The following is a 71,129-nucleotide window of genomic DNA, read 5'->3' as shown; positions in this document are numbered from 1 at the left end:
GAGTGTGACGGTCAGAGGGGAACTGTGGAGTCCGTCTCTTCTTCCACCTTGCATCCCTTCAGTCAAACTCAGGTTGGCAGGTTTGCCAGCAAGTGCCTTTACCCACAGAGCCATCCTTCGGTTCACAATCTTTTTTTAACACTATTTTTTTTAATTTGTTTGTTTGTTCATTTGTTTGTTTATTGTGTGTGAGCACATGTGGGGGTCAGAGGACATCCAGTGGGAGCCTGCTCCCTCCTTCCACCATGTGGGTTTCCAGGATGGAATGCCAGTCATCAACGGGCATGATGGCATGCACCTTTACCAACTGAGACCTCACGGGTCCTTTATTAACTCTCTCTCTCTCTCTCTCTCTCTCTCTCTCTCTCTCTCCCCCTTTTTTGGTTTTTTGAGACAGGGCTTTGCTATGTATCTCTGGCTGCCCTGGAGCTCACTCTGTAGACCAGCTGGCCTCCAACTCAGATCCACCTGCCTCTGCCTCCTGAGTGCTGGGGTTAAAGGCATGTGCCACCCCCACTGCCTAGCTCTTTATTAACTCTTAAAGGAGGACAATAGTATGGGATATTTTAGTCTTTGGGACAGATCAGAGAACCATGATGAATTAGAATCTATTATTTTGATAAGGAAGAAGCGGGTTTTCTATTAATAGGCCTCAATAAAACCCTATGAAAGTTCTACCTTTTCATATGTTAATTAACATTTTTGTTATACAAAGTCTTACTATGTATCTCTGGCTAGCCTGGATCTCACTATGTAATATAGACCAGGCTGGCCTCAAACTCAGAGAGATCCACCTGCCTCTGCTTCCCAAGTGTAGGGGTTGAAGGCGTGCGCCACCATCAGTAATGACATTTTAAGGGGGTAATTGTGATGCTCCCCTTTTTAGAGTTACCAGTGAAATGGGAGGTGTGGTCCAAAGCTGACCACAAGGAAAGGGTCTGTCCTCAGAAACCTCCAAGGTTGACAATCCTTAACAACTTTATTCATTATGCCTAAATGCTGAGGTAAGGGCCACTGTATTATTTACTGCATACACTTTTCCTGTGTAAACATAAAATACAAAGCACAGAAACCAAATGCCAATATGTGATTTCTTGGGTATAAAAATATAGATAATGTCATCTTTATACTCCGTGCTTCCTGTGGTAAGGTTTTAATTTAAATCCCCCTTTATGGGTTGCCATTCCGAGAGGTTATGAAGATCAAGGCAAGCATATACCACCTATCTTAAGAACTCTCGGAGACCCAGGAAATTCTTACTAATCTTCGGGAAGGAAAGGATGTGGGGACCTGGCGACAACCGTTGGGAAACCTCGCTATGAAGTGTTGCAGGTGCCAGTCTCTTGCTGTGCTGGGCAGAGGGCCTGTGGCGGTGGCTGTGAGCCTGTTGTCACTGGGCAGGGCAGAGGAGGAGTCAACCATTGCCAAGAAGCCAAGCTTTGGAGTAAGGCTTTCTTGAGCTCTAAATCTCAGACATACCACTCAGAGCGCTCTGCTTTCTCATCTGTGTGATGGGAAGTAATGTCACCAAGCAGAAGTGACAGTAACCGACCCAGAACTGCTTTGAGTTAGCCCTCCAGGCACCCGCCTCCACCACCACCACCTCCAAAATTCAAGATTATCCCCCTTTCCTGGGATTTGGGGGGCAGAGGAATGTTAGAGGTGGGAAGAGGCATTGTGGAAAGGGGTAAGACTGGCTGCACAAAGGATTTTTCTGGCTCAATGCAAGGGCAGAGGGAGCAGCCAGTGCCTGGGTTCTGGTGATGGCACTATGTGCACATAGGTAGAGTGCCCTCCGCCCCCAGGGAACACCTCAGCATCCACGGGGTGCTGGGGTTTCAAATAATCCTCCTTATGGTGGCTTTACCAGGGCTACCTCTGAGCACTTTCCAGAGCCCCATCTCTACTCGGGAAACTGCCCCCACAGGAGCCCCTTTCTCCCTCCTCATTTATCTCATAATAACACTTGATGGCTCATTAACTCCAGTACATAAATCAACCTAAGACTAGTTCCCCCTCTGGGGAAGCTTAGGCCTCCGACCCATCCAGAAGAGCAAAGGGAAGATGAGCTGAAGAGACAAGAGAGGAGATGCCTGGTGCAGCAGGTGTGTCTGTTGCTTATAGCAAAGGCACTTTCCTCCAAACACGGGAGGGTTGGAGCACTGATAACAAATGCAGCAAACTGCCGAGTTAAACAAAGTTAAACATGTTTATTGCAGGAATTATCTGAACCATTCAAATCTACACACTGTGCAAATCTTCAAGGAGAGAATTTTAAGAGAATTTTACAGTGAGAACAGTAGACAGATTACTAAACTTGCTGTACCATAGGGGTCTTGTTCTAGGAACACACCAGCAATTCTCTGAAATGGGAGCCCAAGGAATGCCATTTCTGCAACCAGATTCTGGATGAACAGGCCGTGTAACTGGATTATGGCTCTCTGTCTCTCTGTCTCTCTCTCTCTGTCTCTCTCTCTCTCTCTCTCTCTCTCTCTCTCTCTCTCTCTCTCTCTCTGTGTGTGTGTGTGTGTGTGTGTGTTGTGCATGTATGTGCATGTGTATGTGAGGCTAGAAGTTGATAGTTGATATCTGGTGTCTTTGTCTATTGCTTTGCACCGTATTTATGTCAGAGACAGGGTCTCTCACTGAACCTGGAGCTTATCATTTCAGCTAGGCTGCTGGTCATTGAGTGTCCGCCCCCAATACCCCCGCACCTGCCATCCTCCTGCCTCCACAAGCTACCTATCCCCCAGCGCTGATGTTACAGGCATGTGTCATTACACTAGTTCTCGGGTGGGTTCTGGAGATCTGAACCAGGTTCAGCACGCACAGCCAGCACGCTACCCCGGGCCATCTGCCCCGGAGCCTCTTTTGTAATTACTCTACTTATGTTTGTTTTGTGGGGCTGTGAATTGAACCTAAGACCTTGCACATGCTAGGCAAACACTCTGCCACAGCACTTCTTTCCAGCCCTGGTAGAGAACGTCATTTAAAGACCCCAAAGAGGGCTTCCTAGTTTAGGCTAACTTGTAATTTGTTCAGTGGGGGTTATAGGACAAGGTGTGTGTGTGTGTGTGTGTGTGTGTGTGTGTGTGTGTACATGTGGAGGCCAGAGGACATTTTGTAGGAGTTCTCTTCTTCCAGTATATGGATCCTGGGGATCAAATTCAGATCATAAGGCTTGGTGTGAATATCTTTACCTGCTAACCCACCTCACTGGCTCCAAGGTATAAGATTATTGTACATTCACACTCATTTGTAAGAAATGTTACATAGAAAATTCCTGTACCTTTATCTACTTCCCCTGTGGTAAAACTGTAGTTGCAATATTACAGCCAGGCAACGGTGCTGGGTGTGGATGCAATGTGGCCAACCAGCTCCTGCCGCCATGCCTTACCCGCAACAATGAACTGAATCCCACAGTCATGGTAAACCAGAATAAACACTTTCCCCCCGCAAGTTGCTTCTGTCAGGGTATTTTATCACAGCGACAGAGAGATACACATGGGTTCATGGATACACAACACTCCACCATGAGGATCTCCCCTCTCCTCTAGACCAAACACAGGATGAGGAAAAAGAGAAAAAATTTAAACAGAGGCATGCCCCAGGAAGGCCGGTTGCCACAGTGAGGACTTCATAGTACAGTGGGGGCTAGAGGGGAGTTTTAGAAAACCCACTCTGTAGTGAGTGGGTTATGTCACCATTTCCCCACACATTCTGAAGATGGGTCATTGTGTCATTTGGAGCTGGAGCTGGAGTGGGTGAGGGATGGAGGACTGAGGCACTGAAACTAGAGGGAACTCCTTGTCAGTCTCCAGTGAAATTCACTGGTTCCACCACTGACTAAAGAAATAGTCTGTCTGCTGAGGTAAGCAAACAGACTAACCGCAGGTGATCTGCCTGGGGCTACAAACCTTGGAAATAACAGGCTTTGGGCAGAGGTGGTGGGGGTGGGGGGTGGGATCCAGGAGCAAAGACTTCCTGCTGGATGGTCTCTAGGTCAAATCTGAATCTTTCTAGATGCCAATAGATGCCAACACAGAATGACCAGATTTCTTATTGGAGACCAGTTCCTGTAGTTGGAAGTTTTCCTGTGTCCTGGCTGGTCCCACAGCTGCTAAGACCCAAATAAACACAAAGAGGCTTATAGTATTTTTAACTATGGCCATGGCAGACCTCTTGCTAGCTAACTCTTATATCTTAAATTAACCCATTTCTATAAATCTATACCTTGCCACGTGGCTCGTGACTTACCAGTACTTTATATCTTGCTTCTCCTGGTGGTGGCTAGCAGCCTCTGCTTCATTCTCTTTCTCTTCCCACTATCTCTCCTGGGTTTCCACCTGGCTCCATCCTGCCCTACCATAGGCCAATGCAGCTTTACTTATCAACAAATCAGAGCAACACATATTCACAGCATACAGAAAGACACCCATAGCAGGTTCCTTTCTGGCCATCCCTCTCAGGGGAGGCACCATTATAGTCATCCCCACCTCACCTCAGTCCCAGCTCCACACCTTGCACATCAGCGCCACCTATAATCCCATGGCTTCCACTGAGCCACCCACAAACCTTCATCATCTTTTGATATATTTCTTGCAAAAATCTCTTAATCAGCTTTCAGCTTCGCTTGCCTAATGCCCGAGGGCTGTGAATCAGGACTCCTAATCAGGGTCTTGCCCAGCATGCCCTGGGAGCCAAACCTGGCTACTGTCTGGTTTTGTATCAGTCACACAAGTAAAAAAACAAAAAACAACAAAAACAAACAAAAAAAAACCTTTCTATTTTTAAATGATGGAGGAAAGCCAGAAGAATAATATTTTGTAACAGAAAATATTATGAAATTCAGCTGGGTGGTGGTGGCACATGCTTTTAATCCCAGCACCCAGGAGGCAGAGGCAGACAGATCTCTGAGTTCAAGGCCAGCCTGGTCTCCAGAGCAAGTTCCAGGACAGACTCCAAAGCTACACAGAGAAACCCTGTCTCAAAAAACAAGAACAAACAAACAACAAAATTATGAAATTTGGATTTGGATTTGTATTGTCTAGAAGTGGAATTTCATCAGATGCAGCCAGTCATCACTTATGTATGGACTGTGTCTGCTTCCACAGAGCTGAGTGGATGCAGTAGAGAGGGCTTACACAGCCTGTAATCCTTCCTTCTGGCCTTTGCAGCTTTACTGAGTCATGGCCTTCCTTCTCCTCCAATGGCCTTCTCTTCCCCAGAGTCCCTGACTTTCTCACTCCCGACTAAAGCTCCAGCCGGACTCTGACTAGCCCTCCTCACATGTCACTTCCAGACCCCTGTCCTTCAGGCACTGGGTCCCCTTTACTCTCCCACCCCACTTATGATCCCAACTCCTTCCTTCCTGCATGGCTGTTTTTCTGCCTAGCATGTTCTTCTGCTCTTTGTACAGCTGGCACCTCTTGATCCAGGAACAATAGTGAATCTCCATTGTCAACCTGACTGAATTTAGAATCCTCTGGTGAGGTACGTCTCTGAGTATGTTTCCTGAGAGGATGAACTGAAGAAGGAACACAGCTCAGATGTGGGCAGGAGAGCTGGATGCAGTGAAAGTTGGAGAAAGCAAGCAGGGCACCTGCCTGGCCTGCCTTCTCCACCCTGCTCCCCTGCCCAGTGGGCGTGTTCCGCCAAGCCCTGCCTGTGTGATGGACTGAGCCCTGTGGAGCCGTGAGCCAACATAAACACTTCTCGCTTTAGATTGTTCTGGGTATTTTGGTCAAGCAAGACCAGGTTCAGCTCAAACTCTACTTCTTTACCGTTCACCTCCATCTCTTCCTATTTATTCCATCTGATCCCCACTTATTTCCTTCACTACACTGAACTTTTTTTTTTTCATTTTGTCTATGCTTAGCTTCCCAAGTGTTTAAAGCAGTGTCTGAGGTGTCCACCTGATCATAAGCTCCACCAGGAAAGAGCATATATTAAATGCTCAATGAATGTTTGTGAATGAATGAATGAATGGGCCCTGTTTTGGACCAAGAGTTGTGTGTCCTTTTCACTAGCAGGGTGACTTCTGCCTCTAGATCAGCACAGACGCTGTCATTTCCTTCTCAGTGCTTTTCCTCCTCTTGGACCCATTGATGTTATTAATCACGGTGAGTTTCTCTCCAAAGATTCTGTCTGCCTTGAGATTGTTTTGCAGGGACCCATGAAGACAGCTGCTACTCAGCCAGTTTGGGAAAGGCAGACTTCCCTTTCTCAGCAGGTGAAGGGGCTCCTTCTTCAAGATTCCAGAACACCAATCTATTAAGAAGATTAGCCATGTCAGCATCCCAGTCTAGTGACTGGCACAAATATAAAAACTTTCAATTTGCTTTGCTTTCCAAGACACAGGAAACACCTTCAGCTAATAAACACAGCAGACTGCAGTATTGTAGTCAGAAAGACTGACAGAGAAACACACAGGAAGCACATCACGTGCCCGGGCTGCTTGAGTAGATGATGTTGGGAACATAAAGTCCCCAAGTACCAATGCTTGAAACAGCACAGGTTTGTTCCTGTCAGGGTTGACAATGTGGTGGCCTCTCAGGGATCCAGGGTGGTGGAACCGAGGTCATCTTGAATGTTGCTGGTGGCTATGCCAAAAGGAGGTCCCACATCAGCTATTAGACGGTGTGGTGAAGAGCAGCAAACGCTTCTGCTGACTGCCCAGACTCATCACAGGAGCTCAGTCCCACATCACAGGAATGGGGGTGCACTCTTGTCCTGAGCTGAGAAGAGGCTGTGAGCACTGGATAGGAAGTAAAGAAACTGCATGGGTGGGCAGTGAGGGAAGACTGTGTTCTCTTCAGAGACTTGGATAGGAAAGGAAAGCACTGCGAGAGGAAGCCCTGGTAGACCTGTAAAGGCATGCCAGCAAGACTAACAGCTCTGGCCTTGTTTACCCGCGCAGCAGAGTCCCCATGCTATCTATTGTCACGGTCTTTGAAACGCTTACTATGCTTTATTCATAGCTCTTCAACTGCTCTTTACCTTTAAAACATCAATGGCACCCTTGTGAACCGTAAGTTACAGCAATCCTCCTCGGGTAAAACTATTCTCCAGGCTCCTGCCTCCCTCAGTGAGCAGAAGCATACACCCCTGGGGGACATACCTAGCCAAGGTATGAACTTGGGAACAAACGCAGTTCCTCACAGCATGCCGTGCATTCCAAGCATTAAGGACTGTGGATATATAAAAGAATTCAGGTTTCTTCTCTGGGCTGCCCTAAAATGTGTTTCCAGACACAGCCCAGCTTCCTGATGGCCAGTACCATTTTCCTTTGGAACTGTGGGTCACCACATTTGTAATGACAGAAATGGTCTCTGTGTACACCATCCAGCACAGGAACCAGGGGCCACATGTGAGTTCCAGGCTCTGAAAATGTGACTAATGCTATAAGGGTAGGAAATTGTGTATGTGTGCAAGTGTGTGTGTGTGTGTGTGTGTGTGTGTGTGTGTGTGTGTGTGTGTTGCTAAGGAGCAAATCTAGGTCCTCATAAATTCTAGGCAAGTACTCTACCACTGAATTGCCTCCTTGCCTTTTTAGTTAACTTTAAACGATTTGAGCTTAAGTAGCCACATGTAGTATGTGCCTATCACAATGCAAAGTGCAATTTTGGAGTAAAAAAAGGAAAACCATACTTTTATTTGTACTTAGCCATCTTTGTTACACAAAAAAAGATCTTTCCTTTACCCACGCAGAAAGAGCAATATAAATGCTGGTTACCTAATACGCCCTTGGAACTCATACCACCTTACTCAGAGTCTCCTAGCCAGGGAAGGTGTTGGCATTGTTCCTTGTTTAAACATGGCCTCTAGTTGGATGAAGAGCTAAGTGACCATCCAAAGGCTATGGTTTAACCCACAGAATGCCACAATATGGAGAAATAGTCTTCACGGGAGCAGTGGCGATGGAACTATGAGGCTGCTTCTGTAGATGTTTGCTTGTTTGCTGGTGTGAAGGATAGAACCCAGGTCTCTGGGAATGTAAGACGTGCTCTACCACTGAACTCCATTCCCAGCCCCACTTCCTTCAGACTTTTTAGCCAGGTAGCTCCGAGAAGAGGTAAATAGTAACAAAGACATTTGATGGAGAGAGCTGGGTTCCTGATGGCCATCCGGTCCAAATCAGCCCTCACCACCAAATCCTTCAACAAGCAATCCAATAAATGACCTTTGCTCCCTTAAGGGGGACTGGGAGTCTTTTTATTGTTTCAGAAGAAATTGGAAGCTAAGGATTCAGCACAGTGGTACAGTTCTTGTCATGTATAAGGCCTCAAGCCCTACACACACAAAGAAGCTAAAACAGGCTTGAGGAGATGTCCGAATTGGTAAAGTACTTGGTATGAACACATGAGGACCTGAGTTTGATCACCAGAGCCACGCTAAGACAAAAAAACAAAAACAAAAACAAAAACCTGGGCATAGTGACACATGCTTTGAATCCCAGCACTGGGCAGGTACACACAGGAAGACTCTTAGGGCTTGCTGGCCAGCCATTCTCATTTATTTGACAGGTTTCAGGCCAGGTGAGAAACCCTGTTTCAAACAACAACAATAACAACAAAAAGTGAATGGACGCTGAGAAACAACAGTTAACCACATACACACACACACACACACACACACACACACACACACACACACACTCATACACGCTGACTCACACCTGCACAAGAAATTTAAATAAAACCTTCTAACTCAGGGCACCTCACCATTGGTGCTATGACTTTCTGGGCCAAATATTCTTCCATGTGGAGGTTGCATATCCAGGCCTGTAGTGGCATCTACCCACTAGGACCTGAAACAAACCCCACCCACCCACCACTAGTCAGGATAACCCTAAATGCCCCCAGATATTGCTAAACACCCAGAAGTGGGAGGAGGAAGGAAGAATCTCCATCTCCCCCACCCCCGACACACACATACACCCCCGCCTGAGAATCAGTTCTGTAGCTGAATCCCAAGTCCACCTCCTCTGGCCTCCTCAGGAAGAGAAGACAAGAACAGTAGTTTATTCCTAGCAACATCACGGCTCTCCCCACTTCTCTTTCCCATCCTAAATAAAGATGGCTTTTTTAGTCACTGTCCTAGACTCTGATTCACAGATATTGATGGAGGCATCTAAAGATGAGACGGGACCATTTGGTTGGAAGCAACTGTGTTCCCTTAACTTACCTATTTATAGAGGTGTTGTGGGGGAGGGCAGACGCAGCTGAGCAACCTGCAGCCTTGGAAGCTTCCAGGCCAAGGAAGTGTCCATAGTGGGAGCCCTGGGGGACTCGGCACCAAGCTGAGCCAGCTTATTTCCCCAGAAACTGACTCAGACCTTTGTAAGTGAGCAAACTGCTAACTTACAAAATGAGGAGAGCGAGTTTATCCTTTGACACAGGGGAACTGGTCTCTTCCCATCCCCCTGATCCCACACTTTCCAGGATATTTGCATTTGGTCTCTGTTGGGGACACAGTGAACTTAATAAAAATGTAGTGTCTCCTCAGATACACGCCTTTGTCAGTATTTTCCATACATCCATCCAGTTTCTTTTAAATTGGCTTTATTTACGCCTGTGTGCCTGTGTGTGGGCATGTGCATGTGAGTGCGGACCGCCAGAAGCACGGGATCCTGGGGAGCTGGAGCTGCAGGTGGTTGGGAACTGACTGCCATGCGTGCTAAAAGCCAAACTCAGGTCCTCTGCAAGAACGGTGTGTGCTCTTAACCACTGGCCCATCTCTCCAGCCTTCTGCCTAGTTTCTTGAATCAGAATGTCATCCTTGACCCAACACCCACTCCCTGCACCAGCTCACCTCACTAAACACTCAAGTTTCAGGTTCCGTCTATTTGAATCAACCCACCCCTCTTTCTCCCCTTCTCTGGGTGTTTATCAGCTTCTCGGCTACTTGGACAATCTCCACGGCTTCTCTGCTCCCTCCACCTTCTATGAGGAAGTCAACCTAATAGCATGAACGTTCAATATGTTTCATCCCTACTGAAAACCACCAGGAGCCACTCACTGCCTCAGGACGGAGTCTGTCTTAGCAAAACCGTAAGTCACACTGCTCAGCACCTCATCACTTCACTGTCACTTCCGCCCCAGTGGTCTTTCAGCTCTTCCAAAACACGCCCAGTATGGATTCTGAGCCTTTGCTCACATCAGGCCTGGCATACCCCCATCCTCCACGTCCTTCGGTACCAGTCAGTTTCCGAAGAGCTTCCTAAGAAAGCCTCAGGTAGTCCTGCCAGGTTGAATTCTCACACTTTGAGAGCCCACTCTGTGTGTGGTTAGGTTCCCTAGGGCGAGCCACGAATTCTGTGCAGGCCACAAGGTGTGATCACACAAATCTGGAGTGTGTAAGTTTCAAGGGAGATACTGCCAACAGAGATGGATCTGCGTTCATGCAGATTTGTCCCCCATGGCTGTGGCTGGAATCAGAGGCGATGAGGAAGAGTGAACGAACAGGCCACAGGTGGCTCCTGTCACCGTCCCCCCACACTTGAAATAGTTGAACTCACTTAAATTGTTCTCCTGTACATGAGTATCGTTTTCTTGCCCCCAGCTGCATTCTCAATGACTGGCCACTGTAGGAAAAGAAAAGTACTCTGGCACATAGTAGGTCCTTAATTAACTTTTGCTGGATTAAATGGAATTGGATAGGGTAGTTGTTGGGAGAGCAAGCCTAGGGAAAACGGACCCCAAGATCCTACTTAGAATGTGATCATCCCTTATTCTAGTTGAACTTGAGATTAATTGATGGATTGAATGCCAAATTTATTGTTGCCTTTGTTTCCTCCCACTCTTATCAATCTAGAGTCCTTTTGCATTGAAAACAGACATGTCTGACTCCCTGTACCTGCTGTCTGAGTTACCAAGATCACAGCGCTCACTGTTTACCAGATCTTACTTATTAGAAGTGCCAAACTTCATCCTTCCTGGATGGAGACAGAGGAACCCGATTATCATGAGTCCTCACTTAAAGCTTCCCACTCCACATTTGTCCTCTCATTCTGTCTACCAGTCCCAGAATAAATGTCCTCTGTCCTGTGTTCTCTTGATACCAGCTCTTGAGGGATCTTTTTTTAATCTGTTGCCCACATACAGAAGAGTTCACTGTACACCAGGAGTTGTGCTACATTTTGTGGCTACAAAGACAATCTGCTGCGTGCCTGCCTCCCAGAATCTTGCAAGGGAGATAAACTCATAATTAACTGTAGAAGTCTAAAAATATGATGGAGTGAGGTTTGGGGTACCATATACGTACTACAAAGAGGCATCTATTAGTCTTTGTGGGTTAGTGGTAAAGCAATGTACGGTTTGAGATTGGAACTTGAGTGAAGGAAATTACAAAGGGAACAGGCAGAGGACATGCCAGGGGTTGCGGAAATGAAATCACCAAGTATGGGTAGAGCTGGATCAAGATATTAAGGGACCTGACCCACAGAGAGAGGGAGGCAGAAACCAGTTCATGGAAGATTCTGAGTACTGTGCTAAGATTTTTTTTTTTCATGTGGCTGGCTGCCTCCTCCTCATTACCCCTCTACATTTGCCTTGCTTCTCCTCTATTCTACTCGAAATTTTCCCTTGAAAACTGCCATCACATTCTGTATCCTACCCACAGGTAAGGGATTGGACAGGTGTGCACAACAGAAGCCAGAAATCTCAGGGCCATCCTGAAATTTTGTCTGTCTTATAATGCATTACTCTGCACTCAGGTTTCCAACTCAATGTATTTTAAAAATTGTTTTTCCCCAGTGGATTCCATGATTCAACTTCACCATTTAAAGAAACGAGGCAATTGTAGAGACTATTGGTGCTTGCCTAAATTCTGACCCCTGGGTTCTGCTTCTATCACCAGGGGTAACATAGATACCTGATACAAACCTAACTAGACAATAGAGGTCAGACTTTCTGTCTTTTCTTGCAAATAGGTGTAGCTATGAGAGTATTTCTTTAGCAAAGGAATGCAAGTAAATGATGAGTGGCTATAAGGAACCTTCTCAAGAAACCCTGATTCTTGCTTTTTTGTTTCTTCAGAGTCTTATGTAGGTCAGACAATGCAGGCAAAGATGACCTTGAACTTCTGATCCTCTGTCAAATTCTGAGAATACAGGTGTATGGTATTACATCCCACTTATGGAAGGGAGGGGATCAAACCCAGGGTTCAGGAATGCTACACAAGTACTCTGTCAGTGGAACAACACTCCAGTCCTCTTCGGCTATTCGTTTCTCTCTGTTCCTTTCTCCGTATATGGATGCTGGACCCCAAGTACCAGAATCTAGTTCCATGAGAATAGAGATGTCAGGAGACTGGACCCCACAGACTTCCTGGAACAGAAATACTGTAGTTTTAAACGGTTTGCGTCTGGACTTTTACCAGGGAGAGAAACAAACTTGAACTTGATCTGCGATGTAGTCCACTAAGGTGCCGAATCCCGTCCAGTTTTCCTTCATGTTTCCTCTGAAACACTCCCCTTTCTGCAACCGCCCCAGCCCTCTTGAGCCTACTGTTTTCCAAATGCCGTCTCCTTCCCTTCAGTCAGAACTGCACAGCCCCAGATTCCTGAATATCACCATGTTCATCATGTCATTCCTCATCCTCAACCCCCCAAACGTGCACTTCACTTATGCTTAATAGGACAATATCATAAGTTAGTCTTCACCTGGATGTTTGGTTTCTCCTTCCTCTGATAATTGTTCCCAGCACTAAGTCCCCAAGACAGGCCATTTTCTCTGACCTTCCTCTCCTGTGTTTTTCTGCTGAGGTCTTTCGGGCCTAGCTATACATTAGAGCCCTAGCTATACATTAGCTATACCTGGGAAGTCATTTAACAGGACTGATGCATGGTGGGCTGGCACTCAGTGCAAAGGCATTGTTGCATGGACCTACAAAGAGCCCTGGGAGAGGCTGGTAATGCTGCTATCACCACCCCACAGCAGAGGGAGGAAGCGACAGGAAGCTCAGGGCATCTTTCCTGGCCAGTGAGTCGAGAGCCAGATTCCAGCAGTGAGGACTTCTCTCCACTCCAGGACTCAACTCCTTGAACTGCATTACAAATTAAAAATAATTTCCAATAGCGTGGTACACAATTGCCAACAGATCACAAAGTACAAGTGAAATATTAAATACTGTCAATTCCTGGCCCTCACCCCAAACTAATGAATGTGTAATTTTCTGGGAATCAGGGTCTGAGTACATTCTCATTCACTTTAAGTTGAGCCAAATTATCTCCCAGGGCCCCCGATGAGAAGCCAGGTTGAGAATTGCTGTATCAAGTGTATCAAGGTGATCCACCTGTCTTCCTCCCATTTCCTTAGCCCCTTTATGTCCTCCTTGCCTCAGGGTTCAGCCTATATCATCTCTCTGTAGACCTGACCTACTTTTTCCACCTGCATAAGCCTTCCCCTGCCCAAATGCAGGTGGCACAACGTGCCCGTCCCAGCTAAGCTGGCACATAGTCCACTCTTCAGTTTGGACCTATCTCCTCTTGGCTTGATGCCTCTGGATCCTTGGCAGACTTTGTACATTTCATCATTTGCTGCTCAGCTACCTCCACCTCTGCTCCAAACAGCAATGTGCATAGTTGCTCCTCTATCAGAAAGCAAGGCTTAAGCTTGGGGTGCAAGATCCAAGTAGTGTTCTTGAATCTGCAGGCCATCCTAAGCAACCCCAAAGCCAGGAGAATGTGATTAGTGGACAGTGGTTCTAGAGGAATGAGGAAGGGAGTGTGTACAGAGTTTCCAGGATATCAGGTTCCAACATGAGAGTCAATAAAATAATGATGGCGGTGATGGCATCTCTGTGGGCAAATAGATACTGAGAGCAAAACCTGAACAGAGTCTGGGATAATGAGATGTGGTGATGATCAAGGACAAGGAAATGAGAAGGAGACAATTTAGTAGAGGTGGAGTGGGTCAGCTGAGGTTGCTAAAGATTGATAGAATGAATGGACAGTCTCCCGGATGGTTGGGAAGAACTTAGGAACCATGACACTACTCCTGTGTATAAGAGACTGCCAGACAATGGAGGATGAGGTTTAACGTCTTAGTTACTTTCCTATTGATGGGAAAAAACCCCGTGACCAAGGCAGCTTATAAAAGAACATGTTTACCTCAGGGCTTCCAGAGGGTTAGAGGTCATAACCATCAAGGTGAGGAGTTCAGCAGCAGGCAGACAGGCATGGTGCTCAAATGCAGCTGAGGACGCACATCCACCAGCACAAGACAGACAGAGATAACTGGGAATGGTGTAAGCTTTTAAAACCTCAAAGCCAAACCAGGTGGTGGTGGTGATGCAGGTCTCTAATCCCAACACTTGGGAGGTAGAAGCAGGTAGATCTCTGAGTTGGAGGCCAGCCCAGCCTGCTTCACCAAGTGAATACCAGGGCAGCTGAGGCTACACAGAGAAACCACGTCTCAAAACAACAAACAAACAAACAAATAAATAAATAAAACCTCAAAGCCCACCCCATAGTGACACACCTCCTCCAAGAAGGCCACACCTCCTAATCCTTTCTGAACACTTCTATCAACTTTGGGCCAACTATTCAGGTGTAGGAGCCTATGCGGTCCTTTCTCATTTAAAACCACCACACTTCACAGGGAGGGCTGGGTGGAACAAGAGGACCTATGGTTTCCCAGAGCCTGCTAACCACAGCAAATCCCAAGAGGGTAGACGACTCTGCCACCTGCTCCTCAACTCTGAGCCAGGCTCCACCAAAGCTGAGGTCATCAGCAGGTCTCACACCTCTGCTGAAATCCACCAGCTTATAAAACAAGTGGCTAAATGAGTCTGGAGTTGGGGGCCGGGGAAGGGTGACCCTTCATCTTGATTCAAGCCCTAGTGGTATTAGAAGCCAGTTCTAATTCCAAATCTGGGCCTTTTCCTTCTTGACTCATATTATTCACTTTGCCTTTGCAGGTCTAAAATTAAGGCCTTGGGAAGGCAAACCTTTGCGAGTTTGAGGGTAGCTTGGTCTACACAGTGAGTTCCAAGCCATCCAGAGATCAACAGTGGGACCCTATCTCAAAAACAGAAACAAAACAAAAGCACCCTAAGAACAAGCCTTGGCTGGTGGAGTGTCTTTTTTCTGGCTTCCCTACTTCCACGTTCTTACCTGGGTCATGCTGATTCCTTTTTCCCCCTGAATTTGAACTGAAGATCCTGAGAGAAAGGCAGGAGGCAGCAGAGACAAACGAGCCAGAAGCAAACATTCTCAACAGTACTCCGACCCGAACCTTTCACCCTCTTCACCTACAGAGCCAGCCCAGTCAGTGAAGAGAGGTCCCTGGATGTAGTCCAAACCACCTTCCACACATCTCCGGTGTGTTGCAGTGCCCACCATGTGCACACGTGCCCAGAAGCTCCACCTCCTAATTCCCATGCCTCCTCACAGCCAGCCCAATTTCCCGGGGAGGTCTGACTGAGGTCCTGGGACAGAAGCCGGTCAAATGGCAGGAAAGGCCCTCGTAGCACCCAGCAGGCAAAGCGAGGTGTGGCTGCCCCTTCCCACACTTAGAAATCCTTTCTCCTCTCCTCAGAGGCTCAGAGTGTTAGAGGACACAGCAGGCCCCTGGAGACTTTCAGTAGAAATTACAACAGTCTTGGGGCAATGTGGCCAAGAAAGGCTGGGCAAAAGAGAGAACTAGTTATGGGCCTGTATGTGGAGAGAGCGAGCAGCTGCCCCGGACATTGCTGTAGGCCTGGGTGGGACTGGAGTCTTTTCTGTGACTGTAAACACTGGTGTTCCTACACAACAGTTCACTGGGCAGGCCGTGGCCTTGTCCTTCTTCATCTTCACCTCTTGCCAAACACACTCTTGCAGTTCCCCCCTCATTGTGGAGGAAAAGTGGGGAAGTCCCTTCCAGGGGCTAGGTAGCCTGAGATGTATCCTCCAGATCTGAGAAGGTCTCTGCCAGCACAGGCCTCCAGAGCTATCGTTTACCCAGTAACAATCCTTCTGTCTACCTGGTTAAAGTCATTCTGTTAGGACATTTTTACCAGCACTGACATTGGGGGGCACACTTTGGGGCCCTAATGTGTTAGACCCACTTCTTGCTCTGAGGAGATTTGTCCCAGGAGAAGGCTGTACGCCTTACTCAGAGAATGGCCATCAAATGATTAAACCAGGTGCTCCTTCAGGTGGTCAGAGATTTATGACATAAAAATCCTACAACCAGCCAGGTGGTGGTGGTACACATCTTTGATCCCAGCACTGGGGAGGCAGAGGCAGGTGGATCTCTGTGAGTTCAAAGTCAGCCTGGGCTACAGAGTAAGTTCCAGGAAAGGCGCAAAGCTACACAGAGAAACCCTGTCTCAAAAAACCAAACCAAACCAACAACAACAACAAAAACCCAAATCCTACAACCATGGCAATCAGAGGCCTGCAACAAGGGGTCAGCGCTTGATCTGAGTTTTGGGGAGGAGATCCATGGAAACAGATGTCTAAAAGTGGGATTTCCAGTCTCTGTTCACAAACACATGGTGGTGGTTGCCAGGCACTGTGCCAGGAGGAACTGAGAAAACAGTGGTCCAGGTAGGGGACCAGACAAGCAGATGAAGGCCAGAGTTTAATGGGACAGAAGTCCTGGACAGGAGAAGGATGGTGGATAGATGTCCACACCATGTCGATTTGGTACACATCCTGCTGGTAAATAACCATAGAGGGATCCAGAAAGCCAGATCACCACACACAGCCATTGCTTCAACCATTTGGCTGCACTTGAATCTGAAAGCATTAAGCTGCTTTGCTGCAGGAGGGCTCTCGTACAGAGGCTGATGGATGGTATTGAAGGAAAGACTACAGTATCATTTTTGGAGGGGACAGGACCCTCAGTGTCACAGTTCCCCAGATGTCCCTTGACCAGTGTCCCCAAATATGTTGCCAGGAAGTGCGTGTAGAGTAGAAAAGGTAGGTTCCCTCATAGCTGAGAGAATCCCTCGTTGGGTAGGAGCAGGAAGAAGGCATACCATTTCTTCAGCACATTCTTGTATCATCTCCTGTGTTGTATCTCTTGGATCATCACAATCCAGCCCAGTGGAGGGCTGTGATGGTTAATCTTCATTACCAACTTGGCCGGATTTAGTAGCACCCAGGAAATATGCCACTGGGTGTGACTTGAGGGTGTTTTTAGACAGGTTTAACTAAGAGATAAGACAGACACATCCTGAATCTGTCTGGACCTGTCCCAAGAACTGGGTCCCAGACAGAACAAAAAGAAGGGAAGAAGACAGCATCTGCAGTCTCTCTACTTCCTGACTCGTGGCCCCTCCCTCTGCTATATCTTCCCTACTGGGATAGACTGTATTTCTTCAAACTGTGGGCCAAAATAAGCTCCCCCGCTCCCCTAAATTGCTTTTGTCAGAACAAGGAAAAAGTAATTAAAAGAAGCGGACTCCTGGTCTCATTGTACAGTCAAGGACATTCTGGCTCAGGGAGAGAAAGCCACTTGGGGAGGCTGAGCCACACAGCTTCCCAGGCACCAGATGGGGCGCGTCTATTCCAAATCTTGTTCTTAGTCTGGCTCCTGCCTGAGAGAGACAGCTAAGTTTGTTTGTCCCTGTGGATAATGAGCTTCCTCTGTGGTCAAGAGGAAGCTACCAGGTGATGTGTGAAAGCCCATTCCTTCCTTTACCAGAGGGAAAGGTGAGCTCTGGACACAGGGACAGGCAGACAGGAACCTTGGGACCTAAGTCACATGTTTCTCTGCTAATAGTGAGCAGAGGTGAGCCACCTTGGAGTGTAATGAAACAGAAACCCTTGGGAACTCTTCATTAGGTTCCTGAGAGCCTCCTGAAAAAGAGGAAGGCAGGGGTCAGTTCAATGCCTGGCCTCACTCCCCACCTACCTGCGCGCTGCTGGCCTTTTGCCTCAGCAGAGCTCTGGTTCAGCGGCCACCTCCCCTCCCCGACTTGGAGAGAGACTGAGTCAAGGGCTCAGACTGGGTAGCGCAGACATCAAGAATCTTTGAGGTCAGGGCTCCCTCTTAGACAGCCTGCTCCTTCATCGCCGGCTTGCTTGTCCTAGGAGGAGAGTCTGAAGCAAGTGGCACTCAGAGAACTCTGTCACTTCTTGGCCCAAAAGATTCTGGAACTTACGACAGCAACCAGGTCCCCAGAATTTCACAAATCAGTCGACCTTCTAAGAGGAGGCTCCCTCTTAGACCACACACCCGAGTGCCCAGCCCATCCTCCGCCCAGGGTTGGGGCAGACCTCAGGCAGGAGGATGGATCCTTGCGGGATTTCCTCCACCAACAGGGGGTGGGGCACAGCTGGAGGAGAAAGGGCAGGGTGTCCCTGCTTCCGGGAGGAGCATCTCACGCTCTGGCCCCAGGGCTACGCTGGACCCTGGGGTGGAAGGAAAGTGGGCGGACCAGCCTGCGGTGCTGAGTCGCGGGTGGTGGGAGGAAGGTAGTCCTTCAAACCCAGTAGGACGTTATATCCTGACTCGAACCTGTCCTGGGCACCTGGACTCTGGAGCACACAACAGCAGGTCCTTGAAAGAGCTTAAACGCGGGACCCACCCATCCGAGGGTAGACAGACCCAGATGTGGCGCGCACCCGTGTGTGTCCATGGGTGTCTGCGCGTGCAAGGCGAGAGGGTCTCGGCGTCCCCGGCACTCTCCCCCCACCCCCTCTCTCTGGGATTCTATAATTTGCCTTCCTTTGTTCTCAAAATAGTAAGCGAGCGCTGCCAGCACTGCTCTCGGGAGGGGTGGGGGCTGCTGCGCGCTCGCTCTCGCGCAGAGTTAGCTGCAGGGTTACAAACAGTCTCTCCTGCTCCCCCGGCCTGAATTAATGTGTTACTATTTCGGGCGAGCCAGTGTTTCCAGGGGAAACCTAATGACGCAATGACGTCAATGCAGGTCAGCAGCAGACTCTCCGGGAGGGCGGGCGGGCTCCCGGCTTTCAGGCTCCGCGCAGTCTGCGGGCGGGAGGGTGCCGGCGAGGTGGTGAGGGCGGCAGGTGCGGGGGCGCAGCAACCCTGGCCAAGCCCAGAGACCGGAGGACACCCCCTCCCAGAGCTCTAACACAGGCAACTTCCCACTGCCGGTGACGGAGTTTCTCCGTTGCCCACGGACATCCAGGAGGCGCTGTGGAGGGCAAGCAGGGTAACCCCCACTCCTAACCCACATCTATCCAAGGGGAGCCAGAGGAGCCAGCAGGTCCGGACTCGCTGAGGGGGCTCCACGCGGGGCCTCCCACGCACAGGTACGCGCTGGTCCTCTGGGTGTCTTTAGTTCGGGAGGGAGACACACTCTCCTCTACTGTCCTGGCACCATAAATGGGCGTTTAGGGAAAGAAGAAGGGGTGTCTTAGGAGGTACCCTTGCGGTCCGTCCGTCGCACCTCCTCGTTGTGGGCCCAAGAGCCGACGGCTCCACGTCAGCATCTTCCCTGGTCTCAGGCTAGAGATTAGGGTTTCCTTACTGGTTGTGCCTCCCTTGGGGTCACCATCTGAGGCCCAGACACAAAGCGGGAGGGACGTCCAGGCCACACTGGGCCCGGGTGATGCTGGAGAGGTACTTTGGTGGCCTGGTGGGAACCAGTGCTGGTGTTTAGAGAGAGTGAACAGAAGTGCTTGGATGTATTTTGTGTGTCCATACAGTGTGTGTGCACCTACTCCTAGGGATCTATGTGCAAATGTGTTTGTGCCACCCGTGTGCATGGATGGGAACGCCTTGTGTATCCTTCCTAGCCTTGCATTAGTGGCATTTTCCCTGAGTGCAGGAGGTCTGAGAGAAGCTCAGGGCTCTTTCCCTGCTGGTCCCCAACGACGACGGTTGGCTTGAGACTGCACTTGCTCTCCAGAGGACCCTGGCCCTCTTTGCCCAAGCTGACCACAGCTTCAGACGGCCGCATACTTCTCAAAGCTCAACCCATCTTCTTGCCCCAACTCGTTCGTGCGCTTCCTTTGAGGATAAGGAGCAGAAGGGGATCGAGAGGGAATCCCTTTATACCCGCCCCCTCTAACTTGTAGCTGAAGCGCAACCTACTAGGGGGCTCCTCCTTTTAGGCCGCTGCTCTCCGATTTCAGCACCGTGGCGTGGACAGCTCCAGGCCCGCTCCTGCCTCTTCCTCTCTCTGCCAACTCAGGGAGTCAGGCCTGGAAGTGAGCAACCCCTGGCCTTAGCCTACCCCTCCCATCCCGGGCCTTCTCAGTTTCTAACTAGCTCCAGAACCCGGTTCTAGATCTTTCTCCCAGCCCCTCAACATACACACCACACAGGAGTCTTCTGTGTCAGGTACCCAGGAACTCCAGGCTACCTTCAAGGGATAGGTGATTCTAAAGAGACACTGCTCTGCCACAAGCTCTCCTTTCCTGATTCAGTTCGTTAACTGAATAAAGAGATTTTCCCTCCCTAAAAGGTAAGCCAGCCTTCTGAAAGCAGAAGGGTGGGAATGGGGAGCCCTTAAGACACGCCCCTCCACTCTCACATCCCCCCTTTGTCTCTTTTTCTAATCCAGGCCTCCTTGGGTCTGAGATCTGGGGTGGATTCACCCCTCACCAGTGGTCAGAGGGTTCAGATGATGTCATGGCTCAGGAGCTCCGTATGGAATAATACTTGAAGAGGCTCTTATAAAGAAGCATGTGTCCTGGGCTTCCCAGAAAGACTCCAGGAATACGTGTGTGTGTGTGTGTGTGTGTGTGTGTGTGTGTGTGTGTGTGTGTGTGTGTGAGAGAGAGAGAGAGAGAGAGAGACAGAGAGAGACAGAGAGAGAGAGAGAGAGAGAGAGACAGAGTTCTATGCAGTTCACACTCACTAGGTTGTGAGCACTCAGCAAGCTGGAGACAGCAGCACACACAGCCCAGCCCAAGAGGAGTCCAGGTTAAAGGATAAAGCAGCTGTGCCTGCAGCTCACATCATCCTGGGTGTCAGGACCAGCAAGGTGCTGTGATATCATCCCAGACACACCTTCCTCTGCAGGAGTTTCCCTTGTCATCCCAGCTCCCCCAGGAAGAGCTGGAAGAGCCTGTGGGATATCCCAGTCGGCCCAGGGAGGAGCAGAAGAAAGCAGGGAGAGGTCACTTCTTTCCCTCCATTCTACCCTGTTTCAGAGGCGAACAGAGTCCCTTCCACTCTGAAGCCTGAGCTTCAGACAGTTCTCTTCATTAGAAATTCTCTGGGCAGCAGGGATTAGGCCAACATTGTCAGATCTGACCCAGGGCAGAGCCAGGTGTTGACATTGTTCTGCCAAGGTCAGCAGCACCAGAGGAGGTCTGGCCTTGGGGAGGTGGTCACCCCTCTGCAGAAGCTCTGGGGCCTGAAGCAGGCACACAGGCTGTCAGCAGGAAATGGCCTTTCTTCTGAAACAGCCATTGTTCTGTTTGCTGCTGAGCTACCAGGTAGAGGCAAAGAAAAGGCCCCCTGACTGGGAACAAGGAAGGGGGTGACAGCCATCCTAGTCCAGGGGCTCTTCCTTTTCACACCCCAGCTCCTACGAAATCCTCAGTGTTCCTTCAGGTTCCAAGAGGTACAGGGAAATGGCTGTTCTCCAAAATGAATTCACTTCATATCAGAAAAGCCATGTGTGACCAGGTGAAAGAGGTGGCGGTGTGGACACGCATGCCAACAGTTAGATGTGCCCTCTATGAAAGGTCAATGAATTCCCCAGAGTCTTCCAGCCAAAACTCACTCTTGTAGGAGTACTGAGCTACTGTCATCTACCTAGCCCCATTTCTGGTCATTTGCCAAGTTTCCTTGGCTCCCTGGCTTCCCTCCATGTTCAGTTGGGTAACATCTGGCTACAGCCTCAGGGAAGAGTGGCCGTACTCAAGCAGGTACAAGGAGGAGTATCCTGTGACACAAGCAGAGCAGGGACCTCCAGGAGGAGTCAGGGGAGGTGACTGGGCCTTGCTGCGCTGGAAGCCAGCACATGGTATTACACTGGATGTCAGCGGGAACCCTGTGGCTCCCCAGCCAGATTGCAGGCATGACGAGCTAGAGTAGCTTCGGGTCCTCATGGCCGGGTGCTCTAGAGGAAGCTGAACTGATAGAACACTGGTGCCAGCATAGGCCTCAAATGCTCCCTTCAGCCCCAGGCTGATGCTTAAAACAGTCTTCACAGTGAACCTCAGGTTCTTCATCTGCGTGAGGGGGAGTAGTGACACCCACAGCCTGAGAGTGGCTTGTTCTGAGGGCGCCTGGACAACATTGTGTTAGCCTCTGAGATCTGGCTGGGAGATCTGGTTCGTTTATTCACAAAAGGCCTGAGATCCTGACAGGCTGGAACACCTCTGGTGCATAAGGAAGGTGGATCCAGGTCATGGTAACTTTTCTACTAACTGGTGAAGATCTCTTTTCACCAGAGTCTCAACCTGTCCTGTAGAGAGAAGCTTGGGTCCCAGTGATCAGAAACCAGACATCTCCTCCCCGGCCTGTGTCAGAGAGCTTCCATGGAGGCATGGATAAGGAACAGCTAGCTTCAGGTTGGCCAAAGCCACCCCAACCCAACCCTTGGACCTATCTTACATTTCCAGCTCTCTAAACAATGGATGGGACAAGGGGTTCCACAGCAGCATGGCAGTGGTCCTAAAGTTTGTTCTTGGGGCCAAGAAGCTTGGGTTTCCTCACTTGGAGGACTGCAGACAAGCCTGACCACCAACCACACCATCTTCCAGCTAGAGCCCTGAGCCCAAGGCACTGAGCCAAGGCCCAAGTGACCAGGGTCAAGGTCTTCCTTGTCTACATCCCTAAGTTCTTCCATGATGCACAAGTCTCATGTGTGGAGAGCCTTTGGATTTAGGGGATCTACAGTCCTGTGACATCCCTTAGCCACTCTACTAAGAGTGAAGTTGGCTGGAAGAGCTTCATTTCAGCATAGAAAGGCAGTGCTCATACACAATGCTTCTGCTTCCCCCAGAGCAGCGGTTCTCAGTCTGTGGGTTGCCACCCCTTTGGGGTTGAATGTCCCTTTCACAGGGGTCATCTAAGACCTTAGGAAAACACGGACATTACAGTTCATAACAGTAGCAAAATTGCAGTTATGAAGTAGTAACGAAAATAGTTTTATGGTTTCAGGGGAGTGGTGTCACTACAACATGAGGAACTGTATTAAAGGGTCTAAGCATTAGGAAGGTTGAGAATCACTGCCTCGGAGGCTACAAGTTCAAGGCCGACACAGACACTGGAAGAGCAGTTGTGAGACTCACTCTGTCTCATCTCTCCTGCCTGTGTAACTTTGGACTAGTCATTTCATTCCCAGCATGAAAATGGATGAAGCATCTATCAATGTCCTTTGTGGGGCCATCGTATGGTGAGATGTGGTGAAGACAAGCACGTCATGGGGACATGTTGAATTAGTCTCTCCATCAGATGTATTTGACAGTAGGGTGTTAGTTACTTAATTCACAGCCTGGAGTTGACAGACAGTACATGCCATGTAGGACCACATGAGGAATGCGCTCAGAGCTACATCCAGGGCTGAGTAAACTGGAAGGGGTCTGTGAGATGCAGGCTGCATGGTGACAACACGGTGAGTGTCTATAGGAGGATTCGGTGCATTGTTCAGATCACCTCATTGACTGATGGGGAAAGACTTTTGGGCTGAGGACCAAAGTAATGAGCCTTTGACTTGGCTGGGAGGGGAACTGGCCAGATGGGGAATGTTTCCCACAGGGTGGGGACATGTCTGGAGAGAGCAGGGAAGCCCACGGTTGTTAGGATTTTCTGGGACTTAGATGTCAAAGCTGCACTTGAAATTTTCAGCTTTCAAATGTAATGCTTTAGGCTATGTGTTCAGTTTCATTCACCCTCATGAAATCCCTTCAAGAGGGTTACATTTCTTTTCTTTTCCTTCCTTCTGTTCTTTCTTTCTTCCCTTCCTTCCTCCCTCCCTCTTTCTATCTCTGTCTCTCTTTTTCTTTCTTTCTTCCTTCCTTCCTTCCTTCCTTCCTTCCTTCCTTCCTTTCTTTCTTTCTTTCATTGTTTCTTTCTTTTTTGGTTTTTCAAGACAGAGTTTCTCTGTGTAGCTTTGGTGCCTGTCCTGGAACTCACTCTGTAGACCAGGCTGGCCTCAAACTCACAGAGATCCGCCTGCCTCTGCCTCCTGAGTGCTGGGATTAAAGGCGTGTGCCACCACCACCCAGCCGGTTACGTTTCTTCTGAGGACACTGGGGCTAAGTATGAGACGTGATCACCCAGGTTGAGCTATGGCCCAGATCTCCTGATGCGCATGTGCTCTCTCTGCAATGTCTGCACTGACTTCTCAAGGCAGGCACAGTGAGAAACACAGTCTCAAGATGTCCCAGAATTCTCTGCAGCTTTTCTTTGATTATAGTTGAGATGCCATGATAGAGGATCTAAGGCACTTTTGACTCATCTCTGCTTCCAGGTCATGGAGCTGGTGAATTGATTTACATAGTAAGGCATCAGAACTTCAATTGTGAAGGCCAGGGTGGGTTCAAGAGCATACTACAGAGATGACTGCGTTGTGAGGAGAACTGGGTTCCAGCCAACCTCAGTCTCTCCCTTGCTGTGTGGCTTTGGGCAGACTTACTCTTCTCTGGGCTCAGACTTCTCAGCAGTAACCACAGGAAGATGGATACGCATGGAGTGTCTCCTACTTTGATGGTGTTGTGAATCTTTAATAACTCTAATCTGTGGAGTAAAAAGCCCCATCTATAGAGAAAGTGGATTCCAGTAGAGGTGTGGTCCTGTTGGGTCTGGAAGAGTCACATTGACTCAGTCCTTTGTAGTGAATAAACGATGACATGGTAGATGTGTGAGCTGAGGCCTACCCCAGCCCAGCCTGGCCTGCCTCAAGGAAGTGACTGGACTTGGCTGGCCAAGGTTAGTTTCCAGAAACTCCTCTGGGGACAGAAAAGTAGGAGCTACTTTTCCATCTTGGTTTCAGACCGCTGAAACTTTGTGCTCCAACTTAGTTCAGGTAGCAGGCTCACCCTGGGCTCTTCCCTGTGAGCCTGGGCACTTGCTGTGGCATTTAGTTCTTTCTTTTCCTTCCTGTGGGATGTAACAGATAAACACCACTGAAGTTTTCATTTCAGATAAATGCACCTTTAAAAAAAAAAAAAGTCTTGATAGTCCCTGTGCATCCGGGACTCTCCCTCTTCTGTCCCTAGCCCCTGTTCCTTGAGGTTCACGGTTTCCTGCTGCCTACAGGTACATGAGTACTAACAAAACGAAAACATAACAGTGACAGCTGCTGGTGAAGCCAGCATCGAAACCCACATACCCAGGAGCAGTGAGCCAGGTTTGAACTGAAGGCCTTTGTGCTTGTTCTGTGATCCACCTTCCCATCTGTGTGGATGTTCAGAGACAGTGCTTGAGGATGGAGGCTGCTGAAGACTTGCAGGCTCATTGCCCAGGTCAGGTGGCTGCCCTGCACCCTGTGCTGCCAGCGGTGGATGAGCCTCGGCTGTGTGTGGGTTGAAGAGCCCGCCGTGTGTACGGCCTCTAGGCTGAGGCCAGCCTGCTTTCAAAGGCTTGTGTTTGATTCCACCTCTCAGTCTGAGGCAAATCCCTGTCCTTGTGACTCCCCTTTGGTGGCCTGGCTGCTAACAAACCATCTGCTCCCTGGCTGGTCTTCCAGCTGTGAGTTTATGAAAACGAGAGACCTCTCCTGCAGGCAGGCAGTCTGGCTGGCTGAACTCAAGGGGTTGCAACTTATTAGTGAGGTGAAGACAGGCTCCTGTGTGGACACTTCCACACTCCAATGGGGTCTTGATGACTTCCAGGGAAATCAGCTCAAATTAAGGTAGAGTGAAAGGTTGTGTAGTTTGACCTTCACAGGATTAACTCCTCCACCTTTAACACAGCACTTAACAGGAGAAGGGAGGGGGGAAGAAGGGCTCAAGGCAGGCGTCATACCCATACTTTCTCTGCATTTGTGACCCCCTCACCCCTGCCTATATCTATGGCTATTCCTTGGAAGCACAGCCTGGAGACAATGGCTTCCACCCTAGAGGGGGATATTGGGAAACTCACCTAGGGAACTTAAAGGATGCTCAGGTCCACCCCAGAGGTCCTGATTTATTTAATAAGGGTCAGGTATCAACAGTTTGTAAAAAAGCTCCCCGGGCAATTCTAATGAGCCTCTAGGACTGAGGATCCTCCATGACTGAAAGATAGCCCAGGCCAGCGTCTTCCAGACCTCATTGACTCCCTCCTCTAGACGTTCTTATTAATTAATTATTTTTTGGTTTGTTTCTTGAGACAGATTCTCAAGTATCTCAGGCTGGCTTCAAAATTTGCTATGTAGCTAAGAATGACCTTAAACTCCTGATCTTCCTCCCTGTATGGTATGAGCGCTAGGGCTTACATGCTACCAGCATATTCTACTATATTCAATTTTGTTCATTGCTGGGGATCAAACCTAGGGCTTTATGCAAGCGCTGTACCAAGTGAGCTATCTTCTTAGTGTGGTATAATCAGTAAGAATATTAGAATTTAGAAAGCTCTCTGGGTGACCCTGTTCAGCAAAGTTTGAAAGTACTGTCCTGGGATCGGACCTTGTTCCTCTCAGTGCAGTCAGAAAGCTAGCAGCATTGAGCTGGAGGTGGTGGCACACGCCTTTAATCCCAGCACTCAGAAGGCAGAGGTAAGCAGATCTTTGTGAGTTTGGGGCCAGCCTGGTCTACAAATCGAGGTCCAGGACAGCTATAGCTGTTACACAGAGAAACCCTGTCTTCAAATCCCCTCCCCTGAAAAGCCAGCAGCATTAAGAGGCCCAGCAGCCTGTGGAAACACAGAGTTTCAGGCCCACCCTGGCCTACTGAATTAGCATCACATTTTAGCAAGAATTCCAAGTAATCTGCATCCGTCTTAAAAATTGGTGGCTTAATAAGGCCTTTGCTTGGTGTGACCAATGTAGACCTTTAATTCCAGCATGCAATAGGCAAAATCAAGAGGATCTCTGTGAGTTTGAAGCCGTCTTGGTCTACAATAGTGAGTTTCAGACCAGCCAGAGCTACGCAGTGAGACCCTGCCTCAAAACAAACAAATAAATAAATCGATAAATAAATTAATTAATTTTTTAAAAATCCTATAGAATGAAAAGGCAGATGTAGGCTTTTCATTAATTTGGTCATTCTGTTGATAATCCTTGAGCACTTGCTACCTGCTGGTTCCATGCTGGGCACCACTTATTCAAAGAGGAATAGGGTATGAAGTGGGCACGTAGCTGTCACTTATAACACAAAGATGGTAGCACTATTTGCAGAAGCTTGAAGAGATTCCTGCATGAGAATACACGAGATGTGCCCTTCTCTGACCTGGGAGCAAAGGACTCCTGTATCATCTGATGCAGGCGGGTTAAGGAGGCTCAGGATGACTGCAGGAGAGATGGACAGGACAGGCTGGCTTATAAGGGTGTGCTAGACCCTTCAGAAGAATCATGGCTTTAGCTGTGCACAATGCAAAGCCCATGGAAGTTTCTGGTAAGAGAAAGGGGGCTGTCATTTGTTCCCTGAGGTGGAGAAATCCAGAAAAGTCCATGAAGGCCCAGTGAGGAAGTGGAAGCTTGAGAGGTGGTTCTGTTAGAGGAACCCCTGGGTTTAGGAGCTGGTGGCATCTTGGGGATAATCCACAGAAGCTGAGTAAGACTTACAGGACTGTAGTGCTGACCCAGGTGGCACCACTCAGTGAGATAAAGGCGTGTGACGCTGAGCAGCCGATTGTGTGTTTGGGTCCAGAACCAAGGAAGGAAGTTGAAGTATGTGGATCTGAGAGGCCACGGTGTTCAGGGGCTGTTGAAACTAGGGGAACAAGAAGTCAGAATTTAGAGAAAGGGGGATCCACAGCACTCTGAAATGCACTGTGTACAGGGAAAAAGACAGGAGAGGAAAAGAGGAAGGAGCAGGGGAAGGGAGCCAAGGAACACATCATGAGAGAACAGGTCAGAAAAGGGAAACAAAACCAGAGACTCCTGGTGTGCACCGAGTGCCTAATTTGTGGAATCAAGTGCTGCAGAGACTTTAAGTGGGAGATGAAGGCTGGAAGCAGGAGTTAATGGGGAAACCATTAGTGCCCCGGATGGATGCAATCGTGGAGAGAGAGCAGATCACAACAGAAGAAGGTTCTGATGAAGATGCAGGTGTGGGTGTTGCTTCGATGTGGCTGGGAAGAGGGGACAATGAAACAGTTGTTTCACAGAGAGGCAAGACGTAGAGGGCTTTGTTTCCTGTTTGGGTGAGAGGAAATGAGACAGTTTCTGAGCAGAGTGGATGAGTCAAAACTGGTGAAGGGTGAGGAGGGAGAGAAGGGAACTGCTAGTCATTCTGAGGACAGAGAGAGTGCATCTCAGAGAGGAGACATGTTAAAGTGGTACTCATCATGTCCCCTGTATGCCTCGGGGAGAGACTCACTCACCTGTCAACCAAGGGAATAGTGGGCTAAGGCTCCTGGGAGCAGGATGCGGGTGGGGGTTGGTGGGCCCCTTCTGCTGTGGCCCCAATAGCCTGCAGTATGTTACCTTGTTTCCAGCGATAGAGGCTCAGGAAATAAGGACTGTGAAGGTGACTCATTTTCTTCAGGTTGGGGAACTGCCAAAAAAAAGAGCAAGAAGAGAGGGCATTAGGAGCTGGAGGAGAACACTACTGATGCATGGATGCCATCGTCTAATGAAGGTCAAATGCAGGGGCAGTCACAGCCTGTCAGTAAGCCTCCCTCACAAAGGTGAAGAATACTGGGGCTGCTGGTTCCTTGACTGTGTGGATGGAGCTGTTTGGAGAAAGGGAAGCCTTTCAGGGTCCGCTAGCTGCAACCGCTGCCCTGTTCCATACTTGCGGCTGCCTCTAGGGACAGGAGACCTCTGCTTTTACCTCTGGTGATTTGCTCTTCAGCCTAGGGAAAATCTCAAGATCTCAGGGTTGGAGGGAGCCTTAGTAGTCATTTTTAGTCCAGTGGCTCTCAAGCAGCAGTGACCCCTGGAGGCATTCTGAAATAAGTAGTGACTTTGGCCATCGTAATGATTAGAGGCATGCTATTGACATTCAGAAAGAGGCCAGGCATGACTGGCTGTGTGCAGTGCACAAAACAGGCTTGCACAGACAGCCTTGATGGCTCCCTTGTCTGTCACAGCTTTCACACAATTTCCCAAGCAGTGAAACACTATTCACAATAGTCTGTGAGTGGAGTTTACACATTAACACCCTTGAGCCCTCTAGAGTCGTCTCTGTATGTAAGTTGAGAAGACATTATACTTCTACAGGTTGAAATATGCTCTGTCATTATGAGTTATAAACTAAGTCATTTTAAATTTGTTTATCAATTAGGGAGATTTTGATTTTTTTCAAATTCTTATTTTATTTCAGGATAACAACTATTATCAAAGGTTTGCTATAAAAGAGGATGCTCAATTTTGGTAGAGTTGCAAGAGGACCCAGCCCAATTTTTCAACCAGTGAGCTGAGTTCCCTCTAGGGTAACTCTCCTTGCTGCCTGTTTGAACAGCTTCAGGGTGGGAATTCATAACCTGCCCAAGCACTCTGCTCCATTGCCAGGGAGCTAGTGTTTATAAATGATTGAACAGAACCTGCCATTCAGTACCTTCTGTGGATGACAGTCCTGGGTGTGTCTTCAAGGCTTCATAGGAAGTGACAGTTCTCCAGGAGAGCTTCCTGATATTCATGGATGCCACTGGCTCCACACACTTCCACCGTCCATCCCCAGTATTTCTGTCCAGACAGACTCTTCTCTACATTACCTGATTTGGGTGCCCCTGTTCTACGGGCCAATCTAGATACTGTGCTTAGTAAGAGTGAGGGGTTCAGAGACACTGGATAATTGAGTTCAATGGACACTTTACAGACTCTTGACCATTGTATGCCACCCACTGCACCAAGGTCTGGAAGCAAAGAGATGATGGAGAAACATCTCTTTTCTCCAGGAGCTCAGCTGGGAGTGAAATCCCACAAAACAGCAAGTTAGTGCACAACTCCATCTCCTCGCCCTCCTCAGGCTGCTCTGAGTTAGAGGGAGTCCCGTTATGTGAAGGGGAAAATCGTTGCTGTGAAAGGATGGAGAAAGGCCATGCTCAGAGGGAAGCTTCCATCAAAGTCTACAATACCAAAAGCAGGGGCAGTATAAGGTGGCCCTGTTGAAGGGTGACCAGCATCAGCTTAGAACACCCGGAGAAGGAGTGTGGGAGGGAAGGTCTCCTTGGAGAACCCGATGGGAGGTGGTCTGCAAAAGGGTCTGGGGGAGGGGGGAGAAGCACACTTGAAAGTCCACTGTGTTATAATCCACAGCCTTATTACCCAAACTATTTTCATTCAGAGTTCTGTCCTTTGGTCAGAGGATTAGAAGTTTCTTCTTGGGACAACCAAGGGTCCCTAAATATGGCAAATGGCTCTCAGCCAAATTTAGCTATTGAAAAAACCTCATGAACATGTGTACAGATTTCAAATAACCCATGTCCAATTTTTAAATATTTAAGTGTATGTGTGCATGCCTGAGCATATGTATGTGCACCGCATGTGCGTAGGAGGCCTCAGAGCTCAGAAGGGGACATTGGATCCCCTGGAACTGGAGTTAGAAGCTGCTGTGAGTTGCCATGTGGATCCTGGGAACCATAACTCAGAGCTTCTGCAAGAGCACTAGGCACTGTGAACCACCGAGCTGTCTCTCCCATACAATGTTTTATTTTTAAGTATATAAGTAGGCACTGGCCCATATGTTCTAACCCCAAGGGTAGCCTTCAGCAAGACTGAGGCTGAGAGAGAGAAAGAGAAAAAGAAGACCCGGAGGAAGTAGAAACAATGTGAAGAGCAGAAAGACCTAAAAACAAAGCAGCTCGTGTTTATATCCGCAGGGAGAGCGGAGAAAGGAAGACTCCAAGGAAGGAAATGAAAACATTTTTAAAATGGCTGCCAAGAGAAAAGATTCAGGAGAATCGAAGGAGAGGGAGGTAGCCCTCCCAGAGAGCAGGATTGTAAAAATCCAATAGACTTGCACACTGACGCTAAGGAGAACTCCCGGAAAGCAGGCTAACAAGACATATGGAAAAGATAACAGAGATGAAGAGAGAATCAATTGGGAAGGTTCATACCGGACTAATGGGCATCCCGGAAAGAGACAACAGGGAAAATTGAGAGGAAATGATCAAATAAATAATAGAGGAAAATTCTCAACCCTGAAGCTTGAGGCTCCTTAAAGAGCCTGCTGAGTCGATCCAGCAAAGAGTGAGCATCTATCTGCAGCAGTGTGTCAACCTCAAATTCTAGAGACGAAGAAAATAAGCAAAAAGGCGCTGAGAAAATATATAAAATTCCAATAAACCTTAAAAATGCCATGAGAAGTTTTCGTGACTCCAGAGTGCGACAGAACAGGCCTTTACAATTTAAAGCAAAAGCCATCTGACTTCAATAGCCAAAAAAATGATCACTAAGCTTTGAGCATACCAAAGGCATTTTTCAGCGGTGTAAGAACTCACCGACCTATTTTAAAAAGTTGTTAACAACACACTTCACGGCAGGCCTGCAGCACAGGCCTATAACTCCAGCTATTCTGGAGACTGAAGCAGGAGGGCAAGTTCAAAGCCAGCCTGGGGTCCAGGGTGAGTTCAAGGCCAGGCTAGGAAAGTTAGTGAGAGCCTGTCTCAAAGAGAAAAGGTGAAAAGAGGGCCCCAAGGGGTTAGCTCAGTGGTGGAGGGCTTACCCAGCATGCAGAGAAAAAAACTAAACCAGAATGGCAGACAAAAGCCCAGATTAGTGGCTCCACTCTGGAGAGCATCTGGAAGGAATCCCAGGATGCCCCAGCCTGAAGCTGTGCACACATCGGGGAGCTGCAACCCAATTTGGAGCCTTAGGACAGAGGAGTTACAAGGAGCTGTTCTGAAAAAAAGAGATACTCTGTAAAGCACAGAGGGGCCAGAGCAGCCGCTCAAAGGAGATCAAGACAAAAGTATCAGAAAGTCAATGAGAAATTCCAAAACTCTGCAAACACAAATGCTAGTTGGTCTCTACAGAAACAGAGGCCATGAGAGAGCCCTTTCTGGTCCTGGCTGGGGCGAGCTGTAGGTCAGCGAGGACTCTCGCTGTAAGGGGAGACGTTCCGTTCTAAGTCTTAGGATGCCTGGATCTGTCTAGTCAACCAACACAGTCTTAAATCTGCCACTGATGCACATGTGGATTTAAATGTAAGTTAGTTAGGTGCTGAAGAGATGGCTGAGTGTTAAGAGCAATGACTGCTCTTCCAGAAGACCCAGGTTCAATTCCCAGCAACCACATGGCAGCTCATAGCTGCCTGAAACTTCAGTCCTACAGGATCCAACAGTCTTTTCTATCCTCTGTGGGCAAAATAACAGTAATCTAAAATTTAAAGAAATGCAAATTTGATAAATGTATGTCAGGCTCTAGCTGACAGGCTGCATGATTGCGTGTGCAAGATGCTGTAGCCCTAGGCAGTGTGGCGACAGGAGGTGGGGTCAGCTTCTCAAAATGGACTTTTAACGCGAACAATAACAGGTCCAGCCTGTATTGTTTGCTCCCAGGGTCCGCGGAAGAGTCTACCAACCAGCTGAGGATTCTAATCTGAAGGATATCCAATGAATCTAAGCACACTGAGTTCTTTAGTCCGTTCTCTTTATTCTTCTATGGCGATTATATCTGCACACCTTCTTTTCTGCTCTTTTACTTAGCTCCTCTCGGTTCTCCTGCTCTCGGTCCTCCTCCTCTTCTCAGTCCTCCTCCTGCTCTCAGTCCTCCTGCTCTCGGAACTCCTGTTCTCAGTCCTCCTCTTCTCAGTCCTCCTCCTGCTCTCGGTCCTCCTGCTCTCAGTCCTCCTGTTCTCAGTCCTCCTGTTCTCAGTCCTCCTGCTCTCAGTCCTCCTGCTCTCAATCCTCCTGTTCTCAGTCCTCCTGTTCTCAGTCCTCCTGCTCTCAGTCCTCCTGCTCTCAGTCCTCCTGCTCTCAGTCCTCCTATTCTCAGTCCTCCTGTTCTCAGTCCTCCTGCTCTCAATCCTCCTGCTCTCAGTCCTCCTGTTCTCAGTCCTCCTGTTCTCAGTCCTCCTGTTCTCAGTCCTCCTGTTCTCAGTCCTCCTGTTCTCAGTCCTCCTGTTCTCAGTCCTCCTGCTCTCAGTCCTCCTGTTCTCAGTCCTCCTGTTCTCAGTCCTCCTGTTCTCAGTCCTCCTGTTCTCAGTCCTCCTGCTCTCAGTCCTCCTGTTCTCAGTCCTCCTGCTCTCAATCCTCCTGCTCTCAGTCCTCCTGCTCTCAGTCCTCCTGCTCTCAGTCCTCCTGCTCTCAGTCCTCCTGCTCTCAGTCCTCCTGTTCTCAGTCCTCCTGTTCTCAGTCCTCCTGCTCTCAATCCTCCTGCTCTCAGTCCTCCTGCTCTCAGTCCTCCTGCTCTCAGTCCTCCTGTTCTCAGTCCTCCTGTTCTCAGTCCTCCTGTTCTCAGTCCTCCTGCTCTCAGTCCTCCTGCTCTCAATCCTCCTGCTCTCAGTCCTCCTGCTCTCAGTCCTCCTGCTCTCAATCCTCCTCCTGTTCTCAGTCCTCCTGCTCTCAGTCCTCCTCCTGTTCTCAGTCCTCCTGTTCTCAGTCCTCCTGTTCTCAGTCCTCCTGCTCTCAGTCCTCCTGCTCTCAATCCTCCTCCTGTTCTCAGTCCTCCTGCTCTCAGTCCTCCTGTTCTCAGTCCTCCTGCTCTCAATCCTCCTGTTCTCAGTCCTCCTGCTCTCAGTCCTCCTGTTCTCAGTCCTCCTGCTCTCAGTCCTCCTGTTCTCAGTCCTCCTGCTCTCAATCCTCCTCCTGTTCTCAGTCCTCCTGCTCTCAGTCCTCCTGTTCTCAGTCCTCCTGTTCTCAGTCCTCCTGCTCTCAATCCTCCTCCTGTTCTCAGTCCTCCTGCTCTCAGTCCTCCTGTTCTCAGTCCTCCTGCTCTCAGTCCTCCTGTTCTCAGTCCTCCTGCTCTCAGTCCTCCTGCTCTCAGTCCTCCTGTTCTCAGTCCCCCTGTTCTCAGTCCTCCTGCTCTCAATCCTCCTCCTGTTCTCAGTCCTCCTGCTCTCAGTCCTCCTGTTCTCAGTCCTCCTGCTCTCAGTCCTCCTGCTCCCAGTCCTCCTGTTCTCAGTCCTCCTGCTGTTCTCTCATTGTTCTACCTAGTTCCTTCCGTCCTCATCTTTGTTCTTCTCCATCCATCCTCTTCTCCCAGTGCTCTCAGAGAACCAGTATATATACCCACACAGTAATTCTTTGGTAAAGCATTGTGAGGCTTGAAGTTTTCAGGGTCTTGGAGAGAGGTGATAAGGATCCACACATAAAACAATTAATTGTCAGCTTCCAATTACAACCCAAAAGGGGAGTGACTAGAGGTGAGTTCTCTGGTAGGGTCAACTAAAGGGTAAGGTCAATTAGGGAATTTATGTGCTCAAACTATAATCTAGAAATGGCTAGGTAGAATGTTAGGGGTCAGTAAGTCACAAGAAAGTCAACTGTCTTTGGCGCCACTTTTCCTGCTTGTCCCAACTGCAGCTGCTTTCTGGTAGGGAGGGGGACGTATGTTAGGTGCCTAAGCAACCTATGTCAGAGCGTGTAGTATTTGGTTAGTAACAGCACTTTCACTCAGTAATTGCTGAGGAGAAAATTTAGGAACAGCACTTGTCTGAGGAGGAATTAAAAGTTAATTTGCACAAGAAAGAAGCTTGGCATCTATCACCTGCCTGGCCTGGAGGCAATCTCCCTGGGTCAGTGGGAAGTAACTGCCTTAACTCAGTAACTAACAAATGGCTAAAACACCATCCCAGGAAAGTGAGCAGTAAATCTCTTAAGTTAGGGTCTTGTGTAAATAACCCGGGATGAAGGTAAGGGGTTGAGGATCTAATTGTTAGTGGTTCTTTTCTCTATCTGTGGGTGAGATGAGCTAATGTTGATCTATGTGCAGTTCTGTCCTTGGAAAAAGGCGTCTTTGCTGAAACACTTTTGTCTGGAGAATGGCTCTAGCCAGAATGGCCCTAGCTAATGAAAAATAAACGCAGCTGGGGACAGTTGTCCAATTACCCCAAATGTATAGGGAAAGTTGTGCCCGAGACTGAGATGCAATTGTGAGATTACATGTACACATTACATGGAAATGCATGTGAAATGGGGAGAATCATAGCTGTTATTCCACAAGAAGTTTACAACAAGAAACAGCCAGTTCATTCAAAGGCAGTAATTCTGTAATGCCTTGCGTGATGGTTTCATCTTAGTTCTGATAGGTTGACCTTCTGAACACTAGTTGTCATGGACTTTCACTACCAGTGGCTCTCAATAGACTTTGTTTCTGGAGTTTGACAACATACATGCCACATTTTTAATTTCATAAATGTGTGTATATGGTTGCATGTGTATGTATGTGTCTCTGTGTGTATGTGTGTATCTGTGTGTATGCACATATATGTATGTGTGCTCAAATGTGTATGCATGTATAAGTGTGTGTGCACATGTGTATGTATGCGTAGTTTGTGAGTCATTCATGTGTGTGCACATGTATATGCATGTGTGCATGTGTATATGTGCATGTGTAGTATGTATTTGCATGTGTGTGTATGTATGTGTGTGTCCCAGAAAAACTATGATTGGGTAGAAGGACCCTGTTAAGAACTTCTCCACATTGTGAACAAGGAGCCACCAACAAGGTGTGGTTGTTGAGACAGGATCTCACTATGTAGTCCTGCCTGTCATGGAACTCAATATGTAGACCAGGCTGGCCTCAGACTCACAGAGATCCTCCTGCTTTGCCTTCTAAGCACTAAGATTAAATGTGTGCACCACTGTGCCCAGCTTACCAATGAGTTTTAAGAAAAAAGGCAGTTAGGATTGAATTTCTGTTTTTGGAAAAATACCTTGGCCACAATAAATCTGGAAGCTGCTTCTAAGAGGCTCCGAAATCCAGAAGGAAAATCCTTTTGGTCTCTGCTCAAGTCAGGCAGGGATCATGGTCATGGCGGGAGGGAGGAGGTAGCACCATAAACCAAACACTTGAAGTAAAAATGAGACAAGACGTGAGTTGTTAGATGGGATGGACGAGGAAGAGGGAGGGTGCTTTTCTGGAGAAGTTGGGAGATGTGCAGCCCCCAGTGAAGGTCAGTGGTTGAGGTGAGTGGATCCTCTAGCAAGAAACCAGCAGGGCTGCGGAGGAGCCTGTGGGGTGCTCAGACTGCACACTCTGTGACGCTCTGGGAAAGGGCTGTGCTGCTGGAGCTGCGGGTATAAGGGGCCATCTGCCTGTGGGGGCGGGCTGAAGGAAGGGTCCAAAGAGCCTTCCATGGGCAGAGAAGCTGGACCAGGGGCAAAGGGTAAATCTGGATTTTAGCGTTTAAAAAGCAAGTTAAGCTAGAAACAGTAGGGCACATCTAAACCTCTCGAGGCAGGGGTAGGAAGATCCTGACTTGAGGCCAGCCTGAGTTGCATTGAGTGACCTTGTCTCAAAGTGGAATGAAATGATAAAACAGGACAGTCTAAGACTGCTGCCTGCAAAATAGAGAGCCTCTTTTCCGGACTCACCAGTCACTTTTAGCTGCCTGTAAAATAGAGAGCCTCTTTTCCGGACTCACCAGTCACTTTTATTTTCCTCTACTGTGAAATACCTATTTTGTGTTGTGATTCTTTTTCCATTTCTATTATTTATTTCAAACCAAACACATCAGCTAGCTTAATGATAAAACCATGGAAGGATTCCCACTGGATTAAGGAGCAGTTGGATGAAGTGGTAATTACAGCAGTTAAAATAAGAAGAAGAAATGAAGCGCCAGATCACAGAACAGGAAGCAAAATTGTATCTTTAGTGGAAAACGACCTGGTTGCATAAGTCGAAAATCCAAGAAAATGACAGGAAAAAATTACAGCTAGTAAGAATTCTATGAGATCGGTGATGCAAAATTAATATAGAAAATTAATATCATTCCTCAAACAACAAGAAGTCTAAAATTATAATGGAAAGGAAAAACTGATTGCAATAGCAATAAAGACACAAGAATCATATGAAGAATGTACAACATCACTGAGGATCACAGCAGAAGGAGCTACAAAATAGAAATGAAAAATATCATTCTTTACTTGGACATTGCTTATCCTAAGTATTACAATGGTGTTCATTCTTCTTAAATTATGCCCGATATTTAATTACCTGGGTATCTTTTATTCTTGGAATCAGACAGGTTTATTCTTTGAGAAAAAAAATAAACACTCACAGATATCCAGGAAATTCTCTTTAGTCACCTCAGAAGAGATCAGCTCAGCTATTTGTGAAAACATAATTAAAATAAAGAGGTACTGGAAAACATTCAGTCAGAGCAGTACAGCAGAAGTTCTCAGAAGAAGAACCAGATTAATAGAGGAATTTAGCATTTCCTGAAATGGCATCTCACACCAGAGAGATTAAGACAGGCTGTTCAGTATTTAAGGCTATAACAGCTGGGGATATATTTTGGAGAAAAAGTGACTCTTACTTCAATCTTTACATCAAAATCAAGGAAATACTTGAAAGTTAAAAGTGAAGCCACAAAAGCATTAGAAGAAAACATGAAACACTTTATACTTAGTATATGTGTGTACATAGTACATTGGCGTGTGTGTGTGTGTGTGTGTGTGTGTGTGTGTGTGTGTTGTTTGTGTTTTGAAGCAGGGTCTTACTCTGTAGCTAGGGCTGGCCTTGAACTAGTGGTAATTCTCCTACCTTAGCATCTCAAGTGCTGACATTACATGTGCCACCACACCTAGCACATTGTGAGCTCTCTCTCTCTCTCTCTCTCTCTCTCTCTCTCTCTCTCTCTCTCTCTCTCTCTCTCTCTCTCTCTCTCTCTCTCTCTCTTATACATATATATTCAGATATATATGAATAGCTATTTAAGAATAGCACGTGGATGGGTTGTAAGGTAACTCAGCAGGTAAAGGCACTTGTCATCAAGTCTGACAACCCGAGTTTGTGCTCTGTGACCCACATGGTGGAAGGAAAGAACTAACTCCTTTGTTGGTTCTCCATAGTCGACTTCATGTATATGTATCTGTTTTTCTGAGTTTGGCTTCTTTCTCTTAATATGATAATCTCCAGTTGTACTCTTCTCTTGCAAGGATGTTGAATTCCTTCTTCTTTAAGGCTGAAATAAATTCCATTGTGTATTGTGGTATGTGTTCCCAAAAATATTGTGCAGGCTAATAAACTAATCGGGGGTCAGAGAACAGGCTGGTTAAACATTCAGGCTTTGGAGCAATGCAGTTCAGCTGAGACATATTCGGATGAGGACTCAGAAGCATCCAGTCTGAGGAACCAGAATCAGCTGAGTTATGGCAACGTAGCTGTAGCTTGTTCTGTTTCTCTGATCTTCCAGCATTCATCCCAATAACTGGCCTCAGGTTTGATTTTATTAATAAGACCTGTTAAGATTCATGCTACGTCTACAGTGTATCTATGTCACACTGTCTTTAGCCAGTGTTCTGTTTTGGGATGTCTAGGATGGTTCCATAACTTAGCTATTGTGAATAGGGTTGCAGTAAACACGAGTGAGCAAACGTCTCTATGATAAGTTGACTTGAAGTCCTTTGGGATGGCTGGGTCAGGTGGAAGACCCAGGCTAACTTCCCATGACTGACCTAGTTTACATTCCCATCTGCAGTTCACATCCCTACCAGGGTCTGTTGTTATCTACTTCCTAAGTGGCTGCCTTTCTCAGTGGGGTGAGATGGAATCTCACATGGCTTTGTTTTGCATTTCTCTGATGGCGGGCAAGTTGACCACCTCCTCGGATGTGTTTCTCAGCCATTTGGACTTCCCCTTTTGAGGGCCGTCTATTCATTTCACTAGCCTATTTATTGGTTGGATTGTTTGATTTCCTTTGAAAAGCATGTTAAACACACAGTACATTGTCATTAAGTATATTCATAATGTTTTACAATAATCACCTGAACACTTTTTATCCTTTAAAATTTAAACTCTATGATCATTAAAAATAATCCTAGATATCAATTCCTTGTCTGGGTACAAATATTTTGTCAGATAAATAATTTCCATGTATTTTCTGGGTTCTCCTTTAACTATTGATAGCTCATTTTGATTTTTTTTTTTTTTTTGAGACAAGGTTTCATGTAGCCCAGAGTGGCCTCAAGCACTTGTACCCAAGGCTTGAACTTCTGATCCTCTTATATCACCACCTCTCAGATCCTGGGATTACAGGTATACAACATCATTCCTGGGATTTTGGTTTCTTGTTGTTGAGTTTAGTTTTGGGTTTTTTTTCTTCTTCTTTTTCTTTATATAGTCTAGCTAGTGAACAGAATAGAAAGCCACGATATAGACCTAGACAGCTACAACCACCCAGTTTTTGGCTACAATGACAGAAATATACATTGGAGTTTTTTGTTTGTTTTTGTTTTTTTTGTTTTTTAAATACAGTCTCCTCAACAAATGATACTGGGAAAAATAGATACTCACAGGTAGAAAAATGAAGCTAGATCCTCATCTCTCATCCTGCGCAAAAATTCATTCCAAATGGATCACAACCTTAATAGAAGACCTGAAAACCTGGGTCTGGAGAGACGCTTCAGCAGCTAAGAGCATTGTTGCTCTTGCAGAAGGCCTAATTTGGTCCTGTATCACCCACGTCACAGCAGCTTACAATCATCTGCAACTCCAGTTTCAGAGAATCTGAGGCTCTTTCGGCACTGCATACATGCGGTACGCAGGCATATATGCAGGCATACACATAAAATAATAAACAAATAAATTTCCCTCTTTAAAAGGTCTGAAACTCCTAGAGGAAAAATCAAGGAAAATGCTTCAAGATACAGGCACAGGCAAGGACATCCTCAGCTAGGACAACAGTCACTTGGGAAATAAGGCCTACGTCATCCTGTCTAATGTGTGGAAGCAACAGTGTTCTTCTAAGCCATCAGTCAACTAATTGAGGGGATTTTCTCAGTGTTTCAATGTTATAAGTAATATTATGCTAAACATACATGGGTAGACATCTAAGGGGACTTGTTCATCTACATCTATGAGAAAAATTCATAACAATTGAATTGAGTCAAAGCGTGATCGCATTTCAAAGGGTCCTGATGTGTATGGACAATTTGGCTAGAATATTTGGAACAGTTTTCTTCTGACCCCGTGTAAGAGGGGCTCCATTTCCTACATCTCTGAGCATTACCATTCTTCCTCATCTTCACCATTCCTTTCTTTATGCTATTATTTACTTCGTTTCATGTATGTGCTTGTGTGTACCCGAGTCTGCATGTAGAAGTCAGAAGACAGCTTCCACCATGTGGGTCCCAGGGATGGAACTCTGGTTGTGAGGGACAGCAGCAAGTACCTTTACCTGCTGAGTCAACTCACTGGCCCTTAATTAACGTTTCAGTCAGAGTACAAAGTAGCGTGTTCCGTTGTGACAATTTCATACATGTGTATCATTATGCTCTCTTCTTATTTACCCCAACCCTGTGGGCCTCCCTCATTCTTGCTCCCTCCCCTGGTCATTCCCTTCTCCCTAATCATAGTCCATCTTTCTCCTTTCGTGGCACAAATATTCAGTTACCCTCCATTGCTTCTTCTTCTTCCTCCTCTTATAGACATCTTCTTCCTTATAGATATCTCCCTCTCTTCTTCCTCCTCTTATAGTCCTCTTTCTATTTTCAGGGTGTGTGTGTGTGTGTGTGTGTGTGTGTGTGTGTGTGTGTGTGTGTGTTATGTGTTGTGTGTATGAATTTATTCTATATGAAAGAAAACAGGCAGTATTTATCTGTCCGAATCTGACTAATTTCAACATTTGCTATCCTCACAGACTGAAGATTAATTCTCATTTTAAAAATGGCATTTCTTTTATTATTATTAAGGCTGAAGATTTGTAGAAAATTATTGGGCTAGGGATGAAGCTCAGTGTGGAGCACTTGCCTGTTGTTTGTATGATAGTTTGAAGGTAATTGGCCCTCACAAGCTCATAGGGAGTGGCACTATTGGAAGATGTGGCTTTGTTGGAGTAGGTATGGCCTTGTTAGAGGAAGTGTGTCACTGTGGAGGCAGACTTGAAGTCTTATATATGTTTAAGCCACACCCAGTATTTCAGTTCACTTCCTATTGCCTGTGTATGATGTAGAACTCTCAGCTGCCTTTCCAGCATCATGTCTGGTGCAGATCACAACAATGATAGTGGATGGAACCTCTGAACTGTAAGCCACTCACTTAAATGTTTTCCTTCATAACAGTTACTTTGGTCGGGATGTTTCTTCATAGCAATAAAATCTCTAAGACAAGTTGGTACCAGGGTCTGGGGTATTGCTGTGATAGGCTGGACCATGTGTTTCTTTGGAGTAATATTGACTTTGATACTCTGGGTTAGGAAAACAGTGAAATGCTTTAAGCACTGCTTAATGGGCCAGACTAGCAGGAGCATGGAAGACAGTGGTGCTGAGAGTGATTTGAACTGTGGGGGATTGGCTCAGAAAGTTTCAGAGAAGAAGAATTTTAGTATGTTGCATAGAGATAATTCTTGTGATATTTTGGTGAAGAAAGTGGCTGCTTTTTGCTCTTGTCCAAAGAGTCTGCCTGAGGCTAAAGTGAAGAGTTTTGGATTAATTCTATTGGCAGAGGAAATCTCAAAGCAGCCAAGTATAGACTCTCTAATGTGGTTACTAATGTTCATGCGTTTAAAGATTTATAATAAAAAGGGGTAAGTAGAGAAAGGAAAAATACTAAATGTAAGAGAAAAGGAGCACCAGGAAGTGGAAAGGAGCTAAGTTCTGTGTTCAAGGAGATAAACAAAGAGATGAAATAAAGGGAGTGGTGACCTTGGGGCAAAACCTCACCCAGATAAATTTCAAACTTGTGAAAAGAAATTAAAGAAATGCTTAGAGCCAGGTGTGGTGGGGCACACTTTAATCCCAGCACTGGGAAGGCAGAGGCTGGCAGATCTCTGAGTTTGAGGCCAACCTGGTCTACAAAGCAAGTTCCAGGACAGCCAAGCTTAGGCAGTGAAGGAAACCATGGAAAACAGGAAGCTGGTGAAGATGTAATTGAACAAGGGGGGCATGATTCAGCCCTAGCAAGCAGCAGACTTGGCAGCTTCAGCCATGTGGTTCTGACTTTAAAGTCAAGGACAGAAGAAAGGGGTTATGGAATATTCCTCCAAGACTAAAGAAAGCTGCTGAGGCCAGGCATGTGTCAGGGGTGTCCCTGAATGGAGGCCCAGAGAAGCCATTGTGTGAAGCTGTGAAGGAGAAGCCTGGATTGCCTTGGAAACCCCAAGATGTTAGATATGCCAGAGCCATGGGATAACTGCCTAGGAGAGCTGCTAACAGGGAGTGGAAACAGCTCAAGAGAAAGAAGTGTGTTGCAGTCAACAAGGCTGAAAGGAGTTGGAAATGAAGAGTGTTTAGACATCAGACACGAAGACACAGAGAGTGGAGTTTGCCCAGCTTTTGGTCTTGCTTTGGTCCAGTATTTCCTCACTATGCTCCCTTCCTTACATTTTGGAGTGGTAATATATATCCTGTGCCATTATATGTTGGAAGTATATGATCTGTTTTATGAGGGCCATGGGCCATGAGTAGAATGTGGCAGTTTGAATGTAATTGGCCCCTATACTCTAACAGGAAATGGCACTATTGGGAGGTGTGGCTTTGTTGAAGTAGGTGTGGCCTTGTTGGAGGAAGTATGTCACTGTGGAGGCAGACTTTGAGGTCTCATATATGCTTGAGCCACACCCAGTATTTTAGTTCAGTTCCTGTTGCCTGTGTATGATGTAGAACTCTCAGCTGCCTCTCCAGTACCATATCTGCCTGCACACTGCCACATCCTACCATGATAACAGATAGAACCTCTGAACTGTAAGCTACCCAGTTAAAATCTTTATAAGAGTGGCTTTGGCTATGATGTCTCTTCACAGCAATAGAAACCTAACTAAGGCATTGTGAAAGGTCTGAGTTTGATCCCTACACACACACACACACACACACACACACACACACACACACACACACTAAGGATATTTGTCTTGATAGGTCATGTTGAAAATATTTTCCTAGCTAGGATTTGTAATCTGTATGATATTTGAAGTTTCAAGTACCTGTAATGAAGGCAGAATAGTGTAATAAAGTCTCACATCTCCACCACCTGGTAGCAATCATTATTAGTAGTCAGTTTTGTTTCATCTCTGCCCCCCACCCCAGCCTCCTTCTATTATTTTGAAGCAAATCCCAGACATCATATAATCTTTTCCTGCAAATATTTTTTTTTCTGAAAACATTTCTGTTGTGTGGTGTCTTTGACACAGGGAAAGAATTTGTACTTCAGTAAATCAAATCAGAAGCGAGCAGTTTTTCTGTTATCCCATAGCACTTCCTCAACAGCACATTCTCTTTCCCACCAACTTGAAAGGCCAATTGGATTTTCTGTCTCGCTCCTTTGATCCGTTTCCCTTGGCTCTGAGACCTTACTGAGGCAATTACTATGGGCTTAAGATATATATGTTTCATATTTGATGTGACAAGCATGCCAGGTTCCCATTCAGCCTTCCCCCTCCCCCTGAGTTTTATGAATTCCCTCACTGATCCTTGTCCAGATAATGACAGATCCCTTAAATCAGACTCTACTTAAAACTCAGCTGAGATGTTGATTGCCGTGATAGAGTGTGGAGGTGAGTCGGGGAAGATGAACATTTTTACAATACGGACTCCTGACTTAAGACAAGGCCTGGCTCCGGATTGACTCAAATTATTACAAGAAGTGTGAGCTTTTCTTTCTGAGGAGTGGCATACTGGTTGGCATTCTTCCTTGACTGTGTAATTATTTCTTTGTTTGTTTGCCATGGTGTGGTCCTAGCATCCAGTGACCAACACATGAGCTGTGTTCCCAGCCCATCCCCTCCTAACATTATATTTTGCTTGCTATCCAGAGTGAATTCTTGTGTTTTCCCATTATGATTTCTAGCTGATTGTAGCTAATAAAATTTTTCAATATTTCCTTTGAAACTACCTACTTTTTCCAACTCATCAATTGGCATAATTTTCACTTGATCTTCAAGCTCTCAATGAAGACAGACAATCAGATTTTTAACTCTCCCTGTTGAATAACTATATTGCTTTTTCCTTCTCTCTACTGGTCACATTGACTAGAACCTTCAAATAAAGCAATGCTTTGTGATTGCTCCAATCAAGGACACTCTGTGCATTACAGGGCAGTGTTTCTCATCTTTTTGGCTTTTACACAGTTTCAACTGTTCTAGGAGCTCATTTTCCATATACACCAGGAATCTTTAAAACACACTTACTCTTTAACTCAATTCAATTTTTTAAAAATTATTTTTATGAGTGTACTGTGCATCATAGGATAGATAGATAGATAGATAGATAGATAGATAGATAGATAGATAGATAGATATACTTGGCTCTTTGGTTTTAACTTATGCTTTGATTTCTAGAGATGGGCTTTATCAAGTGTCTGGGGGGGGCTGTCAAAGGATCATATCATTTGATTCTGTTCTTGAGATGGATTGTATTGTCTTATCTCTTGACTTAGACTCCACATTCTGGGAACAAGCTTTTTGTGGTCATATATGTTATTCATTTGATGAATGATGACTATCATCAAAAGCTTAACTGAGGAGAGGAATGAGAGCAGAGGAAGAAGGGCTCCTGGGAGATACAGGAGAGAGCAAGAACTTGGGGAAGTGAGAGAAAGGGGCTTCAGAGTGTCAGGGGAACCAGCCCATGACAGCAGCATGGTTTTGAGTAGAAGAAGGGACAGCCCTGGTGTGAGACTCATGGTGTGAAGGAGAAACATAGTGCAGTGACATGGACTAGACCACTGGGGACCGAAGGATGCTGGGGCAGGTTACAATGGGAGGCTTCAGTGGTCACCAGAGTCAAAGTTGTCTTCAGAGGAAAACTACAGGCAGTCACAGTTGGCAGTGGTTGAGAAGTGGGTCCACTCAGGCTTATTGTGGAGTAATGAGACCCGACTAAAGTTAAAAGCCACAATTTTAATTTTATTATCATTTTTATGAGATAGTGGTTGTTTGTTGTTTTTTTTTTTTTTGTAGTTCAGGCTGGTCTTGAGCCTGTTGTACAGCTGAGGATGACCTTGAACTTCTGATCTCTTCCTGCCTCCATTTCTTTTTTTTCTTTCTTTCTTTTTTCTTCCTTTCTTTCTTTTTTTGTGGGTTTTTTTGTGTGTGTGTGTGTGTGTGTGTGTGTGTGTGTGTGTGTGTGTGTGTGTGTTTCCGAGACAGGGTTTCCTTGTATAGCTTTGCACCTTCCCTGGAACTCACTTGGTAGCCCAGGCTGGCCTCGAACTCACATCTGCCTGCCTCTGCCTCCTGAGTGCTGAGATTAAAAGCATGTGCCACCACCGCCTGGCACGGTACTGGGATTACAGGCATGTGTCAACATTCGTGTTTATGCAATGCTGGGGGCTTCTGCATGCTAGATAAGCACTCTACCAACTGAGCTACATCTCCAGTCCAAGTACCAAGCTTTTGGTTTGTTCATTTGATTGATTGGTGTTTTGATTTGTTGTTGTTTCTACAGTGCCTGGGATTGCTCAGCATATTGACAAACACTCCGCAGCTAAGCCGCATCCTCAACCCTTGATTAGTTATTGGTTGTATTATATTTGTGTTATTTTTTTTTTTTATGATTGAGCTCTGAGAGTAAAAGAAAGGGCTGATAGGCTGAGCTGGAGTGAGGGTTTTGATGGGTGAGCGTGGAAGACAGACAACGAGGCCTGGGAGGTACACAGGTTCCACAAACTGGCAAGGAGCAGCAGGGACAGGCAAGACATGCAGGCCTTTCCCGAAGAGGCCATCATAGTCTGTCTTTGTTTTATATTTCTGCCTCGAGGCTAAAGTTTCCATTTTTGCCCTGTCACAAAACAAATAGAGTGCACCCTGGCTTCAGCTAGATCACTTATGTAACGGGTTTCACGCTCTGACACTCCTTGACAGTTACAAAGAGTCTATGGAGTTGGGAGGTTCCGTTGGAACTCCAGGAAGTGTGCTCTGCAGTGAGTCACGGGAAGAATGCAGCTGCCTTTGGATGCATGAGCCCCTGCTTGCCCTTGGGAAGCCTAGGGGCAACCCGGGGGGGGGGGCACATGAGAGAGCAGTTCGGTGCCCTTCCCTCCCCACAGCCTGTGCACAAGGCTCCGTGGAAGCCTCACTTCCCCCTGCTGCTGCAGGCTATCTTTCTGCCTCCTTTTCCTTGATTAGAATAAACACATCTCTTCTAGATAAAACATTCTCCCTGGGTTCCAGTGCTGTCTTCTTTACACCCTTCCTCAAGCTCTGCTTCGGCCTGGACTGCTCTCACGGGGTCAGTGGAGGCAGGGTCATCCCCAGAACCCCTCAGGTAGCATCCCTCCTCTTTCTTGTCCCACCCAAGATGCAATTTTCCCTTCTCGCCTGTCCTTCCCCTCTTCCTTCTCTTGCCCCTTCCCCTTCCTCCTCCTACTTCCGCTACTCTTCCTTCTACCCCCACCCCCTTTTCCTTCCATCTCCTGTGCTCTTCCTCCTTCTCCTTCCTCTTCTACCCAGCCCCCATTACTTGCCTCTAACCCCTCCTGGTTGGTTACCAGGCTGCTCTCCTCTCTGGCCCCTCCCACTCCGATGCTCCCTTGAGCTCCCAGACCCTCCAACCTTAACACAGGTGCTCTGAGAGCCCTACTCCCTCAGCTCTGAGCCAGACTCTCCTCCTGCCCTCCAAATGCCAGTTTACCATGTCCTCTGGTCCCCAAGCCAGCTCCTCCTTGTGCTTCCTCTAGCCAAGGCTGCGTTCTCCCAGGAGCCACATGAAAGCCCGGGCGTCCTGATGGTACACTATGCCCCACAAGCTGCCTGGCTGCCTCACCCCTCCACTGGGCTTTTCTTTTGTAGTTTTTTTTTTTTCTTGGGGGAGGGACAGCAGGTGCCAGAGATCCTCCTGTCTCTGCGCCAGCAGCTCTGAGGTCACAGGCACCACCATATCAACATTTTGCATGAGTCCTGAAGATTCGAACTCAAGTCCTCATGTTTATACAGCGTTATTTCTGATTGACACACAACTGAACGTGTCTGTGGATGTAGTATGATGTTTTGATGTATGTATACATAGTGTAACGATCAGATCAGGGCAGTTAGCGTCTCCATCACTCCCAACATTTATTATTTGTTGTTATATTTCAGAAGAGCCGGGACAGAGGGTTTGGAATGTTCACAGAGCTTTCCTGTTCCCTTTTAATAGTCACACATCATTACCTAAAAAAAATTACGAAGCTGGTTTCCCCTTATGACAGATAATCTATGCTCATAGTAGAAAATTTGTGAATCAGAGATAAAGTCCAAGAAAACAATAGAAAGCATCCACAGTTTCCCCAACCAGGGATAATTGCTGTAAGCAGAGACATAGCTATGCTGTCTTTCAAAAATATAAATCTGTGAATTCACCTCAAAACATCTGCTCAAACTTTGATAGCCTGGTTTTTAAGCTTTTGGTAATAAACAGATCTATCTAGTTCAATATCTATAAAATTATATATCCCTATGTGTTCTATTCTAAAGGTACTAAGTGATCTCTGTATTGGCTAAAAACTTTTAAGCCAGTCATAGAAAATGAAGTATGTTAGTACTGCCCTAACTCAGACAGTGTGGTGCAGAGTCGGCCCAGTCAGGAAAGGGAACTGGGAACGTGGAAACTTGACCCTTGGCAAGGAGGGGGCAATGCAGATTTGTTGGGTCAGATGAAACTGTGTAATACATGGAATGGAACCGGTTATCTATTGTGGGAAAAAAATGAAAATTCTGTCATACCTCCCATCCTTCATAAAACTCGATTCCAGATATGTACAATATTTTAATTTAAAGACAAAACTAGACAAGTTTTAGAAGATAATACATTATATGAACTTGGGCAGTGGGAGATTCTCTAATCCAGACACAGAACAACCATGTTAAAAGTAAAAGCCTCTGCTGGGCATAGTGGTGCACACTTTTAATCCCAGCATTCAGGAGGTGGAGGCAGGGGCAGACAGAGCTCTGTGAGTTCCAGGACATCCAGGGCTACATAGTGAGTCCTTGTCTCAAATCGTAAAAAAAAAAAAAAAAAAAAAAAAGAGGCCTCATTCATCAAAGGAATCACAAGAAGAAGGGAAAAATCAAAAGCCACAAACTGGGAGAAAATGCCAACCACCCATGAAACCCACAAAGGCCGAGTGCAGGTCTCAATTAAAGGCCACATACACCTCATAGCTAACAGCCTTCTACAAATAAAATTCAGAAGGAACATTGGGTGAGAGACATTCAACTCATCTCTGTTCTCATAAGCTTACAGTCAACAGCAGACACAGACAATACTGGACCTCAGAAATAAGCAAATCATAAGCTGATCGTACTGACTCATGCCTGGAATTCTGGCACTTGGGTAGCAGGGGCAGGATTACTAAGTTTTAGACCAGATCAGCCTACAGAGGATGACCCTATCTCAAAAAAAGGGGGGAGGGATAAAAACCCAGCATGAAGTAATTTAGCAGGACCAAAATGAAAAAAAGAGACATAAAGCCAGGTAAGGGTTGTAGAGTCCTGTAGGGTATCTGTGGAATCCTTGTTGAGAAATTGAGAACTGAGCAAAAACCTGGTTGAGGTAAGGTAGTAACCTGGGGCTGAGAGAAGAGCATTCTGGGTGGTGGGCACAGCAGCAAGAGGCCCAGCATGTCATATGAGTCTGATGAACCATAAGAAGGCCAGTGTGAGCAGAGCAGCGTGGCCACCAGGAACTTGCAGGAGCAGAGGGCTTTGGGGCTATTAGAAGGACTATAGTCACCCAGCTAGCAAGAACACACCATGCTGAGAGGAAGGGCCCATTTCTCCTCCTCACCTGGGCATAGCTCCCTTCCCTGTGTGGGGCCACAACACTGCTCCCAGTAGGAGCTGTAAGTCCTGGAGCACTGCAATCATAGTCTCCCAGGCCAACTTGATTTCCCTTTATCAGTGATGTTTAGATAGTCTATGTTCTTCATATTCTCAGCCAGATCTTCTGGTTTTGCTTTACCGAGGTGTACTTTATACACAATAAAATTCCTTGTTGAGTTTGCTATTTTCAGTAATTGTGTGCACACACAACCGCATCATACTGGTGATACAGTTTTATTCCATCTTGTCCTGTTCACTGCTCTGTTGCTGTGATAAAACACAAACCAAAGCCAGCATGGGAGGAAACAGCTTATTTGACTTACAGGTTTGCAGTCCTTCATCAGGGGAAGCCAGGACTCAAGGCGGGAACTGAGGCAGTCAGTGGCTGTGGAGGAATGCTTTTCCTGGCTGCCTGCCAGGCTCACATTCAGCTACCTTTCTTCTGTCTCTCAGGACCACTTGCCCAGGGATGGCATTACTCACAGCGGCTGGGCCCTCTAACATCAACCAACAATCCGCAAAATGCTCCCACGGACATGCCCACACGCCAGTCTGATGCAAGCATTTCCTTAGCTGAGATTCCCTCCTCTCCTGTGACCCTAGTTTGTGTCATGCTGACAAAAACTATCACCACACATCTCCCTAAACAATTTCTTAGTATCTTCTTATAATCTAGGCCTTCTTCCAACCCCTGGCCTTAGGCCACGAGTGACCTTTCTGTCACAATGGTTTCACCTGTGAAATAGCCTCACATAGATTGAATTGGGCAGTACACAGTGTTTTGTGCCTGGCTTTGTCCACTTAGCATAATGTCCTCAACATTTCTCACACTAATACAGCCATCAGTACATGGTAGAATCCACTTCCTTAATAATCTAGTCAGCCCACTTACTATGCTACTACTTTCTAGAAAATGTAGCATTTATTATGAACTGTGGAATCGTTGCTGTTCCTTATCCTTTTTGCTATTATTTCCATACATTTGATTTCTTTTAAGACTTATTTACTTTTTATTTGTGGTGTGTGTGTGCACCTTTATGAGTTTATGTGCACCACATACGTGCGTGTGCGTATGTGTGTGTGTGTGTGTGTGTGTGTGTGTGTGTGCATTACATGATGCCAGAAGAGGCACACCACTTGTGTTATACAAGCTGGAAGAGGGTATTGGATCCCTGGAACTAGAGTTACAATGGTTGCTATAGAAACCAAACACAGGTACTCCAGGAGAGCAGAAAGTGCTCTTAACCATTGGGCTATCTCTCCAGCCCCAGGAATTTGACTTGTATATATTTAATATGTCCAACGTTATAGTTGTCTTTAAAACAATTAACAAAGGGAAAAAGAATAGCCTTTGGCATTTGCCCATGTATTTAACTTCAAGTGTTCTTTCTTCTTCCTGTAGGATCCCAATGTCTATCTGGTATTGATTCCATTCAGCTTGAAGAACTTTCTTTATCAGTGTTGACATGGATATCTGCCTAAGAATGAATTCTCTCAGTGTTTATGTTTCTAAAAGTTTAATCCTTTGTTTTTGAAAAACATCTTCAGTAGATAATATAATTTGGAGTTGACAGGTTATTTAAGGGGAGGGGCGTTTGTTTTCTTTCAACCCCCAAAAGATATTTCATTGCCTCCTCCTCGTTATCTCCTTTGAGAAGTCAGCCATAATCAGTAGAGTTAATATGGCCCTGCCCCCTCTGATTTTTAGTTTTCAAGATACTGATAAGGTTGTGTGTGTGCGTGTGAGTGAGTGTGAGTGTGTGTGAGTGTGTGTGTATGTGTGTGTGTGTGTGTGTGTGTGTGTGTGTGTGTGTGTGTGTAGGTCAAAAAACAGTCTGTGGGAGTAAGCTCTCTCCTTCCACCATGTGGGTCCTGGGACTTGAACTCAGGTTTCCAGACTTGGTGGACAGTACCTTAGCCCACTGAGCCATCTTCATGAATAGTTAGCATTTTTCTGTGGAAATTTCTGTATGCACTCATGTATGTATCCTCTACTTGTAAACCCCTAAACTTTGTAAGAGCTGTATAAACATCTATATTTACTAGTTCTAACCTCTCTCTTACTTGAGGACTTGGTTCTATTGCTTTACAATTGTGAGTATTCTTAACCATAGGTTGTATCTAGAGTTTTTCTGGTCCTGCCTGGCCCAGGGTCAGGACAGATCTCTCTCACCCGCCAGTCCCACAGCTGCTCAAACCCAACCAAGTAAACACACAGAGACTTATAGTACTTATAAACTGTATGGCCGTGGCAGGCTTCTTGCTAACTGTTCTTATATCTTAAATCAACCCATTTCTATTAATCTATAAGTTGCCACATGGCTCATGGTTTACCAGTACCTTACATTTCACTTTTCATGGCGGCGGTGGCTGGCAGTGTCTCTCTGCCTCAGTCTTCCACTTCCCAGAATTCTCTTCTCTGCTTGTCCCACCTATATTTCCTGCCTGGCTACTGGCCAATCAGTGTTTTATTTATTAACCAATCAGAGCAACACATTTGACATACAGAACATCCCACAGCACTTCCCCTTTTCTTTTTTTCAAAAAGGAAGGTTTTAACTTTCACATAGTAAAATTACATATAACAAAACAATTATCAAGCAAGAATTACAGTTATATTATTAAAGAAGATATCCTATCTATCATATATTTGTGAGTCTAAGGTTTTATATCTAACTTATCTCTTATCATAACTAAGGAAAATTGTAACTATCTAGCTTCAACTACATCAGAGACCTCAGAAAGATATACTATCACCTGAGAAATGGGAAAAGGATGCAAGCAATTTTGAGGAGTCTTGCAGGGTAGACAGAGACACCTGGCAGCCTGGATAGTCATCCAAAGTTCTTTTGTAAAGTTGGGGCATCTGTCTTCAGCTCACAGGCCTAGAGTCTCTCAATCACTTTTCTCAGTGTCCTGTAGAATGTCTGGCAGTTTCCTCTGCGAAGCAGGAACCCGAAGGACCATTTCACCAAGCAAAGTTCAGTGGTCACCTTCCTATGGGTCCTGCATGTCCAGTTGATCAAGCAGTACAGGCAAGAACAGTTTCTTGCCCAAATGGCTATTTTTGCCAAGAAGATAAACTTCATATGGAGTGTCTTTGATTCCCATCCTCCTCTCTGAAGTAAATTGGTGCTGCCAGGAGCAGACATGTCTCACTGTCCAGAAAGTCTAAAATTTTAAAACATTTTAAATGCCATATTCTGTAGGCTTTTGAAGTGTTTGAAGATTACCTACCTATCTGAAATATATCTATGTATACCTAGAAGCCTTAACACGGCTACAAATATTATTATCATAGATGACTAATTATTAATCTATTTTTAATTATCCATTACAATTTTAAATGAGCTATACAAACATAATACCTTAAACAAGAGTAGAAATATACACACAGTATAACAAAATTAACTTTAAATTTGTATCAATAGACTAAAATCCATAGCAATGTAAAACATTTTAAACAAGTTGTTGCTCTTTAAAAGTAGGTTCAACAATCTACCCTTTTATCATATCTATATCCTATATATCTATTTCATATCCCCTTTTCTTCTTTAGAAAGAGATTGCATTTGTAATCAACCTGATTTAAATAGAAATATTGGTTTTTCTCTGTCCCACACCAGAGGACTCTTCTGATATGGGACAAAAGAATATCTCAACCTTTTTTTTTTTTTTTTTTTTAGCAATATGTTTGGGTTTAGAGAAGGAATGAGCAAATTCCATGTCTAAAGCCAGCTTTGTATATTTGAGAATTTGGGCGTTGCTTCTGTTACTACTTCCTGCTGGAGTGGAGCGCTGTATCTTATAGGGACACAAAGAAAATTTTAGGATTATGGAGTAGTCCGTGAGGGTGTATCATCTGAGCCAATTGCCTTGAAACTGTTCTGGATGTTGGATCATCTGGGCCATGGTGTCATCGGAGACCTTTCAGGGGGTCTTGGCTGGTCAAACCTGATGTATCTTAATCTAGAACAAATCCATAGCCTCTTGCTGTCTGTGGAAACAAAAGCAGAGCCTCCTTTCCAAAGCAACATATCCTTACATCCAAATTTTGAAGTCAAGGTACCTTTAATATATATATGTTTAACTCAACAGTTTTTATGATCAAATGTTTTTCTGCAGTTAAAATTCCCAAGGACAACACAATCCAGATTCTCTGTGTAATATCCACCTTTATGTGGCTTATTTTTTATATTACCTTTACTATCTCTTTAAAGACTTTATTTTTAAAAACTATGTATTTCTTTATATAACTATATATTCCCTTTTCTCTCTCTTCCAAGCCTATGTACATTTTTACACACATTGTAAAGCATTTAAAGTCTTGTTTTATCTGAATCTGCCTTATTGTGTAACTATTGCTTTAAACTGCAGCATTTGTAAGACCAAAATGGCCACTGTGGCTGGTGGCTCCGCCCACCTCAGCTTCCCAACATGGTGGTGGTACATTTATCACCAGCTCTGGGAGCCATCAACTCTTAGAAACAGTGGGTCTATGCTTTTATCAAAGCATCGTGTAGCCCAGAAACCTATTTATTTATTTGTTTGTTTGTTTGTTTGTTTGTTTGTTTTATACTAGCAAAGGCTAAATCCACCACGCAGCGTAATTTGCCACTTGCAGATGCCTCATTCCTGCCATACTGCTGGTCAAATGTGCATGTCAGGAACCCGCCAACTTGAGAGAGACAACTAGGGAGCTGTTTTTAGCTCCATTTTGAATAGCTTATTGAATATTCTCAGGTTTAAGGTGGAAACTCAAGCCATTGGGTGCCATTTGTAGCTGGAGTTTTCTCCAGTCCTGCCTAGCACAGGATCAGGACAGATCTCTCTCACCCGCCAATCCCGCAGCTGCTCAGACCCAAACAAGTAAACACACGGAGACTTATATTGTTTACAAACTGTATGGTCGTGGCAGGCTTCTTGCTAACTGTTCTTATATCTTAAATCAACCCATTTCTATTAATCTATAAGTTGCCACGTGGCTCATGGCTTACTGGTACCTTACATCTCCCTTGTCATGGCAGCGGCTGGCAGTATCTCTCTGCCTCAGTCTTCCACTTCCCAGAATTCTCTTCTCTGCTTGTCCTGCCTATATTTCCTGCCTGGCTGCTGGCCAATCAGCGTTTTATTTATTAACCAATCAGAGCAACACATTTGACATACAGAACATCCCACAGCAATAGGTTACATCCCATTTCTTATGTCTAAAATATTGTTGTGGTCTTCTGGACACTGTGAATAATTTCCAATAGCAAATATATTTTATACTCTCTTCCTCTAAAATATATTGAATTTTGCTCGGATAGACACTGATTGTGGTGGGCTGAAAGTTCTCTTTTTCCTATGACCCTACACTACAGCATTTGCTCTAGGGGTATTGTTGTTGCTCTGAAGGTAAGGTCTTCCTAGGATCACTCCAGAATGCTTGTTCTAAGTACTTCCTGAGATCTTACTACTCATCCCCCACTTCACCTCACCCCCTGGGCTTACCTGAGCTCCTGCATGAACTGTGGTAACCCTGTTCTGTTCTTGTATCCCAGACTTTAAGAAATCTTGCTCTTTGCATAGCAACCCAGCCCTCAGCCACTTACCCACCAGGGCTGCTGTAGAGTCCTCAGTTTCTCTCACAGCTCCGAGGGCTACAGGTAGGAAACCAGGCGCTTATCTGTGTCTCCCAAATAAAATATTCTCTTATAAAGAACACAGGTTGTCGATGGGTATGGTGGCATATTCCTTTAATGTAAGCACTCATGAGGCAGAGGCAGGTGGATCTCTCTGTGAGTTCAAGCCCAGCAAGAGCTACACAGTCAGATCATATATCGATGATCATTAAAACAACATCAAACCCTTCAGACTGTGGGCTGAGGCAGCAGCTTGGTTGGCTAAGTGCTTACTACGTACATGTGAGGATCCCCAGACCCCACATAAAACACCCGGGTGAGGCAGTGCACATCTGTAATCGCAGCCCTGGGAAGGCAGAGACAGGAGGATTCCTGGGGCTTACTGACTGGCCAGTCCTGCTACATTGGAAAGTTTCCGGTTCAGTGAGAGATTCTGCCTCAAAAAGTAGGGTAGAACATCAGCCTCTGGCATGTGCACACGCATGACACACACACACACACACACACACACACACACACACACACACACAGAACACAGACTGCATGAGAAAGGGGAGAGGAGAGGCGTGAGGGCTTGTACTCAATGTACAATTCATAGTAGTGTGAATGTATCCTTAGGCAACACAGTACCATGTACAATGTATACGTACAATGATTTTTTTAAAGAACACATTGGAATAGTGCCCCCACCAAGAACCTTATTTTAATCTAATCATTTGTCTTAAAGGCCTTATCTCTAAAGGTAGTCATGTGCAGAGGTATTGGGAGTTAGAACTTCTGCAGGCAAATGGGGGAAGGGGAGAATTCATTGTTACAAGCCATCTTGACTCTCCAGTTTGCTCCATACCAGTAGCCCTGCATTCACCCGAAACTACCTGCCTCACTTTGGGGGGTTCCCTGCTCTCACCAGCAGCCTGTGCTGCCATTGCCCTATGATAGGAGACTAGTGTTTCCTGGGTTTTGTTGCTCAAGTTCAGTACGAGTGACTAGTAGCTGGCAGTGTGAGTCCGGCTCCAGCTTTTGCCAGCTCTGCTCTGACTCAGCCATCAAGATTATTCCTGATGCCAAACAGACTGTCCTCACCACATCTGCGAGTCCAGGTTTCTTTTCCTGGTGTCATAGTCAAAGCCTGGTGCTGGTACACACTGGCTTTGCTCTCCTCCAGTCTCTCCTCATAGGGCTTCCCTGGCCTCCCCATTCTACAGCCCTGGATGGGAATCGGATATAAAACACACTTCCTTTCACTTTTCTTGCTGCCTTTCCCCCTGTGGCTTTATTTACTGTCCCCCTGCCCCCAGGAGGTTTCTTTGGGGAAGTAAAAATAGAGAGGTGGGGATCGAAGAGAAAAGATATAGAGAAGTGACAGCAATCAGGACAAGATGGGGGAGGGGCACAGAGTGGCCACAAAGGGATTGTCTCTGGGGCTCTATAGGAACCTGTGCATTGGTCCTCGAGTCTCAATGAAACCTTTGTAGAGTCAGAATCATGGCTTCCCATCTGGGCACCCAGGATGTGCTGGTCTAGGTCCTGGCGAAGTGGGTGCTCCTAGGCCAAGGGTAGAAGGGTGTCAAGACGGACTTTCTGAGTCCGATAGTCTTGCCCAGCACCTGCCTGATACCATGTTGGGAATCACAGCCCAGGAAGCAGGGGTGGTCACTGCTTTCCACCAGCCTGGGATGAGGTCATTGTGTGGAGGGTATGGTGGTTCATGTTGAGTGACATCTTGTTAGGGTCTAGGATTACTTAAGAGAAAAACATCTGGGGTTACATGTAAGGTAGTTTCTAGGTTGGGTTAGCTAATGTCAGTAGATCAGCCCTACTTACGGGTGGCCTTATTCATGGGCCAGCGTGCTGGACTGGGTGGAAAGGACCAAGTGAGCTCACCACTAGCTAGCTTTCTTCTCTCTGTCCTTCATGTCCACAGCCTCACTGTGTCCAGCCACCTCACACTCCTGCCGCCAAGCCTTCCCCACTGTGGTGCACTGTACCCTCTAGCTGGGAGCCAAAATCAACCCTTCCTTCCTTGGCTTGCATTGTGGCTTTTGTTGTTTTGTTTTGTTTTTACATTTATTTATTGCATGTGTGAGTATGCACTCTTGCATGTAGAGGTCAGAGGCCAACTCCTGGAAGTCGTTTTCTCCTTCCACCATGAGGATTTTAGGACTGAACTCGGGTTGCCAGGCTTGGAGGCTGTTACCCACTGAGTCCTGTTGCTGACCTGCAAGTTGCTGTTGTTGCATGCTCTGTGCAGAGGGCACAGCCTAGAGAGTGAAATCCTCCGGAGAAGGCCCCTTCCTAATAAACCCAGTAAAACCTGCTCAAGCCCTCGGCTCCCACTCCCCTACTCCGGAGTCCAGCTCCCACAGATCTGTTTGCATTTGTTAGAACCAGCTACAACCAGCTTTGGGCTACTTGTCTGCAGAGCTAGAGGCCATCTCTGAGGACTGCTCCAGGCCTGGTAGCACGATCCCCAGGACCACTCCCAGGGTGAAACATGGTCACCAGCTGTGCATTTTGGGGTTTCTTTTCCCCTCCAAGTTCAGAGGATGCTGCTGACAGGCCTCATCTGTACTTAAAATGAAGTAGCGATTGACCTTCTTGGAAGGTCTTTTCCTTGAAGTCAGATCCTCTAACACATCTATTTGTGGGACTCAGGACATCCAGGAGAAAATGTCCACACCCCCCTTTTGATGTGGAGAGCCCCAGTGAGAGCCGACAGTCTTCAAGATTGGAGGCCCCTCCCCTACTTCCCAGTCCAATTCCCCCATGTGAGTTTAAGTAGGTGGAATGGGAAGTGGGGGGTTGGATTTTCATTATCATCAGAAAGAAAGGAACGCTAAAGATATCAATAGAATGGAATTCTATAAATGTCTCAATTCATCACCATTCAGTGTACACAGCGTTATTTTTATCTAAATTATTTTCAGAGCAAGAATAAGATTCATATGTTAAATTAAACAACTGTTACTCTATTTAGTTTCATTTTATGGCTAATGAAACCATGAAGACAATGAGAACTTGTAATAGGTCTGGAAAATATTATTACTGAGCTGATAAAAAAAAAAAAGAATATAAATACTGGCCTATAAATTAGCAGGAACACTCAAGTAAGAAATATTTCTATTTTAACGTGAACTAACGAAAATAAATACTCCACAGAGAAAGTGACAAGGAACAACTTGTTGCCAGGCAGGTGACAAATCAAGAAACATGAAGCTAAACTGAAGAAAGATGAGTCACTCACCAGGTGACGAAATCACAAAATGAAATTACACAGTGTCTCGTCTGATTTGTGCTGCTGTTTCAGAATGTCTGAAGACAGATCATTTATAAAGAAGATCCATTTACTCTGGCTCATGGTTCGACAAGGCCAAGAGCAAGATGTTACCATCTTTTCAGTTTCTGGTGAGAGCCACGTGTTTCTCGAGGTGGGGTAGAAAGTGCCAGTGACTGAGCGTGTGGGAGGCAGAGAGGGGACAGAGGGGTGGACTGGCTGTGACCGAACTCTCAAGTGCCCTCACCCAGTCTCAACAGAAAGGCATGAATCCCTTTAAGGTCCCTCCTCCCAGCAAAGCTACCAAACTTCAACAGAGCTTTTGGTGGGAACAATCCACCTCCCAGTCATTGAACAAACAAGTATCATATGCCCATTGGAAGAACCCTCTCCTAGAGCTCTCAGGGAGGGGAGGGTCACTTGCAGTTAATCCCAATCACAACAGGAAGATGTGGCCCTTAAAGGGAAGGCTTTTTGGCTAATTGCTGTAGAATCCACTTCCACTTGCAAGGGCCATGAACAATGAGAATCTCTCTCCATTGGCAGCAGCCTGGTTTGCAAAACAAGACACAGGTCCAAACCAGCAGCTGAGACAAGGTTCTGCCCTGCCTCTCTGCCCAGCTTTGCTCATTTGTGACACTGAGGCCGGGGTCACAAAGCCTCTCTGTGCTCATTGTCCTGCCTGAAGTCTAGTGGCTTGTCTGTGTTGACAATGACTTTCTCTGGCTGATTTCTTGGTCACATTTCTGGCTACTCCTAGGTCTCCTCTGCCTGATTCCCCTCTCTTCTGCCTCTTAGCATGACCAGGAAGTAGTGGACAGAAAGCACCCACCTTTGAGATGGAGCCTGTGCCTTGCTTTGTTTGTCCTTGTGGGAAGGATGGTGAGGGATGGGCAGTTCAGGGCAAATTCCCCTGCAGACGCTGGCCAACCACCCTTTCTTTTTTGTTTGTTTGTCTGTTTGGTTGGTTGGTTTTTCGAGACAGGGTTTCTCTGTGTAGCTTTGCGCCTTTCCTAGAACTCGCTCTGTAGCCCAGGCTGGCCTGGCTCTGCCTCCTGAGTGCTGGGATTAAAGGTGTGCCGCCACCACCGCCACCGCCACCACCACCACCAGGCCTGTCAACTACCCTTTCTATCCACCCAAATCTTAGAATAGTCACAGAAGCTCAACCCAGAGAGATCCTGCCATCAGGCTAAAATGGAGGGCTCAGTGAAAGCACTGAACTGAACCACTCCATGGGTAGAAAGAGAAGTCCATTGGGGATCGAACTGCCAGGGCTACTTCTTGGGGTGGGGGTCAGGGGCAGAGAGAAGCAAAATGTCAGAAAAGCAAGCAGATTTTAAGGCAGTTAGCAGGGGATGAGCTCCTGTTCAGAACTAGATGCCCTGTCCAAAGTAGTTGACCCTCCCGGGATAGGATTAAGGGAGGTTCCTGGTAAACAGAAACTGCCTTAGAGATCTGCCTTTCTGGTAAACAGAAACCCACCTTTAGGCTTCAGTTAAGCGGCCAGAGTCCTTCTGTTTAGGACATAGTCCCCAGCACTGCCATTTTGAGGGCCTGCTTTGGAGGTCCAAAGACACAGACCACCATTCCTTCTTTGCTGCTTGCCTTCCTTGTTCAGCGCACCTTTTCTCCCATTCGGTCAACACTAATTATGAGTGCTGGGTGTGTAGCTGCTGATAAGACAGACAAGCCATCTATCCTCGGGGATCTAGTCCAGAGGGACAGACAGACATTAAGTCCACCAACAAAGGAACCACTGCCATGCATATATATTTGCAAAGGGGGAGGAAAGCTCAGGGGAGAAGCCCAAGGCACTCTGCGATGGACTAGCAGGGTCAAGTTTAATTTGGGTGCTCTGGGAAGGTCTCTTAGAGGGAGTGATAATTAAGCTCCCTGCGGCAGGCTGTGCTGGAGTCATCCAGGCAAGTGGGAGGGACATTGTCCCCGGCAGAGGGGACAGCAAGGGCAAAGACCCCGAGGCGAGCTTGGAGTGTTCAAGGAGCTGGAGGCATGCCAATAAGGCTGGAGCATCCCGAGAGAGGAGGAGATTGACACAGGAGACGCGTGGGGAGAAGGCAGGTGATCAGACGTGATTTACTTTTAAGAGTGGCAAGAAACCACTTAAGGATTTCTTAGGTGCTGTAGGAAGAAAAGCAGGTTTGCATTTAAATTTGGGGGATTGGAGGAGAGAGGGCTCCTGTGGAGTGGGCCAGTAGGAGGCCTCTAGTCCCAGAGATCCTAAGAGCACTAGGTCTTCCTCAGGGCAGGGCGGGGGTAGGGTAGAGGGCTGGGTAAGGTGGCCAGAGACAAACGGGTAGCTTCAAAAGGCATTTAGAAGTTTGACCTTGAGACTTCAGAAATGAAGGAATAAGAAAGTAGAGATGCAGCGGCAGTGTGCGGTTGGGGGATGGACAAACGTCCCCTTTGGAAGGCAGAAGCATTCCTGTTTTGTAGTTAAGTGTGGTGAGTGCTTTACCACGGAGTCACGCAAGGTCACTGGCAGTGTTCAGAACTAAGTGAAACCCTTGGGCTTAGGCTCTGCTCGGTGCGCATCCTTTCCCTTGTGTGGGTTCAGGCATGACTCTGAGGACCTTCCTCGGGGTGGGGCAGCAGCCTTCATGGCTGTCCCGTTACACTTTGTCATCGTAGGCAGGGGAACAGTGCTGGGAAAACCATCCTGGAGTGGTGGAGGTGTCCGTAACACAGTGAGGGGCCCGTGCCCCGAAGACAGCAAGCCTCCCCATCTCTCTAGTTTCTATTTCTTCCTCCTCCCGTCACTTTTGCCCTTCACATACCATCCTCATTATCAAATCCTGCATCTTGAAACTGACTGTGACATTGCTTATCTCTGTACATCATGGGTCCTTAACATCCCCTTATTAAATTGGACTGCCTATGATATATGATCTAGCCACCTTATTATTCTCTTGGGGCAGGCCCCTGCCCTTGTCCCTGGGACTCCTCTCCCCACCTAGCAGATAATCTGTACCCTGTTCTGTCTTGGTTATTATATCTTAAGTTTGCTGCAACCCAGTCTCTTTGCCCCCACCTACCTAGGTCAATCTGTATCCCATTGCTGCTTATCAGATTACTATAAAGCTACTACTCACCAGCAGCCTGTCCCCTTTTCACTTTCCTGCTCAAAACCCTTCAGAGGTGATCTATGGCTCACTGGAAGAGCCACAAACCCATTTGCTGGCCAGAACACCAAGCTTTAGTGAAAGTCTTTCTCCTCTCTCCCTGTGGGTGCTGCGAGCCTTTGTGCTGTCCATTCTGTCTCCACATCCTGTCCCCAACCACCTCTCACTTCCCCACACTGCGCAGACCTCCTTGGAAAAGCTTCCCAGGCTCCCCTCCCTCATCCCATCCATCTTGGAGAGTTTCAGCTTCCTGGGCTCCTCCAGCACTGGGTCTGACCTCCACCATTTACCTACAGACACCTGTCTGGTCCCATCTTTACTTGTGTAGGAGTAGAGAGCAGAATGGGAGGATGGGCCAGCTCCAGGAGCGGTTGCTCAGACGGCTGCAGTATGGTTTGTGGGAGGTGATCCCAGCACCCAGGGAGAAATGTCCACACTGGCCTTCTCATCTGGAGGCCCCTGGCAGGCAAGGTCTAGGCGGGGAGAGTCGCTTGTTTCTCTGTGCGCTGTATTCAGCACAGGACATGCAAGTGCAGACACTCAGGTGATGTCCACCTAGTGAGGGGCTGGTTGATGTATGAATTTCACTGGGATTCTGGGAAAGGGATTAAGGTAGCCAAAGGAAGTTTCTGCAAGCAGGTGTGGTTGGTGGAACAACAAGGGAGGGCTTGGACTAGGAAAAGGAGGGAGGGTAGTGGTCGGAGTTTCTGTGGGAAGGATGGACCGATAGAAAGGATGGGGCACGGCTTAGAGGGAGGACAGTGCTCTCGTGGGATAGCTTCTGTCTGAGCAAGAAGGTGCCAAACGGAAGAGTCAAAGCTATGGTTGGGTGTTGGAGCCACAGGGAGAGCCAGCCTCCCTAGACCCTGCCCCACTAAGGCATAAATAATGGGCTCGCTTATCCTACCTCTTAAGATCTTCAGGGATGAGGACTCAGGAAAGAGCTTTCCAGAACTTAGACCAGGGGCTTGACCAGTATAGGAGAAGCTGGAGCAGAAGGGGGTCACCGAGAACCTCTTTCCACATGCCAGCTCATGGTTTTATGTTTGTCAGGTCTCCGGAGGGAACTGGGAAGGTGACATCTTTTTCCTAGAGGGTACAGAGCCATTGTCCGGGTAGGTGGGCTGATAAGTGGGGGTTGGGGACTGATGGCAGGAAGTAGGAAGCTGAGCAGCCTTTGGAGGCAGGACTTGGGGACTTCTCTGACATGTGGCTGGAGAGAGGGAAGTCACGGTTGTCACTGAAGGGCCGTTTGTGGGGTCCTGCTCCCCTAATCTAGCACAGAGTAGAGTTGTGTCTCCAGTTCCTGGACAGGGGTACTAGCCATGGGAACACACATTTCTCGGTTCTTGAGAGCTCTGTTTCAGCTAATGGTGTCCTAGCCTTGTTATCTGAGCCCTTGTTCTACATATCCTGTTCTCCACAACTCCTTTACCAGCACCCTGAGGTCCAAACAAATATGTGAAGCAATTAAATATCAGCCCATCTTCTCCATAGGTCCTCATTCAAGGCTATACTTTTCCTCTCTCTCTCTCTCTCTCTCTCTCTCTCTCTCTCTCTCTCTCTGCCAATGGAGGACATTTTATACTCAAACCACACTACAGGCCTTTGAGGATTGGATGAGACCCACTCACATTAGGCAACTGTTTTACTTGACCTATTAATACAAATGTTAATCTCATCTTTAAAAATGTCCTTGGAGACACATTCAATATAGTGACCAAATAGTTAGACACTCTCAGTCAAATTAACATATAAAATTAGTCATCATAGCTTCTTTAAGAAAGTCTCAATTTGAGAAGAGACCTTAGGAGGACTGGAGCCTAGACCTGGGCTGTGCAGGATAAGATAGATCATCCAGGTAAATGGACAACACGTTCAAGGACCCCAAGGCCAAGACACAGTTGACACTGTCACAGAAAGCAAGGAAGCCAGTGTGTCTGGAAAAAAATGGACCAGGTGATAGGGGTGGGGTAAGAGAGGCAGGGGTGGGTGGGATTGGGCTTATTGGTTGCTTCTGTGGGTAGGGATTTCTTTTCCTTGCTTTGTTTGGTTTTTGAGGAAGGATCTTATATATCCCAAACCAACTTTGAACTCTCTATGTAGCTAAAGGTCACCTGCACCTGGATCCTCCGGCCTCCCAACCTAGGCTTATAGGTGTACCCCATCACACCTAGTTTCGGTAGTGCAGAGGGCCAAACCCCAGGGCCTCATGCACGCTAAGCAAGCACTCTACCAACTGAGTTATCCCTTTTAAAGGATGTCTTTAAAGGGTTGCTCTGGTCACTTTGTGGAGATGGGACTCTGGACAGCAAGTGTAGAAACAGGGATCTTGTGAGGAGGTGATAAGTAATGCCTTGAAGAGGTGGTGAGAAGCAGCTAGAACAGCGGTTCTCAGCCTTCCTAGTGCTGTGACCCTTTAATACAGTTCCTCATGGTGTGGTGACCCCCAGCCATAACACTGCTACTTCATAAATGTTATTTTGCTACTGCTGTTAATCATCATGTAAATATTTGATACGCAGGATATCCGATATGGGACCCCCCCCCCAAAGGGGTTGTGACCTGCCAGGTTGAGACCTGCTGAGCTAGAGGCTGCTGAAGACCCAACAATGTGTGCGGAATGAGATAGGAGACCCGGGAGGACCCAGAGGGACTTTTCCGTGGAGCTGGATTTTCATTTCCTTATATAGGAACAAGGGCATCCCCACAGGAAAAGCCTGCAGCACCATGCAGGCTTGTAGCAAGCACTGGGTGAATGACCGTATGAAATAAAGAATCTGGAGAAGCCTTGGAAAGGGTGGGGAAGACACAGTCAATGCCAAAGAGTGTCCTCAGGGGCAAGGTCCATGTGAGAGAGGCAGGCGCTGCCACACTCCCTTCCCATGACAGCCCTTACCAGCCTGCCTGATGGCCTGAATTCCAAGCTTGTGTGACTCAGTGTAAACCCATCAGAAGCATGGATCTCCCTTCCCCATCCTCCCTCCTGCTTGTTCTGGTACAAGCTGCAGCTGGGCAAGGAAGGCAGGAGAGAGCTGGGGAACAGGACCCAGGGATTTCTGCAGACCATGCTATGGGGGGGGGGGTGGGGCTGGATGTGGGGAGGGCATAGACCAGGCAAAGCTTCGAGCAGCTGGAGTCAGGGGGTTTCCACAGCAGTTCTCCAGCCAGTGCAAGAGAGCAAGAGCATCCAGAGGGGAGGTCCACCTGCTCAGCAGGGTAGGAGAGGATTCCCCTCCTCTTCCTCCCAAGAGTGAGCACAGCTTCCCACCCCCACCGGGAAGGCAACATAGATCTCTCTTACAAAGATACCCTCGGAACCTTACAGCTATGTTTGTCCCCAGGCCATTCTCTGCAGTTTGCCCCAGGTTGTCTCATCCTACATTCCGTTCCCTACCCTGGACAGCTGCTGAGCTGGGCTGCGGGTATCTTCAGGCAGCCTCTGCTAATGAGCTGTGTTGCTTTGGCAGGTAGACAGCTCTTCCTTGTCTCCCTTCGGGAAATGCAAAATATGGGCCGACCTGAGCTGGGACTTGGCTGAGAGGCAGAACCATCCAATCAACAGTCCCTCAATGTTCACCCAGCTGGGACCTCTCTGCTCCCTGGCAAAGGCCTCAGGGACCTCCAGGTAGAGTGGGAAAAAGACCCAGCCTACTGGGGAGCAGGATTCCTGGAAAGCTTTCCTACCTTCATTCTGGGAGCAAGGGTCCCAAACCGTAGTTGTTTAAGACCATGGAGGGGGGATGGGTTTGCAAATGGGGCCTGGCTTGGAGCCTCTGCTTTTCTCCATCATACCATGGTGTCTGCTGAAGCTGACCAGAATCTAGGCCTTAGCCCAGAGGTGTCCAGAGACAGCATCTTCTGGAAGGCTCTTGGTGAGTCTACAGGGAGAATTGGGTGTGCTGATGCTGTGGAATCCAGGACATAGAAGATCCTTGCAACGGCTGAACCCAGTCACCGCAGGGGACCATCAAATCCTCACAGAGCAGAAGAGGAGAGAGCCTCCAGCGGCCTCGCACATCAGGGCACGTGACCAATCTGCACTCTACCCGCCCCGCCCGGCAGGTAAGAATGAGATTAACATGGGGTGGGTAGAAGTGGGTGCTGCTGGGATTCCTGTCACCTGCCTGCCTGCCTGCATCCCAGGGCCCCGCCTCCTTCCACATCCCTCCTGCATCCTCCTCCTCTCCAGGTCCTGGCTCTGCTCCCTTGAACCCATCTGCAGACGCAAGCCCCGGCCTGGGAGGGACTGCATCTCCCTGCAACCCTCTGCAGCTGCCTCCTTTGGATCTTTTTGCGGTCTGGGCTTGCTGTTCTCTCGACAGTAGTCAGGAAGCCCTTACCCCAAAAAGTATCTACGGGGGGCGTGGTCTACAGGGGGGACCTCCAAAGGTTCCAGGTGAGTCATACCAAACCCAAGAACACCAGGTGAATCCACACATCCTTGCCATATGTTTGTGTTGCCGGGTGACCACGGGTCAAGCCCTAAAGCTGTGCTTCTCACCCCTCCTAATGATGTGACCCTCTTAGTACAGTTCCTCGTGTTGTGGTGACCCCCAACCATAACATTACTTCATTGCTACATCATAACTAATTTTGCCTGTTATGCATTGTAATGTAAATATCTGATATGCAGGATATCTGATATGTGACCCCCAAAAGGGCTGTGACCCACAGGTTGAGAAATGCTGCCCTAAGGCTTTCTGCACCCCAGTCACCTCTTACCTGTAGTCCTTGCCGGGTAGGCAATGTTCAGTGAGAGTGGCTCCAGTCTAGGCAAGAGAAGGTCCCTGGGTGGATGTTGCTGGCCACCATGGGCACTCCCCGGCAGGACTGTCACTCAGTTTGTCCCACCCTCCCTGTGCATTGAGTAGACATGAGATGCAAGACAGGCCTGGCTGTTGGTGTGCAGAAAGACCTGTGACTGGGAAAACCACAGTTGATCGGATGGATCCCAGCAGCCATGCGATGAGAAGATGATGAGCTTCTGCCCAGGATGAGGTGCCTGGCATCTGCCCTGCCTTAGCCTGAGTGGCCACTACCTCCTCCTTCCTCCCGTGAGTCACTCACTACAAATCCTTCAAATAAAATCCTTGACTGTTCAAGTAAACGGAGTGGATACCTTTACTTGCCGCTGATTCAGAGCCCTCTAGAGGGAGGAGCGGGGATTGCACACGCTGGAGTAAAGGGGCCGACTTGGGGGAAATCTATGTCACCGTCCCGAGAGAAGGCCACTTACGGGTGCGGGGTGCGTTGACGAGGGTCCATAGGCAAAGGCTGAGTTAAAATCCAGAGGAACTATCTAAAGGTGAGTGCCGTGTGGAGATGAAGAGCAGAGGACCGACATAACATAGACAGATTTAAAACCACCGGGTCCTCAGTTTCCAGAGGTGGTAAGGACAGGTAATAACAATTGTAGGTGGCTTCTGGCAGTTCGACGGAGTTGGGGATGCCTCTGCAGGTGTGGTGAAGTCACAGCAGGTCAGGGGTGACCACATGGGTATCCATCTCATTCCCCTCCTCCCCCATCCCCCATCCCACTAAGATTGAAAGGCCCCAACCACCGTTGTGCTTCCCGGCCCAGAGCAGGCCAGGCTAGGTGCCTTTACTTATCAGGATCTTTCTACTCTCTGCACCCAGGTGCGGGGTGGGGGGCAGCCCAAGGCGAGGAGTACAGTGTCAATCTCACTGTCCACAAAGCCACAGATCTTGAGAAATAAAGCCCCCGGAAGGTTCCATCCCCATGCAGAAGCCACTGGAGGCAAATCAAAGACGGCGTGTGAGCGGGTGTGTGATCCTCGCTGAGTTCAAGGGTGAGCTTGAGTCGGGGTGGGAGTGCGCTGCGGAGGTTCAGGAAGGAGAGCTGAGTTCACAGGTCAGAAGCGGGGGACTATAGGTGGGGGGCAAACGCCCCCACTTGGAGACAGGCAGATATCAGCAGAGAAGGCACGACGTCGACAGGCCACCTTACAGGGCCGACTCATCTTGTGACCACAGGCCCTGATGCTCCCGGACTTCCCAATTCTGACCCCAAACAGCAGATTCGCTAGGCTACCAGCCCCAGCGTGCGAGGGGCAACGGTGTGCATGGCTCACGGGCGGCATCGTGCGGTCATCGTGGGGTAGTTCCCCTTACAGCCTCCATTGTGAGTTACTCTAGAGGACAGCAGTCGTTCCCAGCAGATTAGGAAAGCAAAGCCGTCCCATCCCAAAGGGCGCAGAGCCTGGGCCGGAGTGGCAGTGGGTAGGAAAGGTTGATAATGTGAGGCGTCCTTCAGTGAGTTTGTTTACAGCTCTCTCATCACCTGGGACGAATCACCTCTCAAAATGGGTTTCTGGGTCTACAGTCTGGGCATTTGACTGCCCTTGCTCTTTAGTAGAGTATCTCAAGTCACAGTTCCGCTCCTTCAGGGAGCTGTTTCCCATTAGAAGGCATCTTTCAGAAAAGAGTTCAGCTTCTGATGTATATAGGAAGAACAACTTGGCCTTCTGAGTAGGTCAGATCTGGAGCCAGAGATCCCAGTCTTCCTGTACTAGCTGTGTGCTCTTGGGACAGCCGCGAACCCTCCCAGGGCTTGTCTCCTCATCCACAAAACAAGGCAATAACCCTTTCCTTACAGGGCCGTGGGTCCCAACTCCGGGCCTAATGCATGTCAGCTCTGAGCTTGAGCATCTGTGCATGGAGGTTTGCTGCCCAGGATACACAGGGGAGAAGGTGGCCACCTTCTTGGGGAGCAGGGGGTGAAGAGACCTGAAAAAGGCAGAGGGCGTTGTTCTGGTGCAGCTCCCGAAGTCCCAGAGTCCTAAGGAGCTGGGGGGGGGGGGAGGATAGCCGTCTAGCTGGAGAGGCAGTCTGGAGGCTCCCCCACCCCCTCGCCCCACCTGTGGAGCATCACGTCTGGGCAGAGGATGCACATAAGCAGAGCGGCCAAGAGAAATCAAGAAGGAAAAGGAAAATGGAGAGGCAACACGAGAGATCTCTCCAGATGGCTAGTTTCCCCTCTCAAGAGGCTTAAGGTGCCGCTTGGGCACTGGGCAGGGTGCCCCCTTTCCCAGGAAGCCGAAGGCTGGGATCTGATCCATATGGGCATATGGGCCCTGCAGACTATGCAGATAAAGAGGCTTTGCGCCGATCGCCTTCCTCCTGTAGACCTCACCATCGCTATGGAGGAATGTGTAGGGCATCTCAGCTACCCCGGGCTCCCTCCCAGGCTCAGCCCTCCTAACAGGCAAGCAGAAGAACTAAAGCACAATGCTAACATGAGAATGGGGGCTGTTACAACATGGGATGGGTTTATGGGTGTGAGGGCACCGGTGATCTGTAATCTGGGAGAAAGAGGCTGGAGAAATCAGCAGCAGTGAAGAGACCTAAGGGCTTCCCAGAAGTCCAGCTGGAGCGGGGACATCAAAGGCGGCTGGAGTTATCACTTCCCATAAGCATAACACGTGACCCTGCACACTGACACGACATCAGCAGCTCTGTTCAACTGCCCCACCTGCACACCTGTCCTCTCCTCTTCATTCTACAAAGCCTCTCTGTTGCTCCCAAAAGTGGCCTGGTCCAGCATCATCTGGGGTGGGGGGGTGACAGTGGGAACACCACAGAACTCCCTGAACGAAGCTGGAAGTCACATGTAGGGGACTAGACAGGTGTCACTGATGCTTTCCTTACATCTGTGCCCTTAGTGCTGGGGAGCTGCTGACCCCAGTCAGACAGCATCTCTGCTCTGGACTCTTGCCTCCCTCTCCGTCCTTTCTCTCTCTTCCTCTTCCTCCTTTCTCATCCCTTCCTGCTTTCTTTTCCAGAGTCTGTGCCTTGTCCAGCCAGGAGTCATCTCAGATCTGATTCTGCCCTTCGAGATCCTAGGGTCAGTGCACAGCCATCCTGAAGGCTGTGCCCTTTAGAAGTGTGGTCAGGGCATTCAGGATGGGAACAGAGCCTGTAGACTAGTGGTCTGGGACATGGCTCTTTTGCTGAGAGAGCAAGAAGTTCCTCTTTGAGCACCTTTATGTCAAGGCTGCAGGGCCATTAACACAATCCAGGGCTCAGTCTTTCAGGGCAGAGGTTCTCAAAGTAGGGACCACTTTGGGACCTTCAGCTCAGCATCACACTGGATATTGGCAGGCACTTCAGTCTGGTGCCTGATTTTTTTGTTTGTTTGTTGGTTGGTTTTGAAATGTCTTCAGAGAGTCTGTTGTTCAACCATTTTCAGCACCCGATGCCTTCAACCAGAACTGAAGGTGGAACCCAGGGACATCATAAAACGCCTCGGCTCACACTGTTCTAGGCTTCAGCTTGGGTGGACTCATGAGAAAGGAGTCCAGGCATTGACATTTGGAAATGGGAGTTGCTGAATGCCTAAGGAGTGCGATTCTACAGCAAAACCCTGGGAAAGACAGAGAAAGCAAAAGGCTAACGAAAGAACTAGGTAGGACTTCCCTCTAGGTAGAAAAGCCACTGGGGTGCTTGGAACCCAGGCACAGGGGCCTCCCGCGGTTGTTGAGGTGGTTGGGGCAGCCAGCTTCCTGTATTCTCATTTTTACCCCACATCTGAATGAAGGAAATGGGGTCCATTTCTATGAGCCGTGAGATCAGAAGGACATAGGACAATCAGCTGGAGTGGGTGGAAGCCCTCTTGGGTGTCCATTTCTGAAGCAAAGAAAACCACATTATAAGTACTCATTGGAAACACGGGGAAGTCCGTCCTAAGAAGGTTCTCCCTTATCCATGTGCTGCTCATGTAAACGCATTCATGTAAAGTACTGCTGGGGTTTTGGACTATTCTTTTTCTTTTTTTTTCCTCTCAGTTTTGAAGTATTGCAACCTTACAGCAAAATACAAAGAGAAGTAGAACAAGAACCTCTTACCTAGCCCAAGAAACGGCAGAGGCTAACATTTTGCTGCCTTGGCATCAGATTCTTAAAACAAACAACAACAACAAAAGACCTTGAATGCCTGCTTCGGTGCCCTTTGTGCCCTTTCTCTCTTCAGACACACAGCTCCTGTCCTGCAATCAGTGGGTATTTTTCTGACACATGTGCTCTTCCCCATATTACTCATAAATTACACCTAGCAATACTGAGTGCTTTTTATTTTACATAAGTGATGTCACAGTGACCCTATCATTTGAGAACTTGCTGTGGGTTTTTTTTTTTTTTTAATCCAGTATTGTGTTTCCAAGCACACTCATTTTAACTTCTGAATAACTGGACAGTACAAGAAAACCACAGTTCATGCCCCCACCTCCGATGGACATTTCAGTTTGCTGCGGTCTGGATACAGCTTGTTCCTTCTGAAACCCATGTTGAAATCTGATTGCTATTGTGTCAGTGTTCAGCAGGGGCATCCATCCTCATGAATGGCTTAATCCATTCACCGATTAATAGATTAATAGACAGAATGACTGGCTTATCAAAGTGAGTTCTCACTTGGAGGTGTAATATATGTTTGTCATTCCAGCTATAGGCTTGGGCAGGAGGACCCTAAGTTTGAAGCCAGCCTCAGCCACTGTCTTAGTCATGGTTCTATGGCTGTGAAGAGACTCCATGGCTGAAGCAACTCTAACAAGAGTTAAGTGAGGGCTTGCTTACAGCTTCGGAGGTTTAGTTCATTATCATCGTGGCTGGGAGCACGGTAGCATGCATGGTGCTAGAGAAGGAGCTGAGAACTACATCCTGATCCACAAGCAGAAAAATAGAGTGAGAAAGGGCCTGGAACAGACTTTGAAACCCCAAGCTTTCTCCCACTCCACCCCCAGTGACACATTTCCTCCAAGACCACACCTCCTAATCCTTCTAATCCTACCAAAGAGCTCCACTTTCTGGTGACTAAGGATTCAAACACCTGGGTCTGTGAGGGCCATTCTTATTTAAACCGCCACAGCAATTTAACAAGACCCACCTCAAAATGAATAAGAACAATGACTAGAAATGTAGGTCAATGGTCCTGGGTTTAATCCCCAGTCCCACCAAACCAAACAAAGACAGAAACGAAGATAAATATATAGGTAAGTATGAAAAGGGGAGATGACAGTAGTGAGATGCCTGGGCAGGTGAAAATGCTTGCTGCCGAGCCTGACAGCCTGATTGGATCCCTGGAACTTACATGCTGGAAGAGAACCGGTTCCCTCAATTGTTCTCTGACCATCACATGCATGCAGTGGCATGCATGGCTGACTGCATGGGCATGCACACAGACACATTAAACACACACTAAACCAAAAACGAGAAAGCCACAATAACAACAAAAAAAGCCGTAAGCTCTCCAATGAGCTTGCTCTTCCTTACCCTGAGATGT

At 47.3% G+C, this 71,129-nt stretch overlaps 1 protein-coding gene across 3 annotated transcripts; it reads left to right on the top strand.

Moving 5' to 3' along the window:
* The first annotated feature begins 18,913 nt into the window (after nucleotides 1-18,913).
* On the top strand, nucleotides 18,914-65,938 carry LOC118579140. 3 transcript variants are annotated; one of them, XR_004944440.1, is made up of 5 exons: nucleotides 18,914-19,213; nucleotides 64,304-64,461; nucleotides 64,646-64,898; nucleotides 65,026-65,232; nucleotides 65,708-65,938. XR_004944440.1 is itself a non-coding variant. In XM_036180251.1 (4 exons), the coding sequence occupies exons 2-4, from the start codon at nucleotides 64,739-64,741 to the stop codon at nucleotides 65,755-65,757; spliced, it is 417 nt and encodes a 138-aa protein (XP_036036144.1). In that variant the 5' UTR covers nucleotides 18,914-19,213; nucleotides 64,304-64,738; the 3' UTR covers nucleotides 65,758-65,938. The 3 variants fall into 3 exon arrangements, 1 of the variants encoding a protein (XP_036036144.1); XR_004944441.1 differs by having other exon boundaries at nucleotides 64,308-64,898; XM_036180251.1 differs by having other exon boundaries at nucleotides 64,304-64,898.
* Nucleotides 65,939-71,129: the final 5,191 nt, after the last annotated feature.

Source organism: Onychomys torridus, chromosome 3 (assembly GCF_903995425.1).
Source record: "Onychomys torridus chromosome 3, mOncTor1.1, whole genome shotgun sequence".
NCBI classification, from domain to species: domain Eukaryota; kingdom Metazoa; phylum Chordata; class Mammalia; order Rodentia; family Cricetidae; genus Onychomys; species Onychomys torridus.
Note: the sequence above shows the minus strand (reverse complement) of the source record. Positions and strands in the feature narration are given on the sequence as shown.

Excerpts from the sequence above, each read along its gene's own strand:
- LOC118579140 (XM_036180251.1), top strand. The coding sequence starts at position 64,739 with ATGCTGTGGAATCCAGGACATAGAAGATCCTTGCAACGGCTGAACCCA. Across the intron at positions 64,899-65,025 it reads CTACCCGCCCCGCCCGGCAG|GTCCTGGCTCTGCTCCCTTG; the intron begins GTAAGAATGAGA and ends CCTCCTCTCCAG. Across the intron at positions 65,233-65,707 it reads GGGACCTCCAAAGGTTCCAG|ACATGAGATGCAAGACAGGC; the intron begins GTGAGTCATACC and ends TGCATTGAGTAG.